Below are 72,089 nucleotides of genomic sequence, written 5' to 3' on the forward strand. Positions count from 1 at the left end.
TTTTTTTTAGAGGAAGTCATCTAGACTCACGTTTTATTTTTTTTTACTCACCCCTGCCCCCCCCCCCCCCTTTCTTTTTCCATTCCCACGTGTCATGTGGAAAATTGGACAAAGTCAGGTTAACCTCCCTGCCTTGTCTTCAGATCTCCCTCTCTCCCTCTGGCTGAAAGTTGAGAGCTGCTTAGGAATATTGTGATTAGGAATTCCTGATATAACGTAAATGGGTCACATATGTGGGACTTTGTGCAATTTTTCTTTGGTGTTTCTCTCACTGGTGGCCTTTTCCACACATCTGCAGCCCGCATGCCAGGGAACGTGTACACAACTTTTGGGAAATTAAAAAAAAAAAACCCTAAACACGTATCGATCTAAAAATAGAAATGCGCAATACCACACACCTGGCTATGGCGGATTCGATGGTTTGGGAATATGGCAGTGCAACCTGAGTGACGCACTGGAAGGAAAGAAGGGGAAACCTTGGGGGTCGTTTTTCTTCTTTTCTTATAGACTCCATATTAAAGAGAACTAACAGACAGTAATGCCATGGTCAGTATACTGGATGTTATTTGTAGTAATTATGACACAAATGTGAAGAAAGTAAAGTGTACGAAAGGATAACTTGCCGCCGGCAGGGACCGAACCTGCAACATTCGAAGGTTTGAGGTTCGGTTTTGTTTTGAACCGATGTTTTGAACGAAGGTACTGTCGCATCCCAAATAACGCAGGCATCAAAATCGGATAATATGTCGTTAAGTCCACACTCGAAGTAAGGGCCCAGTTTCCTGTTATACTTCGAGTGGGTTACTGAAACGATAACGTAGATAGGCGCGTATTGTTCGCGAACAGAATTGGCTGCCTGATATGTAGAGGGGTCAGCCTACGTGCTATCCTCTCGCTGCAGTGTTGCGAAAGCGAACATGCAGAAAAGAGTGTAATTATTAAAAAAAAAAGTTAAAAGGAACATGCCATCACCAACGGATATACACGGATCAGAAAAAAAAAAACAGCGAATAAGCAAGGTGTCACTTGTAAGCCGAGTTTCGCATTCTGCCTTTATATCCAGTCAAAACCACGGCGTCCATGACATCAATGGGAGATCCGCAAGGTTACTGCATTGACGCTTCCTTTTAAGGCGAAAGCCTCGTATGTCTCACGAAATTTTCGAGATTTGGCGAGACGTGACAGTACTACACGAATGGTTAAAACAACAACAACAAAGCAATAAATATCGGTCAAAAATCACGTGATACTCAAGAGAATGGATGTGTGCCGTCGGCGTAACGAGTCATATGGCGTCATCGATGAAGTCACCGTATGACGCCATTCTATGACGTTATCATGGCTTCACGAATCATCGAAATTTTTGACGTCACCATGGCGTCATGACATGTCGTCTTACGATGACGTCATCATTCGCCATCATTGCTTGGTCAACGGCGGGCGGTTACCGGAAGCAGTGCAAAACCCCGTGAGGTGCAGAATTGAGAAGAAAAAGCAGAAAATAGAAAAGAAGATGACATTCGCCTTTGAGTCGTCTTAGGCGACTGTATAAGGAACCGCGCGAAGTTTTTTTTTTTTTTTTTTCATTTTCCTATAGCACGTTATAATTCTATAGCAATAAACCCTCAGCTAGCCTCAGTCGGTCATTATCGCTTGATATGACGTCACCGGGAACTGTCCTGGGCTCGCTCTACGTATGATTCGCATGCTGTATAAGCCGCTGTAATGGCGGTCCAATACAGACGCGGATGTCTGTTTAATATATTCTTAGCTCGACACTGTATCGAAATCGGCTTTCCAAAATCCCGCGGGGGCGTGTTCGATGTGTTTCTCCCTCCTCGTAGCTCGAAACGATGCCGCGTGAAAGAAGTGATTGTGCTACACCTGCGAGAGATACGGCATCGGGTACGCTGCATCGTTTCATCGCGCACCATTCGTGAGGCAACGCAAAATTGCGCTGCACCGATACCGTAACCCGAGCGTTGCATAACAAGCGCGCTTCAGCCGCTCGGCTGTCGTATTTCTGTGCTAGCGCCATCTTCAGAGACAGTACGCGTACTCATAGCTCACCGTTAACACATGCGCGAAACTTCGGAATTAGAACTATACTTGCTGCATTATAAATGGACGTTTATAACAGCTGTGAAAAAAAAAAAAACGAAAAAGGATTTTCCTTAGTGACGAGGTACCTTGATAACATTTCATTTTTTGCTTCGAACGACTCAGGAATACCCGCTTCTTAAAATGCGTTCATAGACACGTCTCTTTCATAGCTTCGTTTCTAAATGTGACTGCAGAAGTATATAAACAGCAGCGCTGCTTCAATTTGTCAAGCGACGGTTAAAAGAAAAAAAAGGAAAAGAGGATTGGTGTGGCATACGTCGCCAACACTTATTCGTTCGGTGTGCCCGCGCGGGCGAATCCCGTCGCACGGCTTTGCCTTCTTGAGTAGAATGCAACAAAACTTTCCACTTATCCGCCTGTATCGTTGACATTGTTTCCTTTTTTTCCCCCTTAGCCTTAGTCTGACCCTACGGGTTGTGCACTAGAGGAAGTGACAAGAGTATGCCTAAAACGAAACGAGTCAAACAAGAGGCGGCTACAGCGAATGAAAAGGTGAACTAGTCGCGTGTGCATATGTATTTGGTATTGCGCCTGCGAAAAATTGAGGCATCATACACGTGTGCGTGCATGAGTTCGGCAGCACTGGAGCACGTAGTAAACTCTGCGGCAAGTGTCCGTAACAAAATAGTGCTTCTGTGTACGACAACGACATAGAAGGCAGTTTTTTTTTTTTTTCTTTCTGTGGGTTATAGTACGCGACCTTTCGAAAGGCGAGGTTTCATCCGTGGCGAGGGGCACAGTGGGTACGAATAATGTGCGAAATGAAGGGAAGTCCGCGTCTCATCTATTGCCAGGAACATGGAGGCGTGCGCAGGGTTACTGCCCCCCCCCCATTAAGGGGGGTATTCTTACCGTAGTACCCCCCCCCCCTTCGGCTCTTCGCTCTTTCTAATCCCCTCCCGCTAAGGCCCTTACGATCAGAACTCAGTGCAAAGACGAAGTATTAGGGGAGGGGGAGCCCTGCCCCCCTTCTCCCCTGTGCGCACACCCATAGGCGTGCGCACGGGGGGGGGGGGCAGGTGCCCCCTCTCTATTCACCTAAGGGAGGGGTCCGCAAAGTCAGCCCACACATTGGCATAATAGGGAGGGGGGCGCAATGTCAGCGCCATACATTGACATAATTGGGAGGGGGGGTGCGCGGCGACGAACCTTCGCCCCCCCCCCTCCCCTGTAGGGGAACCCTGCGCACGCCTATGCGCACACCTATGGCCAGACATCTCGTGAAACTGGATGATTGACGAATGGGATAAGATCGCTCTCTCAGTTACCACGAGGAGTTAGTTACACAACCAGCAGATGGAATGATTTGTTGGCAGAACCTACAAATGAATTCGGCGAGCACAAAATGAGCGAGAGAAAAGACTGAAACCTCGCCAATCGAACGGCGAAGACTGTGTACGCGGAGGAAGACTTGAGATTACAGGGATAACATTGACGACGTGGCGATAGTAGATGGCCACGGCGATTTTTCACAGAGAAAAAAGATCACCGTTTTGCAGCGGCTCAATATGATCGTCCGTGCTTCATGAATGGTGCGAGATGATGGTGACAGTTGAAATACGGGCTTTACCGAAGTCACTGGAGGACTCCTGCGAAGTTCGCGTTGCCAACATAAAAAACAACAGCTTGCTCACTTCGTAACTCTGCCTGCGCGCACTGCTGACATCGCGCCAGTAGAGATACGATACACGTTTCAGCGTAGATGGCTCGAATATATCTATTGCAGCCTCTGTCGCTGCAGCAATGTGAAAAAAAGGCAATAACAACTAGAAAGGATGCTGCAGTGCCTTACCATATTTTGGTGAGGCCAATGTAATGCAAGACGACCTTAAAAATTGCCTTTTTTTGTGTGTGCACCCTTACAGATAATCTGAGCCTAAACGCTGTACTTTCTTAACAAGACGCCCTACAAAGAACTCCAGTGACCTCAATGACTTCAATCTTATTCTTGAGCAATGACGGAGATACGTATAAAAACATTCCTTCCACCGAGCGATGGCCAAATGCGAGCATGGTAAAAAAAAAAAAAAACAACTACGTCGTCAATTAACCGTGTACCGTAACTGTAACAACGTTTGCACTGCTTGCCTTGCGCTTTTCTATAAGGCAGTGACAAGTCGAGACTCCGGGCGTGTCATAAGCACATGCGTATGTCTCTCGAAGCAGTCATTCGGGACGTCTAACGCACCACGCACGCCACCCATGAAGCCTGCTCCACGCCCGCGAGGGCCCTCTGCAGGACGACCCGTCGGTCTAGTAAAAAAAAGAACAATAAACTGCAATTGTAGAGGTGAAGGAACAACGAGTGTCCACACACAGTACACGCCAGCTGGTGATAAAACCACTAAAGAGCGTGCACAGACACCGGAGACACGCAGTGTACAACGCACACATACTCTCACGAACGCACACATGCAAATGAGTCGATGAGTGAAGTTAAAAAGGCCTCTGTTGGAAGCGCGCCACACCTTCCCTGACTTACACCCAGTACTGGTTCTTCCTGAGCACTGTCGTAGGTGCCGAGAAGCGCACGTCACCGTTCCAGTCGTCGCTCTCGCTGGCACCTCCTTCCGAAGGTGTCTTGGCAGCCTCGACGTGTCCCAGGGGCGTAACTTTGCACGTGGGCACCGCGGGGCTGACTTCTGTCCCAGTCGCAGCGCCGCCATCCGCGTACGGCGGCGGAGGCAGGCAGTCCAAGTCCGGGCCGGCCGCCGCCGCCACAACAGTGGGCGCAGGCTCGCTGCTGCTGCTCGAAGGAGACGTGGGCGGCGGGGCTGGTGGCGCGGGCAGTTCTTCGGGAAAGGCCTCTCGCGGATGACCGCCACGCGACGACGACTGCGCGCTGCCCCCGGACTTGTCGCTGCCTCCACGCCGGGAGCGACACGCTCCGCACGCGACTCCGGCCACAGCGATGACCGTGAGTAGAAGTAGCACACCGGCGGCCACGCCAATCACCACAAGATGCTCGTTGGTTAGGAGCGGAGCCTTCGAACCGGTCTCCACGACGCCCGGTGGTCGGTCGTCCGTCGCCGTTCCGCTCGTGTTGTCCGCCGGGGACGAGGGCGTGGCGACTGCTGTTGGTGACTGAGGTGGCGTCGCCTCTAAACCGGGAGAACCGTTGCCCACCTGGATGTGCACGAGGAAGCGGCTGCTGCCCGGCTGGACTCCCGGAGCCGTCAGTTCGAAGTCGAAGTGGTCTCTGACGGTACCTGAAGCGTCCGTTGCAGGGTCCCTCCGGTGAGCTCGGTAGAAGATGGTCTCGTTCAGCACGTCCTCGTGAGTGAAGTGCAGGACGGCCGTCTGAGACGTGCCGTTGGAGAGGAGCAGAAGGCCGTGGACGGGCTGCCGCGTGACGCTGTACCTGCGTTCGTTTAATGTCGTAAGCGATATGCCGTGAGGTACTGAGTATAGTGTAATTAGGCATGAATCTACAATGACTGTGCTATAGAACGACCGCTTGCAAAGTAACTTACTGAAGTTCCGTAGTTAGGTGCGATCTTCTGTATATCGTTTATTTGATGTTGCAGCAGTTTAAAAGTTGTTTTATTTTGCTATATTATATGTCATGTTGACGCAACATAAAAAAAAAAAACAGAAATCACATGTCCCGGCAATATTGATAAGCGTCAAGTGAAAACCGAAGGGAACGACTCGATAGGCGTGCTGGTCCTGCCTGGTGAGACGCATAATTCCGGATAGAGGCTTTAAGCAAACTTTGAAGAATTGCCAAATTTTATGACTATCTCTCACAGACAAAATTTTCACAAAATAAACATTAAATAACTTACCGGGGATTGGCATTAGAACGCGCCGCCAGTTTGGAAGCGTCTAAGTGATCCACAGTAATCAAGGCTGAGCGGCCCGCCATGGCTTGCAAAGGTCGTTGCCTCACGAGTGCCTCCACTTTCACTTCCACTTTCCGTATGACGACAGCGCTGGGCCCGCAGCGCACCGCGATTGAAAACGAGTCAGTAGAACCACTCAGGTCGTGCTGTTCGTAGATGACAAGACCTTGCTCAAGGTCACCTTGCGTGAAGTCGTCCACCGAGGCTCCATCCGGAAACACCAAGTGTCCCAGATGCGGCGCTGAAGTGACATTATAAACGAGATCATCCATGTCGGCGTTAGTCCAGGCACCAAAGACAGCCGGAGTTAACACCGCCCTGAGGTCACCTTGTTGCAAGATGAGGTTGGTGGCGTTGGCAACACGAACCTCTACTGGCTCTACGTTCACTGTGAGGATGAAAGGTTTGGTCGGGTGAACGCCATCACTGACGATGAAGTTAAAGGTTAACGGTGATTTCAGCGCTCCATTGTGGACTATGTACACTCTTCCCTCATCAATATCTTGCTGCGTGAAATTCTTTATCGATGTGTCAGAATCCCCCAGGACAAGTGTTGCCGCTTGAGTTTCATCCTGTTTGACGACTTTGTACACAATTTGATTGGGAGCTCCGTCATCGTCGGTAGTCCTGAGGGTATCTCGAGTGATAGCCGTCCTGTACCCTCTGGTTACGCGGATTACGGGGGACGGTGTTTCTAAACTAAAAGGCTTGTCATTAATCGGTTCTACCGCTACTTTCAGCGTGCTGTTGTGCAGTGCCATGTCCCCATGGTCTCCCTCGGCGGCTGTCAAAAACAACCCAACGCCGAAGGAATCGTCCAGGGTCTCAGAATCGTCGTGCACGTAAACTACACGATCTAAGCTGTGCGCTGATATGCAAACTGGTACACTAGCGTTTTTCTGATCAACCTCCAGCCACCCACGCAGCGGCTGCGACAGCAGACAAACACGAAGCCTTGGAGGAACGTCCGGTTTGCCACGCCAGAGAGCCTCTAGTGCTCCTACGTCCAATGCCGAAGACAACGGTACCCTTCCTCCTTCGGACACGCGAAGTTGACCGAGGACAGAAGCCAACGAATCATCCAAGGCAATGCGAATGGCAAAGAGAATGTTCTTAACGGGAACTGCGTTGGGTGTCTCCAAGTCGACAACAAACGAGTCGTATTCCACCGGGGCGGACATAGGAGACCTATGTTCATACAGAACCAAATAGTTGTCGATGTCGGCCTGTGTGAATCGACTGAGCTGAGCTAGGGTGCCGTCGCTGGGGTTCTCACGTAAGAGTCTGCCAAGGCGCGGTGTGCGAACGACGACGAACGATACGTCGCGGGTGTGATCTCCTGTACGGGCCAGGAGGTGATCCCGAGTGATTGACTGCTGGCTTCCCGGAAGGACACTCAGCGTCTTGTTGTGCTCCAAGCGAATCTTCAGTGGCCGCGCGTTCACCGTGAAGACGTGCGGTGAACCTTGGTTGAGACCGTCCGTCACTTGGAACTTGAAACCTCCAGCCGGTGAACCTGCGTGACAAGAAAGTTCGACCTTGGACTTGCGCCAATGTGCAAGAAAACCGCAACGTTATGCGTCATGCAGGCTTTATCATGATCTGGTATTGACGTCAACTGCATATCAACTTCATCAACGAAGCTGCAAATTATTGCGATTTCTACTATTGGTTGATATGCAGTTACTCAGAGAGGCGAGTACGCTATTAAGCATAACTGCGTCACTCTGAGACAGCCAACACCAAGGAGGCAAACTACGTTTTTTCTAAAGCGACTCACAATGTCTATGTTCTAGTGCAAGTGCATTCACTACAGAGAACGGTGCCCGGCTCAAGAGGCGGGTACCTACACCCACCGGTGTGCACGAAGACGACCAGTCCGCGGTTGAGCTGATCCTGCGTGAACGACAACAGTGGGATCTTCGTGTCGTTCTTTAGGGCCACGTATCCGTTGCTCGGTGTGGAGATGTGGAACCGAAGCTGCGAGGCTTCCGAGTCATCGTCGAGCGCCGCCAGGTGCGTGGCAGAGATGGGTGCCACGGCGCCTTCCCACAGGTCCAGCCCAGTGTTGTTGGCGATGTAAGGGGCCTCGTCGTTGACGGGCTGAACGGACACGTGCACCGTGCCGGGCAGGCTCTCCCTGCCCGCGCCCCGGGCCACCACGGTGAACCAGTCCCTGAGCGTTTCACTACCATCGTGCTGGTACTTGAGCGCCCCTGCGTCCAGTTGCTCCGGAGAGAAGGCCGTCGACGATAGGCGGCCGTGCTGCGGAGGTTCGACGACCAACAGTTGAGGAAGTAATTCCCGCAGTGGCCCGGCACTGATGTGCGACGAGTCCAGAGTGGCCTGACCACCTTCTTGCACGCTCACGTTGCCCGTCTCGAGTAGGATGACCTGCGGCACCACGCGAACGGAAAGGTCGAGTCGATCGTGGGACGCGATGCCGTTAGAAACCTCGAGCACTACGCTGTCTTCGCTCCCATTACCGGTGTGCTGGTAACGCACTATCCCTGCGTTCACGTCTGCCTGCGTGAACGAACTTGCGGCATAGTCACCCAATAGAAGCCGCCCGGAGACAGGTGTCTGGACGATAGTAAATGTGATGTTCGCCGGCTCCATCGCCTCGTGCCTGACAAGCAGTGTAGACGAGTTCAGGACAGCGACGTCACCTGCGTTTGTTGATGAGGCTGAGTCAAAGAGTAATAAAATACTTTTAGTTATTTTGGCCCAAATTAAAAACGACACAAATAAAACAACACCAGGTACACTCCAGCGCCCGTGGCACCCGACCTTGCGCCTTTTTTTTTTTCATTGATATAAAATAAGGGAGCGTTGACGCACAAATAAGGCACTGGCTCACCTTTTGAATGACTCGAACATACAACATGGAGGGCTCAAAATTGTACCTCAAGCAGCTTTCTCAAAAGCAACAGAGCGAAAAAAATGCGCGGTACATATCATATGTGGTTTAAATAACATCACGAGTTTGCAGAAGTGGGAAAAATGCAAATAATATTGTCACATAGAAAGAAGGTCTCTTATCCGCGGGTGGAACCTAAATAATGTATAGATGCATTATCACATATATATAGGTATAGCATCAGTGTCGACGTAATACGATTGAAAGTCACCTGCATACATATACACGGCGATGTTAAAATAGAGGGAATATGAAATGCATTAACAAAGACCCACAGTGCCGCTGTCTTCGAGAAAAACAGCTTTTAAAGCGCACTTCTGCAAGTTTTTTAGTTGACAAAGGGCCCCAACATTTCTTCAAAGTGAATGTTCTGCGGTTTATTCTCATTAGGGTTGATTAAAACTGGTGTCTTGGCGAATCGTGATGTGGGCAACCTAGAAGGAGGATACATAAATTTTTGTATACAAATCCACAACCGCATTCGGGAGTTTCAGCACGGCGAATTTTGCGTGAAGCACGTTTTGTGCAGGCAGTTCCTATACCTCATTTCCGATCAGCTTACAGCGCAACAAAAAAGACGAGGACGCAGACCAAGGATGTGACGACACGAGCGCTCAGCGCTATAACTAACTAGCCCAGCTGTCCCTTCTTGTTCAGTTTCCTATAGCCTTAACCGATGAAGCTAGGGGCCTTGTGCTCATCGTGCCTGCTTCATTTTCTGCGCACTTCTGTGCATTGGCTTTAGGAAGTAGAAACCGACTAAGCTGAGAACAATTTAGTATCAGTGGACTTACATAAATGTGCTGCGAAAATGTCTATGAAATATTAATGGCGCACGTAATTATATCAAACACTTCAGCGGACTTTTACGCTACCTGCATGCATGTTGAACTGTTTATCAAGAAGCAGCTGCTCTTGAAGTATCTCTCTGGATGATTATGTACTTAGTAATTGTTCAGTGCCTCCCTCCATGTGTTTGTTTACATTGTTTTCTTAACGCGCTGTCAAGTAGGGTTGTGGGGCAGGCACAGGTAATACATAATTTTCTGAAGTTGAGCTCTCATTTCTTTTCTTGATGAGGACGGTCGCACGGAGTACCGCGCGCAATTCGCACCGCTGATGGTGCTACGAAAATGACCATCCAATATTAATGGCACACGTAGTTATATCAAACCCCTTAGCAGACTTTTTGCTGAAGGGAAAGGGATCATTGCAGAAATGAAAACCGGCACCGCTGCGGCCTCAGCGGCTCTGCAACGCTCAGATCGTGGGTTGTTGGAACTTGGTGTGAACTAGCATATCGAATAATAAACGCAGAATTTCTAGATATATCGGCCAAGATCCACTTTCGCGGTGGTATTAGCCAACTTAGGGCAAAAATGTGATCGTATTAAACGCATTATTTCCAAGGGACGTTGGCCGGGAATAAAGACGAAATAGTATTAGGCTGAAAATCGTATTATGCAAAATCGTATCAACGAGATTCCACAGTAATATATATATGCTATAGATTAAGCGTTAAGAGAGGTGTTTGCTATGATCACAGTGCAGTGGAGCGAACTGTCGCTTAACTGAACAAATGCTTATGAATGCTATACAAATACATATATTATTCCGAATGTATGTCGGGCATTTATACAACACGTCAGTCCAATCAAGCATTAAATGAAATTATTTTGGGAGCGATTTTTCAAAAATAACTCGGAATGTAAAGGCTTAAAGATATGTGAGCTCAAAGTAAATAGCATTAGTTAACTCGCTGTATTCAGAACCTCAGGCCCGACAATGCTATATTTTATTTTCACTACCACTTTCCTAAAAAAAGTAGGCACAATACATGCGTCTTTGGCATCAAGCAGACTTGTAATGCACAACTAAAAGAATGAACATTGAGTGGTAAACTAAAGAGACCAAGGTGAACCATTACTGATTCTCGAGCAGGTAGCTTCACGCTCAGGTGCCGCGTGAAACAGTTGCTGTGCCAAGAAGCTCTGTCGAACGGGGTGGTGACTCGTCGTGACACATCGCAATAAGCAGTGCGACGATACCTGTTTTCTTCTGTTTTGCTGATACCCCATCAACCAAATAATCGCCATTAAATCATTATTCGGAAAATTGCAGAGTATAATTTCCCCGCACAAAGCACTACTGCCAAAAAATTCAACTCCGGCCCTTGTAAAATGGGTGCCGCAGTGCCACCGTTGGACTGCCGACGGGGTGCCGAGCCCACCCTTAAAAAATGGAGGGGGGGGGGCAGGGCTCTCCCTGACTTTTAGCCCCTGATCATGGCTAAGAAACTTAGCCAGTACAGTGCGTAGTTGAATAGTGTGGAACGCGGTTCGTTTCCTCATAGCATACGTTTGGCAATGACAGGCATACCAGGCATATGACTAACCCTGTCGCCTTTGAATTAACAGAGGGCTCGGTATGTTGAATAATCCCAGTCTCTTTTCTTTTTTTATTTGTCTTTGTAATGTAGCATACAACACAAAACACACAGGAAAGTGAAGAACACAATCCGCACGATACGCGTCATACCCATTTCATGATGAGCTAGTCTTCAGAAATGTACTTACTCGTCCAAATCCCCTCTCTGCCTCCGACATTCTTGTCGCCTTACAACGAATATTCAGGTAAGGTTTGGTGTACGAATATTCGCATACCAAACCCTGTCACTGTGCTCTCTAAAATCCATTATGCCAAGATCAAGGCGCTGCGTATTTCCAAGAGGAGGGGTTCATTGTTAATAATACTAATAATAATACTAATTAGGGTTTTACGTGCAAAAACCACGATATGATTATGAGGGACGTCGTAGTGGAGGGCTCCGGAAATCTTGACCATCTGATGTTCTTTAATGTGCACCTAAATCTAAGTGCACGGGCCTCTAGCATTTCGCCTCCATCGAAATGCGGTCGCCGGCGCCGGGATTTGATCACTCGACCTTCGGGTCGGCAGTCGAGCACCGTAACCACTAGACCACCGCGGCGGGATGCAGTCATTGTTACCCGCCCGCTTCGCATGCGTTGTTCTGCGCTGACTGTGCCGTTTTCCGAGCATGGCTCATGCGGTGCTACGAGTCACGTATCGTATGTCAGTGAAAATGTCCACCCAAGCCGGTGTCGGGGCATACCATGGTCGACGAACAGCGTTGCATTGCGCAACACTTCCAACGGTTCCCAGAAGCTGTCAGGGTAAACTGTGAGCCGAAAATTGGCCGGCGCCGACGTGGTGTCTCCGAGGAAGGCCACGAATCCGAACGAGTCCTGGTAGGCAGCAGCAGCAGGCGCCGAGTCCTGACCACCATCCACGCTCTCGTACTCCACCTGCGCGAGCAAACGTGTTCTTAACGTGCTGACTTCATCCAGCTTTGTCTCATTCTCGAAGAGCTATCACGAGAGGAATTATGAGGAGTAAGAAGAGGTAAGGATGCGAATGGCTCTGGCTCAACGGGAATCAGATAGCAGGTTCAAATGTGAACGCAAGGTGCCTCTCCCACGGCCATCTGTTCGCAGCAAACATAAAGCCTGCGAAGTATTAAGAGGTCCCGCAGTCAGTATACATTGATGATCCCAAAATGTTGGAGTAATGCCATATCTCTTAGAATTTAGAGTCACTAAAAACAAGTTTATCGTGAACTGGAGAACAGCGGAACTGTATTGCCGTCGATCTCGACAAAAAAAAAAAAAAAAAAGTCTTGTCAGGGCGCTCTTTCCAGAAAGGATGAGGGAAACTGAATGTATATCCTGCTCTAGACGTTTTAGTATTAACTTCTGGTTAGTGCAGAAGTACACTTTATTTTACAGAGACTTCGCTTTCATTGCACAAAAGAAGAGGAATTTTGAGGGCTCGTTTTTCTTTGTTAGACACAACTTTAATGAGAGCTAACGGACAATCAAGCCAAGGAAAGTACAGGGAATGTTATTGTAGTAATTACGATATAAATGTGAAGAAAGTAAAGTGGACCAAAAGACAACTTGGCGCCGGGAGGGACCGAACCTGCAACCTTCGAATAACGCGTCCGATGCTCTACCAAGTGAGCTACGGCGGCGGCGGCGGCGGCGGCGTTCAGTTACTTGTAAAGCGGAAATATCTTGCCGTCGATCTCGACAAAAAGAAGTGTTGTCAGGGCGCTCTTTCCAGAAAAGACGAGAGAAATTGAATGTAGATCCTGCTTTATACGTCTTAGTATTAACTTCTGGTTGGGGCAGCAGTGCGGAAAATTTTTACACAGGCTTCGCCTTTCATTCAGAATATATAGGAATCATTTGAGAAAATTGGCAAAGCGGGTTTGCGTGATCTACGGATCTCAAATGTGAACAGCTTACAGAACTGCATACAAGTGCCTCCAATGGGCTTGTGGTGTAGTCTACGACATCACTACCTGGAATGTGAGAATTTCTAATAAAGTACGAGCATATGCAGGGCAACTGTTAAAAACGGCAGCAGTCGCACCGCTTGACTTCTGCAACCACTTTTTTTCACTGCTATATGCACGATGACGCGCAACATTACAGTGGATGACGCTATGATATTCATCGAATTGCGGCATTTTGTGTAAGCCGCAATGAGTTTTTTGGATTCGCAAATTTTCTACGACTCGTTGATGCGATATGGTAACGTTACGTACAGCTACTATTCAGGTGAACAAAAAAAAATAAACAAGACCCGAACTTTTAACACGAAAGTGTTTTATGCCGGGGTCCACGAAGACTTCGCTGTCGTATTTCCGTCACGGATATGACGTTGTGTACACTAACAGTTGACAAAGAAAAAATTCCGTCGCTGGGAATCGAACCCACGACCCCACGCTCCACAACGCGCGGCCTCGCTAAACGTCTTGGCCACGGAGCGTACGTTCTTCAGCACACTAACGGCGAGCTATTTATATACACCATTTACCGCTGGCGGTATTCAGAGCTCGGTGGCACTTCAGCGTGTTCTCGTTATCAGCAGCGAGATGGCGCGAAGGGCGCGAAGGGCGTGCTTTAAAGGTCGTCGCCCCGTGGATATGCTGTGATTTTTCTATCAAGTGAGTGTAGAGCCGTTACAACATAAGCTCATTTATGTCACTACACAATCATTTTTGCATTTTTTCACAATTTTAGTGAGACAGCGGCGCATCGCTGGCTTATCTATTATTTCTTGCCAGCCTGCCTGCCTACCTTCCCGCCTTCGTATACCTGCATGTCTGCGTGCTTGGTTACTTCATGCAATGTGTAAACTTCGAAAAAAAATGCTATAAACAGAAATCATTTAAATTGCGGCATACGTCTTTTACCTTGACGAAATAAGTCTTCATAGTAACCTGAACAGTACTCGCCGACGAAGGCACTTCACTGAAGCGGTCTCTGTGATCACACTGCGACTGTAAGGATTGAGACGTACGGCCTGAGCATCGAGGTCGGTCTGGCTGAACTGCCGGGCCTCGGCACCTCCAACCATGAGCAGTCCGCGACGAGGATGAGATGTGACCTTGTAGGTGATGGCTCCCGCTCCGGCGCGCAGGTTTGTCTCCGCAGACAGGTTTGCCGAACTCAGCGGTGCCGCATCGCCACGCCGCACTACTAGTCCCGTATTGACTGCCACCTGCAGGGACAGGATGCATGAGGGGATCGTCAAACAAACATCTTCAAAATGAATTGCACTGTCGCTTGGGAAACATGGGGCACCGGTCGCAATAGATACAAGAAAGACGGCGTAGACAGTAGGAGTGCACCTAAGGACTGGTTGGTGCATCGTTTAGAAGAGAACAAGCACAGCTAGAGACGGCACGATGATAGAACGATGGACAGGGTGCTGTCAGTCGTTTTATAGCCGCACCGTCTCTAGAACTGGTTGTTCTTGGTATAGACAGTGAGCGCTGATGCTGACTCCATCTTTCCCGACTCCATCTTTCTCTTGGTACATGCGACAACTGGATGAATAGGCGCATCAAGGTGGCTGTCATCGAAGCGAGGTCTTCACGAGTTCTTCACGAGGTCTCTTCGGAATGTGGGTTACAGTGCACTGAAAATATTCTTCAACTGTACGGTTGCCACAGACGTAACAGGAGAGATGGACCAGCACTTATGTACATTCCTCGTATCGAAATCCGTGCAGGTACGCACGCTTAACACAAAGGAGCTACAGCTCTTACAAGTGCGAAATTTAGCTCACGACACGCTAATGGGCGTTCTTGCGATTCTTTTCCATCTACAGATGTCTACATATTTAAATCTTGCAGTATTGAGAATTGCGAACCGCCTTCACTTGACTCTACACCGTGCAGTGGTGTGGACGCCATGTGGACGCCAGCAGCCTTTCTTATCCTCATATGATGTATCTGCAATCGGGAAGGATCGTCTATATTCTCTGTGCTGTATGTTTTAATATGTGAAAAATAAACCAAGCTACGAAAAGTCTGTAGCACGTGCCCAGTTGTAATCTGCATGCTCGCCTGCGTCATTTAGCGATGAAGAAATATTCACTGATAATGAAAACAAGATTACTATTAAACAAACATGTTGCTGCCGGTAGAAGAGATAAGAAGTAGATTTCAGTTTGCCATTCGAAGGTCGCCTGCAATCGCACGTTCGCTTCACGTTTGGCTGCTGTCTGTCGTTACAAGTCACTCCAACTTACGATATTTCAGAATGGGCCCAGTTCTTTTGCGTCTATCGTATGAGACAGAAATTGCACAAGGCTCATATTTGCTTGAATAAAAGTGCAAGGAAGCCACAATCCGGAGCTAATGTTTTGGCTACAGTCAGAACAACAGCTGTTATCCTGACCAAGGCAAGTCTTTTTTTTTTGCGTGAGGCTGAGATGCCCTTGCCCGACGACTTCTAATAGATTTAGGTATCCATTCCGATGTGGTTATATTGTAGTGTTTCATAACGTGGATCATTTAGAACAAAATCAAAACCACATAGTTTAACTTTCAAAGACAACCCGCGGGCTGTGAGGGACGCATTATGGATCAGTGTTCGATTACGTGGTATACTTCAATATGAATCTAGATCGAACCCCACGAGCACTTTTACGTTCTGCCCCATTTGGAATGCAGCAGCGGCGCTCGGAAATCGAACCTGTGACCTTGTGCTCGGCAGCGGAAGGCAAGAGCCACAGGGCATCGCGCAAGATTCAAGCACTCATAAAACTTCAAGAATTGACGTTATAGATAGTTTTATTGACTTACTCTAACGAATGGCTTGGAGGCACGGATCTCGAGCACACCGGAGGCGTAGTACTGTCCGTCGGTCACCCATAGTACGGCACGGGCTGACGGTGCGCCACTGTGCCTGCATCGAGAGAAACAAGTAAATACTATGCCACAGCATTACAACACTTGCCGTACTAAGGACAGTTAATGACGTAGAATGACAATGCAATGTATCAAAATGGCAAGTTGGCAAGTTGAGCGCTGTGTTCGTTCCCTCTCTATTGTCCTCTTTTTCTGTATGCTGTTTTCTTGAAAAAATGACAAATATTTTGTGTGTGTGGGAGGGGAAGGAGAACAGAGTTTTATACATCGAAGAATACAGGATCGTGTGGAGCGCATATATTGCAGCCGCCTGGATTTTATTGCCGAGGACAACAGTACATAGGTAGGCAAAATAAACGGCACTCGCTCAAGCTCACTCAAAAATATATATTTTGCTTCTGGCCCAATCGAGCTAAGGCAACCTAAACTTCCACTCAGCCGTACTCATTTAGGATAAAATTTACCCAAATTCTGCTCGGTCTGGTCTCACCCGGACTGAAACTCACTAATTTTATTGCTCTACTGGGCTCACACAAACTCACCAAAATTTTATTTAGCGGGACTCGCTCGCACTCGGATTCACGGGTCGGTGTGACTCTTAGAGATTCTTGGTGAGTCGGCTAACGAGTGAGTTTGCCAACCTGTGCACTAGACTACATTTAGCAACTGAGGACAAAAAATCAAAGTTCAGATATTATGCAAGTTCATGGAAAGTACAGGGAGCTTGTATCAACCTGCCATACGAAGGCGGGATTATCAGTCTAGCCGACTGATGCCCGCAATTAAGTTTCTGTTCGGGCGTACAACAGTACTTCCGATGCATGTCCGTAGGCTGTACTATCTCAGCCTTTCCTTTATGTGCTTCTTCTTTATTCTTTTTATGTTATGCTATCGGCATTAAAATCTATACGACTCAGAGCCAGCGACGTTTGAACGTTTAACTTGCAATGTGGAATTGACGCGGCCGAAAGATAATTTTTCTATATACCCCGCAATTGTCAAGAGGCGCTGGCTAACACTTCTAGGGCTTAAAATCCAGTACACATAGACAAGCACACAAGAACGCGGACGGGGTGACAGCCATCACCGTAGCTCCATTTGTAGGGCATCGTACGGAAAGATATAGGATGTGGGCTTGGCCCTTATCGTCGACAAGTTCGCTTCTCGTCTACTTTCATTTCTCTTTTTGTCATATTTTCTACGTTTCAACCGAAAGAAAAGTTTATTTTATCTGTTTTTTTTTCAGGGTGCATGTTTTTGGGGATGGGGTCGGCATGTAGCCAAGCCCGGATACGTCCTGGGATTGGGTGTTTGTCTCCGTGCTGGCGGTGGTAGGTGATGCCGAGTTTAGTCAGAATGTGCCGACCCGTTTCTGTGAGGGTGAGGCGCTCCAGATGAGCCTGACGCTGCGCTTCGATTAATTCGTCGAGGGTGTTATGGAGTCCTAATTGGAGAAGAAGTTCTGCATTACGCATCCTACACCACGCCCCTCACTCAGCAGATAACCAAATCACGCTCGTCTGGATTCCAGCACATGCCGGCGACGTTCATCCGCACCTCACCAACCTTAACGAGGTCGCACACTCCGTAGCACGAGGCCTGGTCAACCGTGCCGGAGACAGCGCAGGTGTACCCGCGGAACGCGATCGCCTCACCAGCTACAACGACATCACCAAAGCATTTTACCTTGAAAGAAGAACCTTCCCCACCCCTCATCACAAGCTAAACAGAGCGCAGGCAACCACCCTCCGCCTGTTACAGACAAACACGTACCCGTCACTACATCGATACCACAAGATATACCCAGACATTTATCCTAACCACACCTGTAAGGTATGCAAGACCTAGGTCGCTTCGCTCCCGCATATGCTGTGGGAGTGTAAACACCAGTACCCGTCCGTTAACACCGAGACCCTCTCGTCGAGATGGCATGCCGCCCTGCGCAGCTCCCACTTCGACGACCAGCTTTGGGCGACCCAGCAGGCCCGCGAGGCGGCGGAGAGGCAAGACCTCGACGTCCCCACGTGGGAGGCCTAGGCCCAGCCAAACAAATTGCTGGTCTCAATAAAAGTTTATTCCTCCTCCCTCCTCCTGTTTTTTTTTGGCTTGATTGTCTGGTTGCTTCATGTGGTTGCACCTAACAAACACATAGAACCCTTCAGTTCCACTTGCACTTTTCGCTCAGTTTATAGTCGATTGCGTCAGCATGTGCGAGCTGCCAGGAGTACAAGAAGACAACGAAAGAAATCACCGCCCATGCACTACGTACAGACGGTTAACCATCAAAGCTGAAACGTGCCGCCCCGGTTTTTATCACTGCGTTAACCCCGACCCTCAACAAAGTCCTTCTCAGTTATTGGTTACGTATGTTCAGAGATCCTAATTGATGTTAACCGCCCGTGCGTTCCCTTCTTCATATTCAGTGGACCAATGGTGAGTAGTAGGGCTCGTCCAGTTTCTGTGGCGCATACGTTTTTTGCCCACGGATTAGTACTCCATTTTTAGCGGACCAGTGGCGAGTAATGGGGGCTGCCCAATTTATGGGGCTCATACGCGCTTGGAGTTTTTGTGTACATAAGACGGACTAACTTTGGTTTCACCTAAAAATATACAGCCTCACTGTAAAAGAAAACGTAATGCCCCATTGCCATCCTACATTGTTTTAGTAAGAACATCCGCAGGCTTTCATTCCTTCAGTGTGCACTATAATGTGCCTAAAAGCCTTATTTTCCGCTCAGCAAAGGAACGTTCCTGTCGTGAACAACAGTCAAACCACCGATATACAGAGATCAGCAGCCGCTAATCCGGGGAGTCGAGTTTTTGTCGTGCGCGTACTCACCGGAAGATTATCTTCCCGCTGTCCAGGTCGGCCTGCGTGAATCGGTACACCTGGCTAGCCATATTGTCGGCGTGAAACAGGGCCCCGTTTGGGATGTCCCGGCGTGTGTACTGAATCTGTGACGGGGGCGAGTCGACGTCCTCGTAGCGCAGGTCTTGAGAAGTGAGCGGCCGCTCGGAGTCGGCTACAACCTGGAACACCCGGTCGACCACGCGAACCGGCGGGTTGTCATTGCGCATCGTCACCGAGATCCTGCGTACATGCACACACAGCAGGTTACGGAAGCACTAGCAAGTGTCTTGTGACGCGTTAGCTCTGAGGGAAGTTAGAGAAATTTAAGACCACACTGATCAAAGGTGCCGAGAAAGCCACCGCGGTGGTACGGTGGTTACGGTGCTCGGCTGCTGACCCGAAGGTCCCGTGTACGATCCCAGCCGCGGCGGTCGCATTTTCGATGAAGGGAAAACGCTAGAGGCCCGCGTACTTAGATTTAGGTGCACATTAGAACCCCAGTTGGCTGAAATTTCCGGAGCCCTCGAATACGGCGTCTCTCCTAATGGTATCGTGGTCTTGTCACGTAAAACCGCAGCAATTATTATTAAAACGTGCCGAGAACAGAATGACGAGAGAGCAGTGCAGAAGTAAAAAAAAAAGGATGCCGTGAAAGAACACGGAAAAGCGATGCTCTCTTGACCTACTTCTTTTCTCGACTTTACTATAACCAAGTAAATAACGGAGGCACGTAACACTGGTCACCAATAAGGCCTTCTCCTTGTAATCTGTCGTCGACGGTGCAAAGTCTGCACAGCCCGCAATACTGAGCACGTCTACTGCGTTCACGTATTTTCAAAGTGATTCCGATACCCGGAAAATAACGCATTAGATATGATGAGACAAGCCTCACCCTATTTAATATGCGCCGATAGCCGTTCGCAATTCTGTTCGTAAAAGCATGAACGAGCTGAACATATTGTTAACATCAAGTAAGGAGCGAAGGTGTTGGCCAAGAACGAACATTCCTTACGATCCAAGAATCTGGTTGTATTCGGCAATTATTCTCCACATACCGTGGAAAACGAATGCTGACGTCTCATACTATCTGAAGAATAGGTTTGCTAGAATCCAACATGTTGGCGTCGTGCCCTTATCGTTACTACGCTCGCATTAGGTGAACGCGTTAAGCTTCTTACAGCGCGTTTTCAGTGAGCAAGGTTGTGCATCTGACGCTGCTGTGTAGGTTTTCTTGGTCGCTTCTGATGTGGTTATCGTAAATAGCCTTGAAAACCTTGTCGAGTTACACTTTCTGAACAGCAAGACGTGTCAGCAATTTCATAGGTAGCACGCACAAAAAAGGTATAGCCATGTCAGTGACGCAAAGTCACTGTCAGTTGACCCGACCTGCAAAATACAGTGCTGGTGCATACGTGCAAGCCAAGGGAGCAACGTTCTCTTATGCTTTTAAGGACATGCGAATCAACGTGATGATCAGACAGATGTAATGAAATGTACTGAAAAGACATGAGAGTCGTGTAACGACATGGTCAATAAACATGATGATCAATAAACATGAAGCGTAATGAAAAGATATAAGGGTCAGACAAGTTTCCATCGGTCGCGCAAGTGACTCGGATGCATACGAAGTCGAGGTGGAAGCCGGCAGACGGAAACAAAGTGCGGGTAGGTTGAACGAGCAGGAGAAAGTGCCTTAGACAGGCTGTCGGGCGATTCCATAGGAGGGCCTATCTTTGTCGCAGGCGCCTTTTCATCCTTGGCGTGTTAGTTTTAAGCAGGTTACTGTGGACGCCATGTCCCATATATATATATATATATATATATATATATATATATATATATATATATATTATATATATATATATATATATATATATATAATGTATGTATGTATGTATGTATGTATGTATGTACAGACGAGTCCATTGTTAAAGGGAACACTCGCGTTCAGGGTATGTCCGGATTTCGCGCTCCTACAACAGCATTGTGGCTTAGATTTGCATAATACTACTGGTGGTTGACAGTTCTGAACCCCTATGACAGACTGTTAACATTCACGAACAATCGTTTCACATGCACTAGCCCTTAGGGGGCCAACAAAATGAAAGGTGTTCATTCGAGTGTTCCCTTTAACAGTGGACCGTATTGTACATATATGTATATATGTAAAGTAAGTGCGCTCGTTACCTGAAAGTGCCGTACAGCAATCGTTCTCCCTGCTCGTAGGCCACAAAGTCGAACTCGTCGCGGCTGTTCTCGGAGTCGTCGTGCCGGTACACGAGACGACCGGCCTCCATCTGCTCCGAAGTGAAGTTGAGCACGGCGCGCTGTTCGACGCGTTCTCGGGTCGCGTCTAGAAGGCGTAGTTCGCCGTGGCTGGGCGCGCGTGTGACGTTGAAGCGCGCCCGGCGACCCTGCAGCAGCGGTCGCAGCCCTCCGAGCGCCGTCTGGCCACCTTCGGCGACGGTCAGCTCTTCGCTGACGAGCACGGCGTCCTTGGGCATGTGGCACACGCGGAACTCCTGGTCGCGGGCCTGCGCTCCGCCGTCCGTGGACACACGGAATCGGAACACGTCCGACACGCGCGTCAGGGCGCGTCGTTTGAGCTGGTAGCGCAGCAGGCCCTGGTCAATCTGCGTGCATAGAAGGCATTAATGTTGAAGGATGACGAATAGGTGGTCATTATAATGGTATGGCATCGGTAGACAACGAATACACGAACTCGTTGTCCAGTGCTGCTCTACCATAATTATAAATGTATAAATGTATTAGTGTAATAGTAAGTCATAGTAAACCACAAAAATGGTAGCCGGTGGTGTTTCGCGTCCGAAGATGATCAGTGAAATTGTAAGAGACGATGTGCAGTGGATAGTTCAAGGTGAATGTTGACAAACAAGAATCTCGGTATACTGACGTTTCGACACCCGGCCTCTTATAGAATGCAGCGGTTTTCACTGCTGTAAATGGCACCAGAAACAATTATGCCGAGCATTGATGAAGGAAAATGCAGAAAAGAAAACTAATGGTCAATCAGGGGTGGGCATAATGAGTGCCAAAAGAAGGGCTACAGACTCATGCATGTATACGTACAGTTCTGTTCATGAAAAGTGCAGCTATGTGAATATATCTGGGAATGGCTTCGGTCTTGCGGTTGATCTAATAGGCTGATAACAGTGTAACGTCACCAGCCTGACCTCAGCACGGCTGGATCGTACTCCTAAACCCTCACGTATTTCAGTTGTTGAATTCTGCCATTCCGTGTTTAACCCATCTCCTTACCTGCAGCTGCGTGAATTGACTGCCTGCCGCAAGCACCACAGGGGCTGCGGCGCCGTGCGGGAGAACCGCTAGCAGCAGGTTACCGGCCTGCGGCGGCTGCTCGAGTGTGTAGACGACGGCGTCGGCAGCCGACGGCTTGGGCCACGAGGCGTACGTGAGATGTGCGGCGCTTACGACGCCCTCGAGCACACCCTCGAGGGTAAGCTGCTCGTTGTGCACCGCCTGAACGCTCTCGAACGACAGCCGGAAATCGTACGGTCCTGCTCGAGCGCTGGCGCACGAGATGAAGAACTGGAAGCTGTCCGAGGCGGCTGAGTCTTCGTCGGGCACGCTCACCGCCGCGCCGTCTTTGCCAGGTTCTGGCTGAATCGGTGGCGTCGGATGAGGATCCTCCTTGAGTCTATCCACGTACCGGACCTTGCCGCGCACGATGTGCCGCTGGCTGAAGTGTCCCACGGGAGACCATCGGCCGGTACTCTTGAGTCGCTCCAGGGTACCGCGACGAGGCGGCCTTGTCACCTGCAAAAGAGGGAGTGAGATGATTGGAAGAGGCCTTGAAACCATGTGTAACTGTACGAAGTGAATTCCTACATGAAGCAAGGTTGCATTCGCATCTATGGCACCGCGTTCTACTCTGTCTCAGGGCAGGCCATCGAAAAAAAGAAAGTACGTTCATCATGCTGGACCACTTAGTTAATCGGTCCCACAGTTAATCGGTCCACAGTTAATCGGTCCGATTCATGTATTTCATCTATGAATTATATTATTGCGATAGCAATTATATGGACTGTCTCGGCTGAATTTTGCCGTCGCCGTCGCCGTCATGCACCGTATATGTATAAGTATGTATATATAAATAAAAGTCCCAAAGAAAAATAATTCAGAGAAAAGCTTCCGAAGCGCGGAATCGAACCAGGGACCTCTTGCTCCGCAGCGAGTGGCGCTAGCCACTGCGCCACGAAACGCAGATCCTCCACGTAGCTAACGGCGAGCGTTATATACACATTATTTACCGCTGGACGGACTCAGAGACGGCTGCGCTTATAAGCGTTTCTTCATTACCAGCGAGATGGCGTTAGGAGCGCGACAGGCGCAATTAAAAAGTCGTCAGCTCGCTCGCTCGCTTCTTCTTATACTTGCGCAGGGAGAACCTTGCCCTTCCGCTGTCTGCTCGCGCGGTTTTCTTGTGCTGAGGGGAAGAGGGATGTTTCACGCTTTCACCGTGATGTCCGCGCTCATGTTACGGAGCGTACGAAAGCCACTCGAGCTCAAGGGACGCCGCTAAACGAACAAACAGAAGATGAGCGCGAACTATCAAGTGTCACAGCTCGACACTTGAAGCACGCTAGTTTCCTTCGCTGCTTCGGCCGCCTTTGCAACAGGAGCGCTGTTCAAACTGAGAGTATCCATTGGCGAGCCTCACTTCATATAGCATTAGTTTCTTGCTATCGCATTCATTGCTTCGGCCTTGCGGCGAAACTGTGACTTTTTAGTTTGTGTACTCTTCTTTCGTTTTTGTAACGACCGCACCTTTTAGAGTATAAGCTTGAGGTGACTCAAGACGTATCTTGATCAGAGTTCTACGTAATGCGTTAAAAACAATCGATTACTTGTAATCAAATACACTTTCTTGTAATTGATTACCGGTAATCACTTTTTATCCAAAATCAAGTTGTGACCAATCTTTGACGGCAGTTCTCCTCCCGAAAAAATACGCGACCGCTCTGTATGGACCCGCTGTGATCTCAGATGTTACAGAGCCCGTTTTTTCACCCTTTCCTTGGTCTTACCTGCAACGCCTTACCCGAGCGCCAGCAAACAGCGAAGCGCGATGCTTCATAGAGAACGTGGACACTAGCAACGAAGCACTGCGTAACTACGAGCTGGTGCGCAAGGTGTTCCTACGTTGTAATGCCGACCTTCCCACCAGCGCATGCATTGAGAGAGTGTTCAGTGTAGCAGCTGACCTCTTAACGAGGAAACATGGAAGAATAAGTGACGACAACTTTGAAAAACAACTCCCGTTGAAAGTTAACAACGTGTACCACTATTTCACGGAAACCACAGTAAACCACCCAGCCTTCACTCAATCCTTCATCCTTCTCTCTATATATACAAGTCACAGTAGTCCTAGTATACTTGTGTTACAGCAATAAGATTTCGAAGGAAAGTAACGCAAAAGTAATCGATTACATTTCTGTAATTGCCCAGTTACTTTTCGGGGACTGTAATTGACCACTGTAATCAATTACATTTTATAGGAAGTAATTGCAATTGTAATCGGTTACCTATTTTTTTTTGTAACGTTAACAAGTCTGATCTTGAGAGACACGCCAGTACATACGGCTTATTTTGGCAATAGTACCTTGACTGTAGTACCGAGACATAGTACCGAGGCATAGACTGCCGTCGACTGACAACTCAGGACGAGCGCCGACTTACAACTCAGTTGTCAGTCGGCGCTCGTCTGTGTCTGTCTGTGTCTCCTGTCTTCGTCTAAGTCGCCCTGCATTCCTCCGAGTTATTTTTGCCGTATTTGATTATTTTCATTGTGCACCTCTTGAGCGGTTGAGTGCGCTTATGCTTGCGAGCCGCATTGTTTCTCGCTGTTGAAGCGATGCAGTCACAGTGCAGCAAATGATAACCTAATTACTTTTCTTCTTTACCGCCAGTTGCAAGAACCAAAACAATTTATAACGAAGGAGGGAAAAGAAAGAAGTCTTCTTCGACTGCTGTTCGTACGTGGTACACACACAAGAACGCGTACCTCGTAGCGTATCTCGAGGTTCTGGTCGGGGGCATTGGTGACGGCGGACAGGTTGGCAGAGCTGATGGTCGCCCACCCTCCACGGGCCACCATGAGGCCCGTGTTGTTGACCAGGGCAAGGCTCAGCTCGAAGGTGACCACGCGCAGCACCACCGTTTGCGTGCTGTCCGAGACGGACGGTCCGCCGCCCTTGTCCGACACCCCGAGCGCCACGTGCGACTCCGCCTCGCGGCCCCGGTGCACGAAGCTCACCAGGCGCCGGTCAATGTCCTCCTGAAACGTTCAAGGCGCAATGCTGAGGCATAGCATCCTATTATGGCTGAGGAAGGCCACAAGCAACACTCGACTGTTTCAGCCAGAGGTTTCGATGCGAGACTATCATTATATGCAGACAGCTCTTAGCTTTAGCGGTATTGGATGTTGCCGACTCACGCGTCGACATAAAACGACTTTGCGTGCTAAGCATAGATAGCTGGGCTAGCTGGTTTTGGATATGGCTGTTTAACATGATACTGGCGAACAGGACATGGACGAGTAGAGGACGAGACAGGAAGCGTTATCTGTTAGACAGCCGTGAGGTGTACGATGGTTTTACGTGAGTGCTGTGCAGATGTGGTTTAGCTGCTGCTTAACTGCCCGGCTGATTATCTATCGTTACGCGCTTTGGCACTAGTGACTTCTCCTGGAGTATAAAAAAGACTGTTTTTGTGTAGAATAAAATTTAGTTAAAGCTGGCATTGCTGGTATCACTGCACTCGTCCGTGTCCTGTTCGCGATATCATGTTACATAGCTATGACTTTGCATGCACGAGACGGGGCGTACAGGTATGGTGACATAAATGTATAAATCACTGCCGGTTTGCTCCCCATCGGCGGCGAGTTGTTTTAGATGCGAAGTATCTTATGGCGGAGTTCAATCCGGTGGTGGTGGTGGTGGTGGTGGTGTGCGGCGTGACCACCCTTACTGCGCATGCGCATACCCTCTCCACACACCTCCTCTCCACCCCCTCACCATTCCTCCTGTCCTCTTACCCTCTCCCCTTCCCACCTTTCCACTTTCCCTCTCCCCTCCCCTCTCCCATACCCCTCTCCACTTCACCTCTCCCCTCCCCCTTTCCACTCTTCCTCTGAAACGCGGGCTAGACATGCCGAAATTCTCTCCTGCGTAACGCCGCGATGAGCACCAGCGCATGCGCGTCCCCTCTCCCTCTCTCTCCTCTCCTACGCTGCCCCCCTCTCGCACGCCTGTCGACCGCGTTCCCCGCTCGCCCTGTGAGAATTAACGGCCAGGCTAGAGGGAACACAAGACGCGCGTAGCGTTCCTTTTCGCGTTCCACGACGCGAGGTCGGTAGCATGCCCAACGAACGCCAACGGAACGCGATAGTGCAAGTGCTCCGGCTTCTCATCGCCTCATTGTCCCCTCTAGCGGGAAATGGTGTAATTTTTTCGTCCACTTTAATTTGTTTGCCGTTGTCTCGTAATTATTACGCCTCAATTAAGAACTACAAATAATGTCCCCTGTTATTTCCTCGGCTTCGCTATCTGTTGGCTTTATGGATGCTCGTGAGTGTGTTTGCATGTGTGCGTGTATATGCATGCAAACTAAAAATTCCGGGAGAGGGTTTGAATACCCGAACACCCCCTCTGGATAGCCTATACTCCTGCCCTTACGATAAAGGTAACGAACTTGACTGCTGTGCCACAAGCGGAGTATTTGACTTATTCAGGGGCGTAGCCAGGTGGGGGGGAGGTGAGGGGTTCACCCCCTCCCCCCAAATGTTTAGTTTTGCTTGCGTATATATACAGACACACATACAAACGCACGCACGAACATACATAAGGTATGGTTGACACCCCCTCCGCCCGGAAAAAATTTCTGGTTACGCCCCTGGGCTTATTGTTGTTCATTATGTTTAATGTTTTATACATAAATGGGTTCAAGAATATCCGACAGCCCTTTATGTTATAGTTGTGACTATAGGATGAACAGGTGGAGTTGGAACGGCCATACAACGCAAATACCAGATATATAGTCCGCAGTTTACTGGGGCCAAATTCACAAAACTTCTCTTTCGTAAGTGCGTTTTCCATTGGCCAGCTGGCTCGCTAATGATATGTTCCGTATGGTGATTGGCTGAAGTATTCTCTTACGAAAATTTTTAGCGTACGACGGTTTTGTGAATACGGGCGCGGGGGTGTCCGAATGCGTGGCAAAGAGTAAACGCAGTTGATGAAGGCAGAGAACGAAATGATGCTAGAATTTTGAGAAATGCGCGTGTATAATTTCGAGTTAGCTAACATAAGAAGTACTTTCATCATAATGTTACTTTGTATTACACTTTTACAAACGAAATTAGCCGTATATACAAGAGACACACGTCAACTGAAGCGAAGCAAAGTTGAAGTTGCACAAACTAACACCATTGCGAGCTCTGCCGACTTTCAAGATAGCGGTAGTTGTATATCGATGGGAGGATGACATTTATTCTGCAGTAAACATAAGATAAATTGACTTTGATGATGATAGCGATGATATATGCGATTGTTGACTATGTTGTCTTGACTGCTATGTTATGTCTTTAGGTGATAATTCCTCTACATAATGTGTGCGCGACTTGCTGACTTCAGAACTTCATATAAGGGACATTATTCTTTATCAAGGGCGATTCTTTTAGAACTGACCCATATCATTGGGCTATAGTTTTGTTACAAATTGTCCGATTAGGACAATTAGGAAGGATGAAAATTTAATGATCCGTGCCGTTTCCTGGTGTTGCACATCAAAAACTGGGACGGGCCATTAAAATTTCATCCTTACTAAATGTTTTGCCGCTAACCGTATTAAAATGGGATAACTTATAGCAAAGCTACAGCCCAATGAAATAGCTCAGTTTTAAAAGAACCACCCTGTATTTTCGAAACGTCATATTGGAGTGTCATGGTGTTATTCAAGTTGTACATTGCAGGCACGTAGCCAGGATTTTTTTCGGGGGGGGGGGGGGCAAGATTTAATTGTTCGAAAGAAAGTCTTTCCATGGCAAAAAGAAAGAAAAGGTTGCCCGGGAATATGGAAGGCTGGACGAATATCGAGGGGGGGGGGGGCTGCCCCCTCCCCCCTGCCTACCTGCTTGGTACATTGTATCTGCTGCGTATTTGTTATATTCTGGTGCTACTGTGAGAACTGTCTTATATGTAAATTTTGGACCCTGCATGTTCTGTGTTCTACTCCTGCAAGAGCTAAGGAGTAGCCGGTGCCTTATTTGTGCGCCAACATATCCATATGTCATGTAAATAAAAAAAGTACGACAAGTGCGGCTGTGTTAGCAGAACGTTTCAGGCTAGCTCTAACGCGTAGCTGTGATACCTGTGTGAAGGTCCTAAGCGGTTCTCCCGGCCTGTCGGCGTGCTCCATGAAGCCATCCTTGTCCCCATCCCCGAGGCTGAGCACGGTGTACACCAGCTGCGACGGCTGCGTGTCCTCGTCATCCGCGTGTAGGAGGTCGGGAGAGAGCACCTTGCGCGTGCCTTTGGCGAGCCGTAGCTGCTTGCCCGGAGACACCTGAACACAGCGCACATGAAAAAAAAAACATGAATAAGACAAGATGTCGACGTCCCGTCGAGGGAGACCTGAGCCCGGGTCTTGAAAACCTGCAGGACCTCTCAATAAAAATTATATCCATCCATTCATGAGAGATGGTGGTCAGACAAACTAGGAAGGAAGGAAGGAACACAAAAGAGAGAACGTTCAGAGAAATTTAAGGGGCCCCTGAATAACCCCGGCTAATACCAAGAAATGCCGGATTCATCTCTTCCGGGGACTCCTGCCCTTGTGCAGCAATTAGTGACGCAAACAGGATGATTCGCGTGACGTCATTAGTGTACAAGCTGCCCTCGAGTGTTCCCTATACGAGGGGCGTCGCTTTTGACTTGTCGGCTACCCCATTTTGCCATACCGTCTCACGCCGGTTATTCTTTATCGTCTTGTTCGGCTGTCGTGTGCGATCAACTGACTTATCTCGTATAATGGGTTTTGTACTGTGCGAGTTGAAATAACAGCGTGTAGAAGAAAACCGCCGAGTCGTGACAGGCACAAAGCTCAGTACATTGCCTAAGCACCCTCTAATAAAATAAGCAGCGAGGAGGAGATAGAGCCTGTACGAAGGGAAGCGAATGTGAGGAAAAATCGCTCTCTCACGTTCTAACTGGCAATGGTTTAGGTATCGTTTAAGGAGTCATAAAAAAACGAGATTCTGTCCGTTATTCTCGAACACCAACGTACTTATACACCGAGAGTGAATTACAGTGCCGTTATGCAGTAAAATGTGTACTGAAAAGTTGTATGTGTTGTTTAATAAGTGTGCTAATTTTTTTATCTAGCTATTGCTCCTTTTATGCAGAGTGTTTAAATGCAAAGTGTTTTCTGCAGTAGATTAAATCGTGGAATATAGCTTAATACAAAAAAGTGAGACGTTGCGGAGTGACTGTAAAAAAATGTGTTAACGTAATGAAAGCATGCAGCTATAAAATCTTTTGCAACAAAAGTACATAAAAAGAAGCTCTGTACATCGTGGCTTGAAGAAATGCGTTTTTCGTGTAACGTTTGTCGAATGAAATTGAATTTTAACTTGAATGTTAAAATTTCTTTGTCCTGAAGTCACTTAACAAACCCCAAAAGGCGCGACAACCTTTAGACAAAGCCGGCTCTGAAGTAACTACGACGTGGTTACGAATAACTAACTGCTGCAAATGAAATAAAAAATAGAAAAAAATTGTAACGAGTATGCGGAACAGAGTTCTCGGTTCGGAGAGACGATATTTTTTCTTGTGAAGATAGTGTAAGTGCCCAGGAATCCGCTAAAATTACCTTGCCTTGTTTCCTGACTATGTTTTCTTGATATATTCTTTCTGTCTGTGCAGGTACACTTTTGAAGTTGTGTATTAGTTAATTGTCTAAAATTTTGTTTTATGTTTGTGAGACGCAATTGCCACATGTGTTAACGTAATGAAAGCATGCAGCTATAAAATCTTTTGCAACAAAAGTACATAAAAAGAAGCTCTGTACATCGTGGCTTGAAGAAATGCGTTTTTCGTGTAACGTTTGTCGAATGAAATTGAATTTTAACTTGAACGTTAAAATTTCTTTGTCCTGAAGTCACTTAACAAACCACAAAAGGCAACGAGAGTCGGTGCGGGGTTTCAAATTAACATTCCACCTGTGAAATACTCAGTTTTCCTCCGTGGCAGTGACAGTAGTTATGCAAACCAGACGCACGCAAGAAATTGAAAAAAAAAAGAACTATGATACCCCAAATGTCGTCCCGCTTCACGGAACACTGACAGTATTCAACTTTTGTACAAAGGAAATAACGCAGTTCACATCGAGTGTGCAGTGCCCAGACGAAATGCACTGATGCGTAGTGAGCCAGAGCAGACATTCACAATTTCTTTGTCTCCAGAGCTGTATCATCAATTGAAGTGAGCTTCAGGTAAGTGAGGGCAAACACATAACATAGCCTTTTCCATAAAGATAACACTAATGACTTCAAACCCTTCGAAAATAGCGCAATTATTCCAAAGCGAAAGCGTTTTACTCTTCCCGTGTCGCGCTTCGCCACGTCTGCCACATCGCCACATGAACGGTTAACCAACAATTAAAAAAAAAATCACAGCATATCCACGTGGTGAATGATGATGAGTGGGGCGAAGCTCCGGAGAGAATCATCGGTAAACCGTGAATGTTCTGTGTAACGCCCCATCAATCATTATATGAAGAGTGAGAAACGCTGTGTGTATATTACAAACATGAAACTTTTATTTTTCTTAATTAGATGATGCTTGACTTGCGTTGTCCCTTCATTATCACGGCTTTATGGTCCGTGAAGTGAAGGGACAGCGGTTCTTGTACGGGTTGCAACTGGAAATTAGAAAATACCAGGTCTATACCCGTCCCTCGGATGGTCTTCTCGCCGCAGCCGTGCAGCTTGTCGAGCAACTTCGGCTTCGCGGGCTCGAACGGCGGAATCTGCTTCGCGGCGTCGACGTGCAGCTTCGGCCTCGCGGGCTCTCACCTCAGGATTCTGTCTGCGAGCGCGCGCTGCCACCGCCTTCCGTGCCCTCCGTTCCGCAGCCTTGTCTTTCACCTGGCGACTCCGAGCTAAAGAGGAAGCGTGCCAAGAGGGAGCCTCATGGCGCGTTACTTCTGAAATGTTGTCTTCGGGTGTCGTTGAAAACACGAGACGTAGTAAAGAAGAAAGAACGCCACACAGGCGAACACGCACGAGAGTGTCACTCGTCAACGTCTTCTTCTTCTTCTACTGCATACCAGAGCGCGCGCAGTAAAGAAGAAAGAATGCCACACAGGCGAACACGCACGAGAGTCTCACTCATCAACGTCGTCTTCTTCTTCTACTGCATACCGGAACGTGCGCTTCTCACGAACTAGAGGTGGCTACTACAAACAAATAAACCTACAAACGGAGGATGGACAGACCCACGGCATAAGGAGCTTCGCCCCTAAAAATCCGGCAGATCCTACGCACTGTGGGAATCAATGTCATACGAAGCAGACAGTGTGCAGCAGCCTATGTCAGATTTTTTTGCTTTGAGCCAAGCGTTATGAGGTGGATCGACATCTTTGTGTAAATTCAGTTGTCGTGTGCATATTGTGGGCTTACCGAGCAAGCCGAGTACATTGGCGTCTAAAGGGTAGCTCATCTTCCGGCGTAACGTCGGCATTCACGTTAGAGCAGAGATGTAATTTCTATCGTCACGAAGTGCACGCTTCGGTGCGATTGTGTGCAAATCTATAGTACAACGCAACGATTGACTATAGCTTGGGAAGTAATGAGTGCGCATATGCAATGTTCATTACAATGATATAAAATCGGACAGTCAACTCTGCAACCGCTACTGGCATTGTCCTGAGATAACGCTTGTACAGGGTTTTTTTCCAAAGCACTTTGAAGCATTGGCGCAGCTCTGTGGCAGAATACTTGACTGCAACGCAGATTGTCTGGGTTCGATTCCGGCTCAAGCGGTGATTTCTGTTCTTTGCTTCTGTTGGGACATATCAGCCATCCACAATGACGACTCGGGCTCCTTCACATTGTCGCGTTAAGATTTTCAAAGCGTGGGTTGGTGCAGACTGTGAATCATCTGGGGCGAATACCCGCCCACCACGGGCAGCTGTATGCGGCTATGTGCCGCACGTGAGTGGTGGAAATGATTTAATGACGCACACGACAGGGAAGTCACGTTATTTGTGTCATGACCCGCGAATCGTGTTCGTCATGCACTGAACTCCTCCTGTGCCAATTTTGGTTTATACCAGGTTAAGGAAACCACCACAACAGCGGCCAGACGTAGATAGATAGATAGATAGATAGATAGATACGGTCAAAAGATTTTCGTTCTCTAAGAAATGCTTCGCATTTAATACCTCTCTGAGAAATCCTACGAGGTGGTAGCATAGCGCTTAAGACAAGCAGTCATGAGTGATAACTTCAACTTCAAGCCGTGCATCTGGGGAATTAGAAATGCGCTTAACTAGCCGAAACCTCCGCGGTGGATAAAGTTGGTCCCTGGGAATATGCCTATAAAGGTAAATTGCCTGGGACAGTGAGTTGTCTCGATTCATAAAGCACGACGTCGCGTTTCTGAATTTGCAGATCTAATGCCATCCTAGATGACGCGGCTCTCCGAACTTACCCACGCCTGACTAATCAGAAAATTTTAGCACATAAATGAAAGAACGTTTCCATCTCGAACTGTAACTTGCAACAGCGAATTGCCGTTGATACGGATGCAAAGGGAAATGCCAAGCAGTTATGAACGCGGTGTTTGTGTAGTGTTTGATTACACATGAAGATAACAAGGCCCACCGATGTTAACATAAAAAACACAGTTTCGCCGCAACGGCGAAGCAATGATTGCGATAGCAATAAATTGTAATGTAACGCGAAGAACGGAAAGCAGCTCGAAATTGCCAGCGCATCGCTCGAGCCCAAAGGACGCACGAAAAGAACGCACACAGGACGAGCGCGAACTAATGCGTCACAGCTCGACACTTGAAGCGCACTGCTCAAACATAAAGCAGGACGCATGAGACAAACGAACAGGTACACACTGATTGTCACAGTTGTTACTTATTTCTGTTTGAACAGCGCGCTCCTTTCGCAAACGCGGCCGCTGCAGCGAGCGAAGCGAAGCACCCCACCGGCCGCCCCTTCTTTCCTTGAGATAAGCGCACGAAAGCGACGACGCCCTGTAGAGCGAACAGCAACGGCGTTCGCAGGGGCGGGGCGACGATCTTTAAAGCGCGCAACACGCGCGCACGTCGCACCATCTATGTGGCCACTAAGAAAGCATGCTGAATTACATGGTGTATATAAATAGCTCGCCGTTAGCAGGCTGAGAGACTGTGCTGTCGTGGCCTAACGGCTAACGCGGCAGGCTGCAGAGCGAGAGGTCGCCCGTTCGATTCCGCGCGTCGGAAAGAATTTCTTAATTATTTTTCTTTGTGGCCTTTCTATATATATACATACTTATACATATACGGTGAATGACGGCGACGGGGACGGACATTTTCCAGCCGAGACTGTCCATATAATTGCTATCGCAATAAAACAGTTGAAACCGCGTGCATTGATCGACGCAAGACTAGTGCATAAAGCTGCCGCCCACACATAATTATACGGGCATTTACCTTGACTTTTAAAACTGTATCTATCTTTAAACACACGTCTACAACACAATATATAGTCACTATTTGATTTGGTTAATGGACATGAGATGGTACTTCCTCTGGCATGCAGACTCTTTTCGTAAACGCATTACGTTTGAAATTCCTCCCTGAGGAATCCTTGCCAACGGCCACACACGATCCAACGGAGGCACGTAACAGAGGCCACATTTAGTGGGGCACAAAAACTCGATGCAGCAGCAACTTCAAACAGCCCCACATCTATCGTTCTCACATGTATATAATTTCCTAATCAGGCGGAATATTCCTGCATCGCGGTCCTCATCCGTAACAACAGCATCAGAATAGCCGCTTCGCCCTCCGAGCTCGGAGGCCGATTAATGATTTCGCTCGGCAATGGACCATGAAGAGAACCGATTTTCCTTTCCGCTCGGTTGCGTCCATATCAATCTGCTGCTGGAAAGTGTCTGAGTGGGGGTTGTATGTATCCGCCTGTCTCTGCCATGTGCGTGCGTGTGCGGGGTATCGTATACGCGAGAGCCTATAGAAAAGAGAGTGGCTGCATCGAATCATTCCGAATGGCATACTCGTTCCCGCCAAAACGGCCCGAGCTCTGATTCGTCGCTGCGAAACATCAGTGCCCGTGGAGATGTGCTCCTTTTTCTTCGCGCTCACGAGGCGCCGCCATTGGGAGAATGCCATCGTGGGAAGAGCGTTACTCCCAGCGGACGGTTTCGCCCTTATTAGCTCGGCGCTGAATAAGTGAAGCGCTGAATCGCGGCAGATTCAATTTGCGGATTAAGAACGGAAAGGTAGAGAAGAACTGTGGTTGCCCGGAACTCTATATTGCTTTCCGCTGCTTGACTCATGTCACGTTAGCCGTTCCGTATAGATACGATAACGGTGTATGTGCTCGGAAAAGGACCGCCTGGAACTGGCTGCCTTGTTTGGTTTACGAGGAGCGATTTGGTTGCGGTGCGAAATGACCTTTGTAGAGGGCGACAGTTGCCGAAGACGTGGATGCTTGTTTCGCAAACGTACAGGGCGTGCGCCATTAGGTAAAGAGAAGGAAGGGCGGAAGACGCCTGCGTGCTCAGGCGGCCTGGCGCTTACGTTTTGGAAGTTGGGAGTGCGTAAACGGAACGCACGGACCACTCGAGTGTAGCTACTGCATAAACTGCACACGACAGCAAAATTATCTTCTTTGTGTTCAGTTCTGGTTTCATGCAGGGGTTAAAAATTCGAGAGAAGTAAGACATCTTTTTCAAGGTCGTTTCGTAACCAAATGTGGCGTGTACTGAGACTTTTGTTCACAGACGCTCATTGCCTTTAACGTGTTCGGCGTTAGTATAGTTTTTGACGGGGCGTTTGATTCGTGCGCGGTGTACGAGAGAGTTGATGAAGAAAGTCTTGGCATCATGGGCCATGGCGGCTGGAACTCTGTTACCTCTGCAAGAGCTGGGTGTAGCGTAAGAAGTCAACACTACATTTTTAAACGCATTCTCGCGCTATTCGAGCAAACTGCCACGTCACAATGCTACTATTCCCACATCACAATGCTAGTATAGTTGTATCGACGAGGGTTATATTGCGTTCGTACATAGTTTGAAATGAGAATGAGACAACCACTATGTAGGGTAATGTAGGTATACATGTTCCAGTTCCAACCTGCATATTTCGTTTTCGCTATCGCCAAACAATGCAATCGCAGTCGATAATGTGATGTACTGTCACTTACGCATCTACCAAGCCGCGGCCCGTCACAGACAAAGGAAGCAGTGGCAATTCAATTTAGAGATGTGAGCCTACAAATATAAACACGATGTGCAATAGAAGTTTTATAAACAGGGGCAAGCAGCCTGAGACAGGCAGCCTGTCTGAGGCACTTTACCCTTGCTTATAGAATTTCTAACTCATAAATTAAGCAGTGCATGGCATCGGCCGGAAGCCCCTGAGCACACGTGGACGGCCTCCCGACCCGTCATGCCGCTCGAAGCTCCCCCGTCGAAAGATGTAGATGTTACATCCGTAAAAAGGAGTAATGAATGCGCTCCGCGTTGCGTGACACGCGCGTCTAATCCAAGAAAGCGCTACCGAGTCAATGGTCTTCCGCGTTTCATTTTCAAAAGGATCGCGAAACGTAACGAATATTGTACGGAGATCGGTTGTCTGCGTCTGCCTCGGTGTCGTCGTTGCGCCCGGTGGTGCAGCTCCGAATGCATAGGAACATGTCGCCGGATGTCCTTTGAATAAGAAGCACGCGGCCACATTTTCTTGCTGTTTCGAGCGCCCGCGGTCAGAGTGCTTAAGTAGGCAGCAACATCGAGCCACGCTTTTAAGGAGACCAGAGAGTTTGGCAGGATCAATCTACAGGGGTTGCCAAGAAGTAGAGCAGAGGGCAGTGCACCGCTGTGCCTATACGATAAGACTGGAAAAAGCAATAATTCCGTCAGTGTCCCTAAACAGACACTGAAACGAAAATTCAAAGTTAGCTTGACTGGTGGATACCATGTTATACTTGGAGAATAACGACACTTAGTTTTGCCATATTTCAAAGCTTGGTAAGTCAGAAAGGGTAGTAAACACAAGAACAAAAACAAAACGAAACAAAACAGGAACAACCTTCAAATTCCTGCACTAACTCTCATGACGTCATAGCACTTGACATCATACTTTGAGATAATTTGATATTATAGTGAAATATTTCGAGAGGTCTCGTCGTATTGTAACAGTTTATACACTCAGACATTCATTCAATTTCTGGTTTGATAAACCGCAAATAGTTATAAAACCTCAGTGTTCTAATAATAACGGGCATGCTTACGAGTCGATAAGCACGCTGGTTATTATACGTATAACACATAGAAGAGTATGCGCTGCACATAGCTCTAGCTCGAAGGACAGCTGCGAAGCTAGACGCAAGCGTAAGACGTCAGTTAGTGCCGGAAACTGTGCGTTTTTCCGTTTATACTGCAACGATCATGACCCCTGCGCTTTCGGACTTTTCGCGTCACGGGAACCACACAACGGTAATCCCTGTTTCCGTGACGAAGAGGAGGCTACCGCTTTTTCATCTTGATATGCGCGGATGCGTGGCTGCACCAGATTCGTTAAATATAGCACGAGCCGGAAAGGTTGAGACGCGGAGGCAAGAGGCCCTGTCTAGCTCCCATTCACTCCACACGCACGCGAGACTAACGACCCTGAGATAAGACGAGGGGAAGGAAAAAGCGCCACCGGGACACAACGCACACACCTTGACCCTGGGAGCGTCGTTGACCGGAGACACCAGCACGTGCAGCACGAACCGCTTGCGCTCCTTAAGCGCGGCAGGCAGGTCGAACGTGCGTGAGCGGAACTCGAGCTCGAACACTGCCGAGTCCCTGTGGTTCTCGGAGCCGTCGTGAGTGTAGCGGACCTTGTGCGTCGACAGGTCGGCCAGCGTGAACACGTTGTCGGGCGTGCCACGGTGCCACACTTCGATCTCGAGCGCGCCGTGCTTGGGCGCGTCCATCACGTGGAAGAGCACGCCAGTGTCACTGACACCCAGGTCACGGTGGTCGACCAGCAGCCGGATGTGCTCGGTGGTCACGAGGTCACTGCCGCCTTCGGCCACGCGCAAAGGGGACAAAGCGAGTAGCTGGTCGAGCGACGACGCGTACACCTTGTAGGGACCGGTGAAGTTAGTCCTAACGCAGTCGACGCGGCCACCACCGCCACTGGAGGCGGCGGTGGCAGCATCGCAGAGGCACTTGAAGCCGTCGGTACCCTCCTGGACGCACCGGGCACCCGGTTCGCACGGGTCCTGAAGGCACGGGAACTCCCAGACGCAGTCGGTCTTGAGACCTCTGGTGACGAGGGCGTCGGGAAGGCCGGTGGGGACGTCGTTGACGCGCGCGTGTCGTAGGCAGCCGCGCAACGACGTCTCCGATTGCAGGCCGTGCTCCAGCACGGCTCGCGACTGCGCCGACACGTCGAGGCCGCCCAGGAAGAGCGGACCCGACAGGTCGAAGAACTGGTTGCGACCCAGGCCTGTTCGCAAAGACTCGACACTGCCGTCGACGCTGAGCTCTACGTGTGATGAGCCAAACTGCAGACCAAGCCGATGCCAACGGCCGTCGTTTACGGATGCTTCGCTGCGAAGTGTCACCACCTGAATGAAGAGAGAAATGACACTAATGAACAGAAATCCGCTGGAAAAGAAACAAACAACCGTTTTTCTTTATTTTCCTTGCTGCGCTGTACCAGGTTAAGAATGACGAACTGACTCACGCAATGGTCCACAGTAGTTGTTTATAGACTATTTTACGGACGGGTTTCGGTGCCGCCATGCTGGGCTGTTAACCTTGCTGTGTTTTATCTTGAACAACTAAGCGAACAGTGTTACGGTGGGCGTATACATATGAAAACTGTTGGGTTGGTGCATTCGGCGTTTCCTGACTTTAGCAGTTCGCGTCAGGGGATACAAAAATGAGAAAATATTCGTTTAACAGCCCATGATGGCGGCGCCCATATGCCTTACGTAACGTAGTCTTATACTCAGTTCGTTACAGCTAAATGGCCCGGTAATACAGCGCGTCTAAAAGGTACAGCGCGTCTAAAGGGACTTAATTCGCACTGACCCCGTTTCCCTGGTTGAGCGAAGCCATGGGATGTCCGTCGATCACTTCGAGGGCCACGAAGTCGTCCTTGGAAGGTGGCCCGGCGCAGTAGGCGACCAGCGCGAACGGCGCTTGCGTGCGCACCTCGACGGCGAGAGAGCCACCCGTGCGCGCGTTCATCTTGGGCAGTGCCAGGTAGGCGTCCGCTTCCACCAGGCTGAACGGCTGGTCGACGCTCGCCGAGAACTCCTCGCTGCACTCGCCCCACACGACGCCCACCGACGACGCGGCTGCGGTCTCGAACAGCTCCACCTCGTTGAACATCACGTCAGCCATGCAGCTGTGAACGTTCAAAAGGATGGCTTGCTTGGCAATAGTTCGGACTGTTACTGCGCGCAGAGACGGGGACAGAGCGACAGAGACAGTTCGGCGCTGCGTCTTGTTTCTTCTTCGTTCTGTCCCCGTCCGTGTGCGCTGTAACTCCTTTAAGAGCCTTCAGAGTCGTTAACAAGGCTGATTGTCGAACGCCAGTTAGTTACATCACGACATTCATATCTTATTTAACCAGAGTGCTGGAAATGCGTGATTAAATAATTTGAATCACCAAACACTTCTTGAACCAACGGCATACGGGTTCGTGGTGCGGGCTAAAACATTATAAAAAGTCAGCGGAACAATTTCTTTATGTCAGAATGTCTGTTATGCATCCGCAACGTAGGCAGTGTATCCGATGTTTGTTTAGTGCACTATTCTAACGGTTAAGGTGTACTGGCGGACGATTTGACTGGAGACGACCGCAGGGTCATGGAAACTTTTGACAGAGCTTATATCCCGAAAGAAATGGCGCAACAGAACATGACACATAATGCTGGACGATTGTAAGGGGCCACCTACAGCGTTAATTTCTAAAGTACTCCAGAAAAAAAAAAAGAAGGCTATGTTAAGGCTTGCTGATAGGCTAGTTCGTTTTGGGTCGTAGCGAAGGAATAACAGCGTGAAACGGTAGAAACGAGATTTGATTACGCACCGTGGTAGCTAGCGGCAAATGTGTTGCACTGCTGAGGTCAAGAACAAGGCTTCGATTCCCGACCACGGTGGTCGCATTTCGATGGGGGCGAAATGCAGAAACACCCATTTACTTATATTAAGATGCACGTTAAAGAAACCTCGAATGTTAAATTTAATTCGGAGTCGCCCCACTATTTCAGGCTTTTGGCCATATCTTGCCTTTGAACTTATCGTGCTTGATCGTCCTAGATCCGACGTGGAGTGCGGGCCGGTAAGTGTGGTCGAGCGTCATTTTGTGCTCTCTATCACATGGCAGAAAACATACCAATGTGCCCCCTACCCCCGGTATGTCCTATAGTGGAGCACATATAGTACTCTAAGTCTTCAACCATTTTTCCAAACACACGTCTATGCAAATTCTCTCTGGGACAGTGATGGGTGTGTGTGGAGCTTGTTTTTATTTTTATTTAGTAACACCGTAAGTCCCGTCAGGGATTTTTACAGGAGTGGCTTTAAAGAGTCTACAGAGTATACAATAATTGTTAGAAAGAGTTACAAAAATAGTTATAAAAAATCATAATTAAGCTATGGTATTATGTAGTGCAAGAGAGATAACGCAAGATTGATGTCTCTCTGTTACATATGAACGCTGCAAAAGATAATAACAAAAAAAGAATAGAAAAGGCAAGCACATGAAATATAAAATTGATAACAAACTTCCACCATGCTACATCACAAATTTCAGATATACAGGTCAGAGGGACAATGGTAAAGACAATAGTGATAGCGTCGCTAACGCGTTGCTGACAGCACGGTTTGGCCAGCAAGTTCAACAAATTTGTTAACAGTTGGGCTGCGCGACCACCGTCTCGTCTAAAGCGTACTACTCCCGAACAGCCCGCGGAAAGAACGGAAAACTGAACATATTGTTGGTGCAAAAGTATTCTTGGAGTTTAAGGTGACACTAACGACGGGATTCTCTGGGAGTGTTGAAGGAGATGCAGGTGTTTGAATCGACTTCAATTTTGTTATGTAGGGTGAGGCACAAAAACTTGAGTCGGGTGAGCATCGCACGACTGTCTAGCGTGTGACAGCCGATCTCTGACAGCATCTGTATAGGCGAGTCGATGCGCCTATATTTGTTAAAGATAAAACACGCGGCTTTGCGCTGGACAGCCTCAACAGTAGCTATGTGATTTTGGGTTGATGGGAACCATGCCACGCTCGCATGTTCCAAGATAGGGCGTATATATAATCGTCACATATTCCGAGGTCGTAACCGATTATAGCCACCTACGGCTTCGGCGTGAAAAGTAACTCGGTCGAAGCGTCACCGACCCTCGGAAGGCTTGGAGGTGCCCGAGGAACAGGTCCTGGAAGTCTCCCAGTCCACCGGCGAACAGGCCCCACTTGATGTCCAGCTGGATGAAGCGCGGCGGCAGCTGGGCCCGTGCCTCGTGCACGCCGTCCAGGAGGAGCAGCGCCAGCGCGCCCCTCCGACGCAGCTGCAGCGAGTGCCACGCGCCGTCGTCGAGCCGCACGCCCGCGGGGCTCTCGAGCAGCGCCGGCTCGCCGGCGCCAAGCTCTAGCCGAAGCCGCAGCCGACCCCCGGTCAGCTGGAGCAGGCAGTAGTCGTCGGGCCCAGCGGCGAGCAGCAGCAGTCCGTCGGGTCGCGCCGTGCGGAAGCGCAGGCTCAGGTCGGTGCTCTCGCGCGCGTCCTCCAGCTCTAGCGAGACGAAGCCTTCGCCCAGAAACGACGCCTCTGCGTGAAGACAGGAAGCGGGCTAGATATTAATTGACTGAGAGAGAGGGAGGAAAGGATGCTAACCAGTTTAGAATAGCCGGCCCGCTATCCTGCACAGGGAAAGGGATGGGGAAGATTGAAAGAAGAGTAGAGAAAAAGACATTAAGTGAAAGGCAGGAAGGTTAACCAGAAGACAAATATCCAGTTTGGTACCCTGCACTGGGGATTCAACCAGAGTCCCCACTGAAGTGGAGCACGTTAACAGCCTGTAAGTCGGCTGCAACAAACAGCTCAGGAGCGGACAACGGACAAAGAAGGTAACAAAGACAAGCGCTGACTTCCAACAGGGAAGGAAGGAAACAGAAAAAGGAGAAGGCAGGCAGGTGATTTACTGAAAACCGCGTGCTCTTCTTTGTCCGTTGCCCGCTCCTGCACTGTTTGTTGAAGATCGATTACCAACCAGCACGACATCAAAACTTCCTTCTAAGTCAGCCCTGCAGTGTCTGTTACCAGCTTTACGCCGTGGGACACAAGACCAGCTAGTATTATATTAATATGGGGCTTAACGCCCCAAGACCACGATATGATTATGAGGGACGCCGTAGTGGAGGGCTCCGGAAATTTCGACCACCTGGGGTTCTTTAGCGTGCACCTAAATCCAGGTACTCGGGCCTCAAACATTATTGCCTCCATCGAAAATGCAGCCGCCGCGGCCGGGATCCGATCCCGCGATGTTCGGGTCAGCAGTCGAGCGCCATAACCACTAGACCACCGTGGCGGGGCGGCTATAGTATTGGAAATAAGACAAGCGTATCAGCAGTTAAAAAAGAAAGGTCATGACTATAACTCTTCAGTGGCTCCCAGGCCACTGTGGCATCAACGGCAACGAACATGCCGATAACTCTGCTATAGGCATGCTTATGAAAATGGCCTGCAGGAAGCCATTCCAGTATCAAGAACCGACGCAGCAGCAATGATTCGATCGATCGCGCGTGATGTCGCACATTCGATGTGGAATACGCCTGGTTTTCAGCATACCCGCCTTCATTAATTGACTGGCTTAGACGTATACAGTACAGCATCGATTCTACATAATGCGATGGGCCGAATTCACAGAGGTTTTACGTTCGCAAGCGCTTCTTAATATTGGTTGGTCGCTTTTCAGCTTTTGCCACATCCTTGTTGGTTTAAGTCAGCTTTTGGGGACAGATAAAGCGTAAGAACATTTTATATGAATACGGGGTAATGTATCTGGGCAGGCCGCGGGGTTATATGCCACAGTCACGCGCTCACTTTCATTAATATTGTTACGGGGAGAATATATTTACAATATATATACAGGGAATAAACTCAGCGGCTGGCAAGATGGCGCCCAGCTTGCAGGGTCTGTCAACGTCGTCGTCTTCCTTGTCTTCTTCGTTGTCCTTTTCAGCCCGTTACATTATTTCCCGGCGGCTGAAGCACCGACCCGGTGCTCATCAGGAGGCAGTCGAGTGGTAGGGCTTGAGCCGCGTAACATGAACTACGTCAGTGCGAGGGTGAACGACGGTGGGGTCACTAGGGGCGATTTCGTAGGTGACGTCGGTCACCTGGCGTAAGATGCGGTAAGGGCCTGAATAGCGTGGGAGTAACTTCTCGGAAAGTCCCAGGCGGCGCGTGGGGGACCAAAGCAGAACCAGATTGCCGGGCGCGTAGTGGACGTCACGATGGTGGGCGTCATATACACGCCTCTGCTTTTCCTGCGAGTCCGTTAGTCGGCGTCGAGCAACTTCGCGCGCCTCTTGGGCCTTCGTTATTGCCTCCCGAGCGTACTCCGACGTATAACTCAGTTTGGACGGCAGGAGTGTGTCGAACGGTAGCGTAGGGTCGCGGCCGAACAAAAGGAAAAATGGAGAGAACCCAGCGGTATCGTGTCGAGAAGAATTATAGGCAAAGGTGACAAACGGTAACGTAGTGTCCCAGTCGCGATGATCAGCGGAGACATACATGGATAGCATGTCAGTAAGAGTTCGATTGAGGCGCTCGGTTAGGCCGTTGGTTTGCGGATGATACGCAGTTGAAAGCTTGTGTTTGGTGGCGCATGAGCGTAGGAGGTCATCAACCACTTTCGAAAGGAAGTAGCTGCCTCGGTCGGTGAGGAGCTGCCGAGGGGCGCCGTGGTGTAGGATGACGTCCTCGAGGAGAAAGTCGGCAACGTCAGTTGCACAGCTAGTTGGAAGAGCCCGTGTGATCGCGTATCGGGTTGCATAATCAGTTGCTACTGCAATCCACCTATTGCCCGCAGTGGACGTAGGAAAAGGGCCAAGGAGATCAACACCCACACGGTAGAATGGCTCTGATGGTATGTCGAGCGGCTGAAGGCGTCCGGCAGGATGGGTAGTAGGTGTTTTCCGTCTTTGACAAAGATCACAGGCAGCAATATAACGGGAGACGTCGCGGTACAGCCCAGGCCAGAAGAAGCGCCGGCGAACTCTGTCATAGGTCCGTGAAACGCCGAGGTGACCGGCTGTCGGCATATCGTGAAGCTGGGCGAGAACAGTCTGACGCAGGTGAGGAGGAACGACGAGTAGTCTGTCGGGGCCGTCAGGACGCATGTTGCAACGGTACAATACACCATCATGAAGCTCAAACATTCTAAGGGAAGGGTCGGGCGTCGCGGATGTTAGCCTTTGGATGATATCGTGCAAGAAGGTGTCCCGCCGTTGCTCGATTCCAATGTCGTGAAAAGCGGACAGAGAGAAAACGTTGGTAGAAAGGTTGGCCGTAGAACTGTCTGGGGGGTCAACAGGATATCGGGACAAACAGTCGGCATCTTGGTGCAAGCGGCCGGTTTTGTAGACAACTGAGTAGTCGAATTCTTGGAGGCGCAGAGCCCAACGACCAAGGCGGCCTGAAGGGTCTTTCAGGGACGAAAGCCAACACAAGGCATGGTGATCAGTGATGACTGTGAATGGCCGGCCGTACAAATAGGGGCGAAATTTTCCGACTGCCCAAACGAGCGCCAGACATTCGCGCTCAGTAATGGAGTACTTGCGCTCAGCAGCAGAAAGAAGGCGGCTGGCATAGGCAACAACGCGTTCCCGACCTTGTTGTGTCTGGGCCAGGACTGCACCGATGCCATGACCGCTTGCATCGGTACGGACTTCTGTTGGAGCTGATACGTCAAAGTGGGCGAGAATAGGCGGAGAGGTAAGCAGTTGTACCAGATTGGAGAACGCATCCGCTTGCTCAGGACCCCAGACGAAGGCAGCGTCTTTCTTGAGGAGCTGAGTGAGAGGGCGCGCGACGTCGGCAAAGTTTTTGACAAAACGACGGAAGTAAGAACAGAGGCCGAAGAAACTGCGAACGTCTTTGGAACAAGTTGGCACAGGAAAATCTTTCACAGCCCGGATTTTATCTTGATCAGGGCGAACACCGAAGGAATCAACGAGATGCCCGAGCACGGAAATTTCACGACGGCCGAAGTGGCACTTGGCCGAATTTAGCTGCAGGCCCGCCTTACGGAAGACAGATAAGATCTTCGATAGCCTTTCAAGGTGCGTCACAAAGGATGGAGAAAAAACGATTACGTCATCCAGGTAGCAGAGGCAGATGGACCACTTGAAGCCATGCAACAGGGCATCCATCATACGTTCAAACGTGGCGGGCGCATTGCACAAACCGAACGGCATCACTTTAAACTGGTAAAGGCCGTCGGGAGTGATAAAGGCCGTCTTCTCACGGTCCATCTCGTCAACGGCAATTTGCCAGTACCCGGAGCGAAGGTCGATTGAAGAAAAATATTGTGCACCGTGAAGGCAATCCAGGGCGTCGTCAATGCGTGGCAGAGGATAGACGTCCTTCTTTGTGATCTTGTTCAAATGCCGATAATCAACGCAAAATCGCCAACTGTTGTCCTTCTTCTTAACAAGTACAACAGGGGACGCCCATGGACTGCTGGAAGGCTCGATGATATTCCGAGAAAGCATTTTGTCGACTTCTTTTTGGATGATTTGTCGCTCAGTATGGGAGACGCGGTAGGGTCGCCGATGAATTGGTCTCGCATCGCCTGTGTCAATCCGATGTTTAACAACTGACGTTTGTCCGAGAGGGCGGTCGCCAAGGTCGAAGATGTCCCAAAAGGACGCAAGGAGAGCGCGCAGTTCACCAGCATGTTGGGTAGGTAAATCGGGTGCAATCATCTGAGTTAAGGCACCTTGTTCTGATGGAGTAGTAGGGGAAGGTTTCTCTGCACACGAATCTCTGTCGTAACTCAGAGTTGAAATGTGGCAGTCGGCCGCCGGCATGATTTCCGCAAGTGAAATGCCACGAGGGAGAACTTGTGGACATAGGCCAAAATTCACTAGCGGTAGACAGGAGGTGTTGTCCGTTATAGTAACGAGAGTGTGCGGAAACGCAACGTTTTGCGAAAGCAGGACTTCAAGATTTGGAGACACTATATAGTCACCGTCGGGTACAGGTGGTACAGGTGAGACGCCGACGTAAGTAACTGTCCGTGGAGGAAGGCGAAGGTGGTCTGCGGAACAGAGCCGGCTTGGAGGGCAACTGGGAGGGTCAACAGCAGTAGGTAGAGCGAGTTGCACAACGCCGGCAGAACAGTCTATCAAGGCCGAGTGTTCCGACAAGAAATCAAGTCCCAAAATTAGGTCGTGAGGGCAATGTTCTAGGACGTAAAACATAACCGATGTGTGGTGTCCGGCGACGGTCACACGAGCTGAACACACACCAATCACGGCAGCTGTTCCACCATCGGCAGTTCGGACCACAGGGCTTGGGGCAGGAGTAACAACTTTTTTTAGGCGTGTTCTGAGGTCAGCGTTCATAACAGACACGTGCGCGCCAGTGTCAATAAGGGCCGTAACTGGTACACCGTCCACGTCTACACTGATAAGGTTCCGATGTGCGGGCAGGGTCAGTAGAGGATTTTGGCATCGGGTCGTGATTGCAGCATCAGCTCTAGGAGCTGCTCCCGTCAGTTTTCCGGAGGTGAGCGCCGGAAGGAGCTTGGGGACGGCGATCGACGAGATGGGGGCGAGCGGGAAAAACGGCGTTGCGGCGAAGGTGAGCGGCTGAGTCGAGTGGGCAAAGAAGTGTCAGGCATGAGCGGCTGTGTTTGCGGCGATGAGCGTGGATTACCGGGAGGAAGGCGATGGGACGGAAAGTAAGGCCATGGTGTCGAGTTAGACCATGAACGGCAGTGACGAGAAATATGGCCTACACGACCGCAATTGAAGCATATTGGCCGGTCGTCTGGTGTGCGCCATTCCGCCGGGTTACGATAACGTGGGGGAGCGGAAAAACGTCGGTTCGGTGTGACAGCAACAGGTGGAGTTGGTGGAGCATATTCAGGTCGATGAATTGAGCAGATGTTGTTCAGGCCGACGTTGGCCAGTTCCTGACGCACGACGGACTGGATGAGGGAGACGGTGGCGTGATGGTTGTCGGAGTTTAGGGTTGGTGACGTGAGCGGAGCAGCGGCTTCGATTTCTCGGCGGACAATGCGGACAACATCACTGGAACTTTCCGTAGAAGGCAGGCGGGGGTCTTCGCAGGTGGATGTAGCAGCCGTGTTAGGTAGGCGTGTAAACTGGTGGAGAACACGGCGGCTCTTGGCTTCCTCAAAGCGCCGGCATTCGGAAATGATGTCTTGTACGGTAGATGAGTTCTTGAATACAAGCAGGTGAAAGGCATCATCTGCTATACCCTTGATGACATGGGCAACCTTATCGGCTTCCGACATCTGCGAATCCACCCTGCGGCACAAAGCAAGCACGTCCTGAATGTACGTAAGGTAGGATTCGGTGCATGTCTGAACGCGAGACGCGAGCTCTTTTTGGGCGGAGCGCTGACGTCCCAGAGGTCTGCCAAATAGCTCCCGAAGCTTTTGCTTGCATAACTCCCAGCTGGTCAGCTCTTCCTCGTGCGTTTCATACCAGACCTTCGCGGTGTCTGTTAGGTAAAAGATCACATTGGCCAGCATGAGCGTTGGGTCCCATCGCATACGTACGCCCACACGCTCGTATGTCTTTAGCCAGTCTTCTACGTCAACGCTATCGGTGCCCGAAAAGGTACCTGGGTCTCTCGGGGGCTCCAAGATGAGGGTTGACGGGCCGGTTGGAGAACGCACAGTAGCCGCTGAAGGGTCGGCATTGTTGACTTCCGTCGCCATTGAAGAGGCAACTAGGCGCCCGCTGCGAAGCTTCGTCTTGCGTGAAGTTAATACCCCGCACCTTCCACCAAAGATGTTACGGGGAGAATATATTTACAATATATATACAGGGAATAAACTCAGCGGCTGGCAAGATGGCGCCCAGCTTGCAGGGTCTGGAGCTGGAACTGGAGGCTAATGACATCCGCGTGCCTAATTGGCTTCCACACTTGCGAGCCTATCTGCGGAAGCGGGCCAGAAGTAGAAATTTGCAATGGTAATTGAAATTGCAAGAACGTACGACTGCGGCTTTATATCAACCGCATTGAGCGTCTGCTTTCTCTTTTTCTTCCTTCCGTCTTTCCTTTTTCCTTTATTTTTTTTGTCGTGGAGCTCCGTCTCGCAAGCAGGAGCACGTGCAGGCGTGCACGTGAAAGTTGCTGGTCAATGTAGAGATTGCAATCTGTGCGATAAGTTTCTTAGTCACCTACAGACTAAGCATCCTTTTATAGAGGCACACGCTGTATAGTGTGTGCGCAATGATACCACGCACGCGATGTCTATACACCACAAAGTGCATAATGCATGGCAGGTTTAAAAATATTTGCACTATAAGTACAATAGAATCGATTAATATTGTACTCGGAATATGCTATCGATATAGAAAATTTTCGTTTATTACGTGAACAAAAGAGGAAGAGGGGAGTTTACTTGCAGAAAACCAGTGTGGTCGGCGTGAGCTTACGTTGCTCGCCAACATCACACTGGTGGACGGGCATGAGAAGGAGCGATAAGTGACGATGATAAGATAAGGAGGTGCGTATATACAAGCACACCACGCTGTGGCAACACTAAGGTCGTGCATCTAGTCCAGTCGCTTGCCGCTCCTGCAACCATGGCTACATTGTTGGTGTCAGGCCAAGGACCTAACCCAAAGTCATCCCACTACACGGTCTCTAATTAATGCGCGCGATTGGAAAATTGCTTTACTGGAACAAACCAGCTTATTTTCGTTCTCGAGCGTACGCCGCACAAGCACGGGAGAAGCATGGCACCATATAACCGAACATCCGCAGAATGTGTGCGGATGTAACCGAGCGCTAGAGGTCGATGTCCCATTTTCCTCCGCCAACGTGAGGCGGTTTTGTAAACGAAACGCACCGAGTTCGTGCAACTACGCTTGCCGGAGCTCTGCAGTCGCGGCACTGCTAATTTTTTTAAACAGCGCCGGCTTTCCTTTAGCGACGCACGCGCGAATACGAAAAAGAAAAAAAATAGTGTCCCGTTATCTGCAGACATATGTCGCGTAACGCGATGGCTCCGTTTTCCGAAAAGCATAACGAGATATCGCGCCATAAGGTTTTTCTCAATAATAACAGACAAAAGAGGAAGCGAAGAATGAATATATTACTTGTCGGGCCGACAGGCTGGCTTTGAAAGCGGGGGTTGGGGAGCACCGAGGGCGGGGATGGAGGCTTAAGAAGGCATTACGATTTGTAATCTCAGGGATTACCTCGGAAGCGAAGAGTCACAGGGAATTTGTATGCAAATCGAGCGTAAGGTCGATCCCCATTTTTTTTTCTGACTTGCTTTTCGTAACCCGAGGGATCATGAGAACACGCGTCTGCAGTCACGTACACCCATCGCGCTATGACGCATGAACGCGATTTGGGAGAGACGAGCGAAGTTAGGCTCTTAAGCCCTAAAAAAAATTTGGCGCTTGACTTCTCCTCTTAAGGCGCATGTTGCATTTATTCCTCGCTATGCGCTGCACGTTTTCGCCGAAATTTGACGCATATTGTTCTTCGATTGTTTCTGTTACAGCGGCGCCCATGATATGATTATAGGTGCCGCTGTAATAACATATGGCCAATATCCTGATCATGCGGCGTGGCTTCTTATCTTGAGTGTTCGGCATGAAATTGTTTAACGATGTACTATGGTTGTACATGGCGACAATGCAACCCCAGCTTCCTTCGTGGCATTTGCTGGCAGTATAAATAAATAAATAAATAAATAAATAAATAAATAAATAAATAAATAAATAAATAAATAAATGTCATTTTTTCCTTAGGCTTCTAGGCAGAAGAGCGCTCGCTTGTGTATGTGTGTTAAGAATGTGACAGCACGGGAGACTCACAGGGGGTCCCTCGTGCATTAGTCGAAGACGAATGTGCGGCGAAAGCCACCATCGTCTTCTTCCTTTGCTTCTCAGTCAATTGCATTGGGTCGGTAGTTACTCATTCAAATTTTCATCGATTGGATTGGATTGGAATAACTTTATTAACAAAGTCCGGAGGCGTGTGCCTTAGCACGCGGCGGGCCGCTCCCACGACGGGACAGTCAGGCCGAGACCTACCGCCGCATCGTGGGCCCTCTGGACAGCCCAAAGTTGTGACTGAATGTCCGGACTCCTCAGAGCGGAGCCCCACTTGCTGGCCGATGCTGTATCAGTGCCATGTACCGAGGGGCACTCCCAGAGCATGTGGTGTAAGGTGGCTAAACCGCCACATTTCGTACATGAGTTAGTTAAGTAAACATCAGGATAAAGCTTGTGCAGAAAGGCAGGGTTAGGATATGTTTCAGTTTGCAGCAATCTCAGTGTCAAAGCCTGCGCCCTGTTTAACTTCCGAGCTGGAGGCGGGAAGACTCTCCTACTCATAGCGAAATGTAAAGTAATTTCATTGTACGTGGTCGGTTGATCCCTATTTACCAATCCTCCAGGTTGACCCAGAAGTCCTCCATGGTCGCGGATAGTTAACCCTCGCGCCCTGGAGTGGGCCAGCTCATTGAGATTGATAATCCCCCCTACCATGGAGCCCATATGAGCAGGGAACCATGTAAGGGTATGAGTTCTAATTGACCTCTCACCGAGTATTGCTTTGGCCTCTTTACACACAGCACCAACAGTGAAAGCGCGAATGGCCGCCCTAGAATCACTATATATATTTTCGTGATTTTCATCGAGGAGAGCCATGGCGATGGCAACCTGCTCGGCTGCATTAGCAGTTTGGGCGTATACCGACGCCACATTAATGGTAACCCCCTGGTGGTTAATTGCAACTACCGTAAACCTGCCACTGTTGCCGTCATATTGTGCCGCGTCTACGAAGCCGCCACCCCCTTGGAGACCCTCAACGTCGCGGAGAAGGGCCAGAGCTCGCGCTCTCCTCCTGCCTACATTTCGCTGGGGATGCATGTTCCTCGGGACAGGCGAGACGATAATGTTCTCCTTCTGATCTCTCGTCAACCCTTGGTACAGAGCATCAACCTGAGCCGGTGGAGTACCTATATCCGCGAGAATTCTCCTGCCTGCTTTTGAGCCAGAGAGTCGAATTACCTGTGCTCTTTCTTGCGCTTCCGCGATTTCCTCCAATGTATTATGAATTCCCAACTGCAGGAGACGATCCGTGTGGGTATAATTGGGGAGCCCCAGGGCACTCTTTACCCCCCTCCTAATCATCGCATTAAGCTTATCCCTTTCCACTCTCTTCCAAACGTGCATTGCCGCCACATATGTAAAATGGCACAACAGAAAGGCATGGATAAGCCTGACCAAGTTATCCTCTGATAACCCTGCCCGTCGATTAGCCACCCTCCTAATTAGCCTAATAACACTATCTGTCTTTTGCGCTAATCTTTGAATCGTGATGTTATTGGTGCCCGTCGCTTCCAGCGTCATACCTAGGATTCGAATGGAAGCGACCTTGGGGATTAACCCACCACTCTTGGTACGGAGGTGGATGTCGGTCTCTAGTGGTGGCACCCAGCCTCTCGGTCGGGGGCCCCTCCTGACCGGCTTATACAGGAGAAGTTCAGACTTCTCCGGGGAGCAGGAAAGACCTGTGCCCTCCAGAAAGCACTCGGTAGTGTCGATTGCCTCCTGCAGGGCAGCCTCTACAGCGCCATCACTACCTCCCGGACACCAAATGGTGATATCATCTGCGTAAATTGTGTGACCAACATCCTGAATTCCACTAAGCTGCCTCGAGAGACCAGCCATGGCAATGTTAAAAAGTAGGGGTGAAAGAACAGAGCCCTGCGGGGTGCCCCTATCGCCCAGGACTTTCACATCCGATTCCAGATCGCCAACTTTAAGGATGGCTCTCCGACTGCTCAGGAAGGATCTGACAAACGCATGAAACGAGGAACCTAGGTTGAGACCAGAGATTGCATTCAGAATGAAATCATGACGGACATTATCAAAAGCTTTTTTTAAATCCAAGCCCAGGATCGCCCTGGTATCCCTAGTATGATTATCTAAAATTTGAGTCTTAATGATTTTCATAGCATCCTGGGTGGAGAGGCCCGGCCTAAAGCCAATTAAGTAATGAGGAAAGATATTGATACGGGGTTGTATGAGTATATAAAATATGTATTTACAGAAAGGAATCAGTAAAAGAGTCAAGATGGCTGACCGCCACACTCGCGCGCCAGTCAGGCTCTTCAGCCCTTCGTCTTCCTTCACTTCCTCTCCGTAACAGGACCCCCGGGCGTTGTAGCGCCGTCTCGGCGCAGGTCCGGCGATGAATTGCGAGAGAAGTAGGGCTTCATCCGCGAAACATGCACAATGTCAACAGGTGGCGTACTTGACGAATCGAAGTGCAACGGCGCAATCTCGTAATTCACGTCGCTAACTTGACGCAAGACTTGGTAGGGTCCTGTGTAGCGGGACAGGAGTTTCTCGGAGAGCCCTACACGGCGACATGGTGACCAAAGGAGCACCCAATCACCTGCGGCAAACTTCATATTACGATGCCGGTGGTCATAGCGGGCTTTCTGCATCTCCTGCGACGTGGCGAGACGAGATCGGGCGACTTGACGAGCCATGTGAGCCCGGTCAATAGCGTCGTGAGCGTACATGGTAACAGATGGCGCGGAAGGTAAGACGGTATCAAACGGCAATATAGGGTGGCGACCATACAAAAGATAAGAAGGTGAAAATCCCGTGGTGTCATGTCTAGAGGAATTATATGCAAAAGTCACATAGGCCAACGTGGCGTCCCAGTCGCGATGATCTTGAGAGACGTACATGGAAAGCATCTCTGTGAGTGTGCGGTTAAGACGTTCAGTAAGTCCATTAGTCTGTGGATGGTAGGCGGTAGACAGCTTGTGCTCTGTGGCACAAGATCTAAGTAGGTCGTCGACAACTCTGGACAAGAAAGAGCGGCCGCGGTCCGTCAGCAGCTGTCGGGGTGCACCGTGGAGGAGGATGACGTCGTGAAGAAGAAAATCCGCGACGTCAGTGGCGCAACTAGTTGGCATGGCCTTCGTGATGGCGTAACGTGTCGCATAATCTGTAGCGACCGCGATCCACTTATTTCCCAAAGTCGTCGTCGGAAAAGGGCCAAGGAGGTCAAGGCCGACGCGATGGAATGGTTCCGAGGGAACTTCAATTGGTTGTAGAAATCCAGCAGGCGGCAGAGGAGGCCTTTTCCGGCGTTGGCATAGGTCGCAAGTAGCAACATAACGACGCACGGAGCGGTATAGCCCAGGCCAGAAGAACCGACGTCGCACGCGGTCGTATGTGCGCGAAACTCCGAGATGTCCCGCCGTCGGTGCGTCGTGAAGTTGTTCAAGTATGACGGGCCGTAGATGGCGAGGAACGACAAGCAGGAGCTCAGGGCCTTCAATGCTGACGTTGCGGCGGTAGAGGATGCCGTTATGCAACACGAACATACGGAATGCGGCGTCGGTGCTGCCAGACTGGATGGCATCGATGATGGTGCGCAATGACCCATCCCGACGTTGTTCGGTGCGCATGTCGCTCACGTCAGTAAAAGCCATTACGCAGCTGTCCGGATCATGCGCAGCGGGGTCAGGAGGATCCACCGGATGACGAGAAAGACAGTCTGCATCCTTGTGCAAACGTCCAGACTTGTAGGTGACTGTGAACGAAAATTCCTGGAGCCGCAAAGCCCAGCGACCAAGACGTCCGGTCGGGTCCTTCAGAGAATTGAGCCAGCAGAGAGCGTGGTGGTCCGTAACGACGGAGAACATGCGGCCAAATAGGTATGGCCGGAACTTAGCGACAGCCCAGACTAAAGCCAAGCACTCTCTTTCGGTGATGGAGTAATTTCTCTCGGGGGAAGAGAGCAGGCGACTGGCGTAAGCTATCACGCACTGTTGACTGTGCTGCCGTTGAGCGAGAACTGCTCCGATACCGTGCCCGCTGGCGTCGGTGCGAACTTCTGTTGGAGCAGATGGATCAAAGGGGGCAAGTACGGGGGGAGTAGTCAAGAAGCCAATGAGAGCGGTGAACGCTTGAGCCTGCTCAGGGCCCCATGAGAATGTGGTGTCTTTCTTCAGCAGATCTGTTAGTGGCCTAGCAATGTCGGCGAAGTTCTTCACAAAACGACGAAAGTAAGAGCATAGGCCGATGAAGCTCCGCACGTCAGAAGTAGAGCGGGGCACAGGAAAGCTGCGAACAGCGCGGATCTTTTCAGGATCTGGTTGGACGCCGTCAGCGTTTACAAGATGACCCAGCACGGTAATCTCCCGGCGGCCAAACTGGCATTTCTTGGAATTCAGTTGAAGTCCGGCTGTTCTGAAGACTGCGAGAATTGCAGCGAGACGCGTCAGGTGGCTGTCGAAGGTGGAAGAAAAGACAATCACATCGTCAAGGTAACAAAGACAAGTAGACCACTTGTAACCTCGCAACAGAGAGTCCATCATCCGTTCGAATGTCGCAGGAGCATTGCATAGGCCAAAGGGCATGACCTTGAACTGGTATAAGCCATCAGGTGTTACGAAGGCAGTCTTCTCGCGGTCCATTGCATCGACAGAAATCTGCCAGTAGCCGGACCGAAGATCAATAGACGAGAAGTATGTAGCTCCGTGCAGACAGTCCAACGCGTCATCGATGCGTGGTAGCGGGTATACGTCTTTGCGGGTGATCTTGTTTAAGTGGCGAAGGCGAGCGGCTGTACCAAGTGTTCCTAGCGGCATTGTCAGCGGCGTTGGACTCGGGAGCGGGTGAAAAATGGTGGGCATTACTGTCAAAACGGGTCATATTGGTCGTTGCACGAGGGGCCGAGGACCATGTGCTGCGGCAGTAGCGGGCAATATGTCCAGCGCGGTGGCAGGTGAAACATATTGGGCGGTCATCTGCAGTTCGCCACTCAGCCGGGTTGCGAGAACGTGGAGAGAATCGTCGGTTCGAGGAGGGCGTGGCAGAAAGGCGTTCGCTGACTCTGGGCGTGGCGACAGAACACACAGAATGCACTCCGATATTTTCCAGCTCCTGACGAACGATGGCTTGAACGAGAGGAACGGTAACAGGGGTGGCATCGGTGCTGCGCGAATAGAATGCTGAGGGCGCCATCGCTTCCAGTTCACGACGAACAATTCGTGTCAGGTCTTCCGGCGGCGAAGGATGTTGCGGTGTTGACTGCTCTTCACACGTCGACGTGGCAGCGGTGTTTGGAAGTCTGGCGAACGGTTGCAGAATGCGGCGGCTTTTTGCTTGCTCGAACTGACGACACTCTTTGATGATCGCATCCACGGTCGAACAGCCCTTGCACATCAGGAGGTTGAATGCATCGTCGGCGATCCCCTTCAGCACATGCCCGACCTTTTCACTTTCCGTCATGTCACTGTCGGCCTTTCGGCAGAGAGCGAGCACGTCCTGAATATAGGAGAGGTACGATTCCGTGGAGGATTGAGCACGGCAGGCCAGTTCCTTTTTGGCGGCGATCTTACGGCCGGCGGGTTTGCCAAATACCTCTCGCAACTTTTCTTTGCATTGGTCCCAGCTAGTGAGTTCTTCTTCGTTGTTTTCGTACCACACCTTCGCAGTGCCCCTCAAGTAAAATAACACGTTGGCCAGCTGAAGTGTGGGATCCCATCTGTTCGGTACACTCACGCGTTCAAACATGGCCAACCAGTCTTCAACGTCGACGCCATCGGTCCCACAGAACGTACCGGGATCCTTAGGTGGTACAAAAACAAGTGGTGGTGATGGCGACGTTGATGGAGACAGCGACGTTGATGCAGGAGGCTCAACGTTAGCCATGGTTGGGAGGGCGATGCGACGTCCGCTGCGGAGCTCCGTTGCCTGCTGAAGTACCCAGCACGTCCACCAATATGATACGGGGTTGTATGAGTATATAAAATATGTATTTACAGAAAGGAATCAGTAAAAGAGTCAAGATGGCTGACCGCCACACTCGCGCGCCAGTCAGGCTCTTCAGCCCTTCGTCTTCCTTCACTTCCTCTCCGTAACAATATCATTGTCTTCTATGTAAGCCGCAATTCTGTTCTGGATAACGTGCTCCGCCACCTTTCCCACGCATGACGTGAGAGAGATGGGACGGAGATTATCCAAACTCGGCGCTTTACCGGGCTTGGGTATGAGTATCACCTTGGCCAGCTTCCATTGCTCCGGGATATCACCTCCCTTCCAAATCTTATTAATCTCGTCAGTGAGATATTCAACAGAGTCATCTTCCAAGTTTCTAAGTGCTTTATTGCTAACCCTATCCGGACCCGGTGCTGATCCGCCGTTGAGTTCGTGCAGGGCTCGTCGCACGTCACTTACTCCGAAGGGTTCATCCAAATGAGGACACGGTGTCCCTTCATACGCCGGATAGGCTTGCATGTTGAAATCGGGAGCTAGCGGTAGATACTTATTAGATAGCTGCTCTAATATCTCCGCTCCCGAGGAGGACTTTTGAGCAAGATGGAGTATTTTAGCAAGGACCCCCCCTTTGATTAGATTTTGTGCCCGACTCATCCAGAAGATGTTTTAGAAGGTTCCATTTACCCCTCGTTCGCATTTGTCCATCGACTGAATTACAAATTTCATCCCACTGCTGCCTGGATAATGTTTGGCAATGTTCTTCAACTTGCTTATTTATCTCTGCAATCTTTTTCCTAAGCTTACGATTAAGCCTCTGGCCCTTCCATCGTTCCAACAGTGACTGCTTGGCCTCCAATAAATGCGCAAGTCTACTGTCCATTTTGTCGGTCGGTACCTCTGTCTCAATCGTCTTAGTGACTGCCTTAACATCCTGCAGCAGCATCTCTGTCCACTGCTCCAGAGACTCTGGTTTTTCCCCTCGTTCAGCTCGAGCCGTGCGTGACTCTCTAAACTTATCCCAGTCCAGATAGGAGAACTTTCTTCTATATTTTGCCTCCATTTGTAATTTAGTGACGTTAATATAGTGGTCGCTGCCTAAATCTGTCAGAAGGTTTTCCCACTCGACTGAGCCCGCATTTTTGACGAAGACTAGATCCGGCGTAGAGTCCCTGGTGGTGGATGTGCCGCGTCGAGTAGGAAATGCCGGGTCCGTCATTAATATTAGACCCACATCCCCCGTCTCCTGCCACAAGCTCCTACCCTTAACAGAATCATATGGGTAGTTCCACGCATGGAAAGGCGCATTAAAATCCCCCGCTACAACCAGAGGGGAGAGCCCAGCCATTCTCGTTGCCTTAGCTATGATGGTCTTAAAACGCTGACTGTGATCACTAGGGCTACTATATATATTCAATATAAAGATACTGGAAAGGTTGGCAGCGCTCGGAATGACCTCAACCAAGGAGATCTCCGTTTTTCTAGGCCTAACCCCGAGATCATGTGTTACGAAAGTGAATCTGTTACTGACCAATGTTGCAATGCCCCTACCTTCCCCTTTAATTACGTGTGCCTTGTAACCCGGGAGGGCTACGTTATCGGACAGCGTCTCCTGCAGTAGGATCACTTGTGGCTTCTCGCTGTGAGCGCGGACAAATTGCTGCAAGGTGCCCCTTTTGCTAAGGATCCCCCTGCAATTCCATTGCCATATACGAAATTCAGCGTGCGAGGCCATTTTGATCATTAGAGGGGCTCCCTGACCCCTTGGTCAGGTTCTCTACAGTAGGAGGGCTACTATTCGAACTTTGGATACCCACGAGAGATGGCGTCGACAATGGCGTTCCCTCGTGAAAGAAATCCGGGCGGACCTTAGTTGCTACTCTGATATCGGGGCTCTGCACCATAGGGTCGGCGTTCTGTAATTGAGACTCCACGCATTGAATCCTTACATTTTGAGCATCTATCTTTTGGTCCATAACCGTGAAACGGTGATCCATCACCGACAGGCGCTCATTAAGTCTCTGAATCTCAAGGCAAATTGAATTGAGAGTCTCCTTAATTTCAGATTTAGCCTTAGCCTGCACATTCTCGGCTGAACTGCTAACAGCCTTTCGCTTGGCTGGGTTGCCGGAGGGGCCCGCTTCCACGACCATGGGAACCTCCGTGGGTTGAGGAGAGGGAGAACCTGAGAGCTGAGAAGCGGATGATGGAGTCGGTTGAGATTTACTGGTACGTCTTAACTCAGCCATTTCGGCTCTCAGTGACTCAATAATGCTGCGCATTTCAGCATTCTCCTTCCGAAGTTGGTTTAACTCCTCTAGACCCTGCTCTGGCGCAGTGCCCCCCGTTACCTTTCCGCCGGGTCTTCCGCCGCTGCGCACCCGATCAGCCCAAGTGCCACCTTGCAACGCCGGTTCGGATTCACCCTGGAAATGGACCTTTCCTTGCGGGTCCCCAGTCCGGCTCCTCGAGAGAGATCGGCCCCTCGATTTGGACCGACGACGACTCTTGGATCGGGACCGGGGTCGGCCCTCAGAAGAGCCTCCATCCTTCCGGCCTCGAGAACGACTCCTGGACCGTGCGCTGGATCTGGATGGGCTGCGTGGCCGTTGCGACGAGTCACAGTCATCCGCCTGGGCTTCAGCGTGTTGGGTCAGACCCACGTCGGCGCTGGCAGGTTCCGATGGCTGGCTACGGCGCTCGGATTCTGCACGGCGCTCTCTTCTCCGCCATCGCACAATAAAAGGAAGTTGGAACCTCTGCTTGCAACTTTTGTCAGTCGTAGCGTGCGGACCACCACAGAGCCCACATTTCGGGGAACACGTATGGTTCTCACCAGGATTGCTGATCCCGCATTGCTTGCACACAACTTCGTCCGGTGTCGGACAAACATCCGCCCTATGCCCCAGTCTGCCACAGGCGTAGCAGCAGTCATGCTGACGATGGTAGAGCGAGCATCTGACCAGCGCCGTGCCGAAATAAACAAAATTTGGCACCTTGTAGCCGTCGAAGACGATAACCACCGTTTCACTGTTCTTGATGCGCTTCACTCCCAAAGCCGAAGGGTTTCTGTCAGTGAGGATACTCTTCTCCAGATCCGTCTGGCTCTCTGATATGTCAATCTTTCGAATGACCCCCTTACATGTCGCATGCGGGGCAGCCTCATAGGTGTTGATCTCATACTGCTTGATTCCCAATGTAAGGCATCTCATCCTGAGGTAAGAGTCGGCGTTCGCCCGGGACGCCGTGCTGATAACTATAATATTTTGCATTGTATTCGGGCAGACAACATCCTGACCGGCTAGCTCAGGCGCAATTCCGGCCGCCACCGCGATCGCCCGGCCTAGTCTAGCCGAGCCCGTCTGCTGAACATCCAAGCCACCTCTAGGGCGAACGATAATCTTCCAGTGCTCGCTCGGCAGCCGGGGCATTCTTGATGATTTGATAACCTTGTTCAAGTTTAGGTCCTTTCTTATTGCATTGAAATAACCGCCGGCGTCGCCGCATGTCGTGGCACGCTCTGTAGCACTAGCGTCTGTGCGCCTAGAGTGTTTCTTGACCGCGGCGGAGCGCCAGCCGTGCTCTTCTCCAAAATCCTCCGGTGGAAGGTCGTCGCCTTCCATAACAACAGCCGCACCCTCCATCATATCGGCCAAGCCGGAGGAGCGAAGGACGCGTCCTGCCCGGCAGACGCCAACAAAGCGTTCTGGTCGTTCGTCTTGGCCGGCGCGGCGAGGCCGTAGAGGTAAAAGTCCGATAAAATGCTAAAAGATCGACCTACCGGGGAAAGTCCGGTACCGACGTGATCCTTGGCGGCTTATGCGTCGATGCGTAGCAAAATCCTGAGGCACAGCACAAGAAAAACCACAAAAATCATTTGCGAAAGCGGCAGCCGAAAGAACGCCCGACTGCTCCGCTCGACGCCACCTCTGATTAATTCTTTTCATCGATGTCTGCTTAGTATCGTACGAAACAGGAAAAGTCGATTTGTTCCTTTCGGTATGATTTGACTATTCGACGAGAAAGTTTCCAATTCCAGCAAGCCACGGAGAAATTGTTTCGTTTATGTTATACAGCCGTTTTCTTTTAGATGAACTCTAATTGTAAACAACGTACACGAGGCGCTTCAGATTATATGCATCCATGTTTTTCAGGAAGTAAAGGTATGCGAGATGATGGGCTTGACTTCAAATAAGATCAACGAAATGGACGTTTTAATGAGGACGAATTGTACACGAGGTGAAGCGCTGCTCCACAAATCGGAGATTACATCAAATGACGTATCCCTGACGCGCCCTTTCTGCTTTCGGTATATGTGTACCGAACTTTGTGCTGACCGCGAGCTCACAGTGCATCGGGGGTCATTGGCCACAAAAGTGGGTCACGCCGCTCGTTTCTTAGTAAATATTTGTTCTCGTCGGCGACGCCATTCATTTAGTGCGCATGTCTATATTTTGCGACAAGACTTAATGTTGCATAGATGTAAATGGTGATGGCCTACATCCTTCTTTCATACGCGACGCACAGTAACTTGGTTCCGAATGCGAGTATAGCTAGCGAAGTCTATCAATAGCGATCGCAGCGTGTGCCTCTTACGTATGGAATTAAGTATAGAACATATAATATCTGGGGTTTTACGAGCCAGAACCGCGATATCATTACGAGGAAGCATATAGTGGCGGCCTCCGGAAATTTCGACCATCTGGTGTTCTTTTAACGTGCACTGATGTCGCACAGTGCCTCTAGCTAGCAGTCCGCGCTTCCATCGAAATGCGACCGCCGCGGCCAGGATCGAACCCGCGACCATCGGGTCAGCAGCCGACTGCTGTAACCAGTGTACCACTGAGGTGGACTTAAGTATAGAACGTGGAATCTGCTAATGCATTCCCCTTTTACCTGATATTCATTCGTTACCGCTTTTATGCGAACACACACTAAATGCCAAAGTTCGTTGGCTTAAATATACTTGCTAATATCAAGCTATGATGTCTTCAAATACAGCTATTTTTTCGGAACTTGCGCGTGCTTCTGCTGGTGCCCTACTAATTGGCAAAAAAAAAAAGAGGTGCTCTGATACCGCGGTAACAACGGTGACCATACTTCTCATTTTGTTTACAATAAAAAAAACACAAAAAGACAAAGATTAAGGAAGGGGAACATGCACAGTAATCAAGTGCGCTCAAAAACGAAGTAGAGCATCATCATTTTCTCGTTCTTTCAGTTCCTCTCGTTCATTTTTTTTTATTGCGGTTTCAAGTATACTTTTTGAACAGCTTCGAAGAATTTGAGGAATTTACTGCGCTCACCGCGATCTTGCTGTCAGAGAAGGCACAACACACTGTAGCAGGAATCGATAAATTCTTTCACGTCGCCGCGGTTCGGCCGAATGCCTCCCGTGGGAATTATTATTGGAACGCTATTTCACCGAACTATGCCCCGGGGACCGGCCGGCTCCCGCAATATGGAACTTTCCCCTACCTCCATCGAGTCACGCAGTGTTGCCAGGAACAACTGTCTGACATTGCTTTCTACGCTATCCGAGGAGCGACAGGGAGTTGTGACATGGAGTTTCCAAACGTCAACCGTTCTGTGCGGCTGAATATACGTAATGTTCCACTGAATATTACATATGCGCGAACGGAAACTCTTCAGCTTCGTCGGCTCTTCCTTTGGTCGAGCGTTTTGATGCCCATACCCTTCAAATATAGCTTCACGCTCTCAATGTTTTCTTACAAAACCCTTTACAGATGCTACGTAACGTTTCCGCTGAGTTTTTTGTTGCATTCAATACAGTTTCTCTGCAAACGCGATCGAACGTTACATCTGGTATTTGCAAGGATCGTCATACAAGCACCGACATACTTTCCTCCAAGGTAAATGGAAAATCTTAACCTTGTTCTATGCAAGTTACACGAACTAAAAGGAACATGAATTTTTCTCACGCACTTTCACGGAAGTTTCACAGAAGGAGGTTAAGAGAGTGGCAGAGCTGAACCCTTTGAGCTGCTTATTGCCAGATTGCTCCGCAGGTGACGCAGGGAAGCGTCACCACTATAGCCGCGCGACACTTCGCATTGCCGAATGGACAGCTGTCGGCGTTTTCCGAAAAGTCCTGTGCGAAACAATGTTGGTATTGTCGCAGAGCATGCTTAAAGCACAGCTCCTTCGAACTTGTGCCTTAATCGAAATTTGTTTCTCGATATTTGTCTAATGTTGTTACTTATTTTATATCGCAAGACGTATTACTAAGAACTACTCTCGACCCTTCGGATTACGTCTATCGCACAGGCACGTTTGGAAATCCCCGAGCTTTGTTCGTCAAGTAAAGTCTTCTTCTAATAATATTTGGGGTTTTACGTGCCAAAACCACGCTATGAATATGAGGCACGCCGTAGTGGAGCGCTCCGGAAATTTCGACCATCTGGTGTTCTTTAACGTGCACCAACATCACACAGTACGCGGGCCTCTAGCATTTCGTCTCAATCGAAATCCGACCGCCGTGGTCGGGATCGAACCCGCGACCTTCGGGTCATCAGCCAAGCGCCGTAACCATTATGCCACCGCGATGGACCGAGTCCTCTTTTAGATCTTCAAGGTAAGAGCCAGTACGTCTTATACTCGAAAACTTACGCGACACTGAACTTACAGTATTGTACAGCCATATTTCTTTAACAGTGAAAGACGCACATAAGGGGCCATTGCAGGCACACATTCGCAAACTATCCCCGCCCTGGTTAAGCACCTTAAGCAACACAACCGGCCAAACTATACTGAAAGAGTCCTGCCCAATCGGATTACTTACACGACACGAATGTTGATGCGCATTCTGGAAAGAACTCCGGTGAATATATTCTGGAATGTATGGTGACACATGTGTAAGTAACGGGCAGACCTGTCTTGCAATATCAGATTAGTCGATCTCACTGCGAGTTGAGCATGGCCTTCCTGGGAATCCCACTGGGGAGGGCCTCAGATTCAGATTGCTAAGCTTCAGATTGTTAACGCATATCTTTATCCCTGTAATGTTATAGCGTATTTTTTTCTTTCTATCTTGTACATCAGTTTAAACCTGTTCCTCCTTCCAGTTTCCCCATAAAATTGTCAATATTTTTGCGAGCACTTTCATTATTATTGACGTCACGGGTCGAATGAAGTACGCCATAAAGGCTCTTCACGTTGACGTTTCTGAAAGAACACAGCCATTTTATTGAGTATTACAGACAATTACGGGCAATTCACCTGGCAGTCAACGCAATATCTTACGTGCATGCTGTTGGCATTTTATTTCCGTGCAATGTTGCATCAGTTTTAGTGTGCCAATGAAACGTTAGATGTTCTATGCGATGTGATGACACGTGCACACACGTAGAGAGAGAGAGAGAGAGAGCAGAAAGCGGAGTACAACTGATATACCGATCTCACTGTTTCTTGCTGCTTTAAAAAAGGCATACTCATGAGACAAACTCAACTGGTTGCTAGTGAGCGCAATGTGTGTGTCCTTTTCATTCTGTTTCACCTAAGCGCGGGCTTTTTCTAAGCTAAATTATTCCTTCCGTGTTTCCCGTCCTGTCGTGTTATTTTACTATTTTCCGCATATATCGCGACTGGCCAACGAATTCACATCGTCCATCGACGAACAGCGTTTTAAAATGGAGCCGTAGATGCCTTAAGCTTGCTCCAGCCTCCACAACACTGCACAGAACAGGAGAAAACGTCGTTTGTATAAACGAGACGTGACAGCACTGGGAAGTCGTCTGTTTCGGACTCCGCGCGTCGGCGCGTTTTTCGCCACGACGTTACAGCGTTAATCAAATTCCCTTCAGCGGTATCGTTGCGTCCTGCGGGTTTTTGTACCGATCAACTAAATCCCCCCTCTCTCCGTCTCTCGCTCACTTTTTCTTCCAGCTGGATCAACATGGACGGTGCTGGAAAGAACTGGCGCTGTAATCTGTTTTCACTGCGGGAAATCGATTCGGCAAATCAGAAGAGTCTGTGTTCGTCGGTCGCGTAGGCGCTATCCCTGTTTCGATATGTCGCGGCGTTTATCTCTCGCAAATTCTCGACGGTATGTCTAATGAGTTTGTTGTTTCGTTCTCATTATCTCTAACATCAGAATGGATCTTATCTGTGCGCAGTCCGGGCGAAGGGCTGTTGCACGGGCATTGGAATTGGGCTCTAGACCACATCTGAGTTACCACAAAACGCTGGTAAATATTAATAGTTGTTCGACATCTGCATTAAGATGAATAAAACTCATCAATATTCGGAGTACTAGCTAATGAAACCAACAGCCAATGACACCAAGAATGGTATAAGGGACATTATTTGTAGTATTTTAACTGCGGTGTAGTAATTACTATATAAATGTAAACAAATTGAAGTGGACGAAAAGACAACTTGCCGCCCTTAGGGACCGAACGTATACAGCATTCGGATAGCGCGCCCGATGCTCTACCAATTAAGCTACGGCGGCGGTCTTCCTCCCGTCCACATTATTGGGTATTCCTACGCATTTAAACCTGGGAGTGTTAGCCAACTCGGTTCGTAGCCTTGACAGCGAGTCATGGCTATGATCGGCTCTGGCTAACCCTTGTCAGAGCTTGTCTCCTGTCTACTTTTTTCTTCTTGTTGTCTGCGTTTGATTTCGCGCTAATTTCAATCATGTATCCTTAGCAATTCGTCCATATGTTCACTCCTACAGTAAAACCTCCGTGATACGAATCTCGCGGGGTTGCCAAAAATATTCGTATCATCCGAAATTCGTATCACCAGAAAACATGGAAAATTAGTATGCGACAAAAGAAAGTTGGCATACGTTTTGATTTAGTGTTTTTCAGGGCCGCAGCGACGTCATGAACAGCTCTGAATGATTGCCAGTAAAGATTTTAGACATCAACGATCATACTTGTACTCGTAAATATACGGTGCATGCGCGCGTGTGTAATTAAATGAACCAGATATGTTGTGCCCCGTGACCGCTAGTAGCCCCTTCTTAATCTTACTACGCTTTTCTGTACGACAATGAAGTACTGCGGCAAAAGTGACTTAAGAAGCGCTTTGCACACGATAGATAGAGGCCAAGCTCCTTCGCCAACACCGTCCGCTTCGTTTCTCGGGGTCTTCGTCCACCTTCAATCGGACTTCATGACGGACCCGTAGCCCAAGTTTCAGTCTTGTTTCATGGAACGTCTGATTGCGGGGACATGTCTTGCATCGACGTGGCAGGCACGTGTTAACACAGTATAAAGCGCGGGCAGCACCTGTTCGTACCTGTGCGCTAGCGTACGTTCGTATCAAACGTCGCGGGGTGCAAATCGGTTCGCAACAACCGTACTCCAATACATTGCAGGCTAATGTGCAATGGCCGGGACCACAGAAAAATTCGTATCAGCCCGAAATTCGTACGAGCCGTGATCGTATCACCGAGGTTTTACTGTATAATGAAAAAGAAAGGAGCAAGGAGGTACAACTTTGGTGCGCCTGCGTACGACAAGCTTTTACAAACAGCGACATCCGTAAAGGTGTAATCTCGAAGGTAGCGATTTTAATGTTTCAAGAACAGTAACCCAAACCGTCCTTTTCCGCAAGTCTGGCTGCAGAATTCTCGCTGAGTTGGCAGCCGAGAGTGACTTCCCAACTCGTCGCACGTATGCAAAAATTAAAGTCCCTAGAAAAAAAAATTATCCAGGGACCTCGGCAGAGACGATGAGCGCATGCCACCGGTGCATGAAGCGCTCGAATTTTCACTTCAACCTTCCCGAGCGGTGTGATTTTTTTTACGGAACGCAAAGAACGGAATCCTCGGTGCGGTCGCGCTTGCAAATTAAGCGTCCTGCCAAGAACACGCGCGGCCTGACTCGGTTTAAGGTAACCGCGCTCATCTGCTAACCGCAGCTATACACGGCAGGCCAAGCAGCAGTTTGCAGACTGTACACCTTTGGGTGATGTGAACGCACACGAATTGCGCTGCCTGCGAATACGAGTGTTGCCTCTCTGCTTTACCTAGTATAGTGACGACAATAAAAAGTGAAGACCGAAAGAGCCAAGGACTGACTTTTAAATGATCACGTGTTCAAAAGTCACACGACTCCTTATGCCACGAGAGGTGCAGACCACGTTCGGTGCAGAAAGCTTTCTGGGTGGTCAGTACGACTGACTGAGAAAAACAAGAAGAATATGGCTTTCGCCTTCGAGTAGTCTAAGGCCTAAGACGTTTTAGGCTTCTTCCGTGGTTTTGCAGTGCCTCCGGGATCGGCCCAACTTTGACCAAGCAACAATGTCATGTGATGACATCTTAGTGACGGCATGATGACGGCCCAAATTTTGGCGACGTATGACGTCATGATGCCGTCATATGGGTGACGTCATCCTACGATGATTTTTTTCATCACTCGTGTTGAAGCCGGCTGTCACTCTTCGCGTTTAAAGAGGCATCTAAGGCATTCGCCTAAATAAGTGAGAGTGTTTTGACAGCATTTGACAAGTATACCATTGCTCCATGCCACTGTGTGTGTCAAAAAGTGCGGATATGAACTTTCACAAAACGAGCGATGAAGTACCGGATAACACATATAAAATTTGGCAAGAAAAGCGACTAAGTTTGGCTATGAAAGCGCGGCTGTCTTTCATAATATCTTGCTTTTTATCAAGCACGATGCTTTGGACGTGCACGACGTGATAATGAAGCCGAAGTATGTGAACATGAACAAATGATATGCTTTACACATCACTTTGTGTGGCGGCCCGAGTGCTTTTAATGTTCCGTTTATAACGTGGCTGCTAGAACACGTTTGCAAGTCATATTCGCTCGAGCACAGTGCACCTTGTGCAAGCACAGTGTGTACCGTGCTCAAATAGACACAGAAAGACACGCTCTTATGATTAATCATAAATATTCTTCAATGAAAATTAGTACCCCTCAATATGCGTTAAACTACGAAGCGCGAAAGAGTTAGGCTTCCTCTAAATACAAGAGTACCTTACAGTGAAGCAAACGTACATTTCCAGCGTTCGTATTTATTGTTCTGATGGGTTCACTGATTCTACATGTTCGAGATATTTGACCCCGCCTGCCAAACGCGGCTCGTGAATTCGATCGAGCGCCGCATTTCTATTCTTGCATTCGTGGCGACGACAATGGAACCGCAGTTCGGGGTCGACAACGCGTGTGCGCGTGCGCAAGACCAAGTCGACGACGCGGCACACACAACACACACCACACACACACACACACACACACACACACACACACACACACACACACACACACACACACACACACACACACACACACGCACGCACGCACGCACGCACGCACGCACGCACGCACGCACACACACACACACACACACACACGCAGACACACGCACGCACGCACGCACGCACGCACGCACACACACACACACACACACACACACACACACACACACACACACACACACACACACACACACACACACACACACACACACACACACACACACACACACACACACACACAAAGAAGGCCTTCTCCGTGTTAAAAGGGCAGGGTATGCAAACACGGACACAAGAGAGAAGTCAAGACACCACAAATGCAGTTTGTGGCGCCTTGACATCTCTCTTGTGTCCGTGTTTGCTCGCCTTGTCCTTTTAACATGAATACCTACCAAGTGGCTCAACTCTCTGTTATTCTTCTTTCCCGCATCGAGTGGCCCGCGCGGCGCCACAACAGCTACGGAGTGGACTGATTGCCAGGTAAAAAAGCCTGGTTCCCGGTCGTTGAAACAAGGCAGGAAACGGCTGTTGGTGTTCTTACGGGTCGTCTATTTCGCTATCTAATTTTTTTTTCTTCTTTTCCACGCTTTCCCGGCGGCGCCTCCGAGTGACGCCGCCCCCGGCTAGAAGGCCCACGGCCTGCTCGCACGCCGAGTTGCTCGTCTATTTCAAGCAGCTACGGGTCCGTCGCCCGCACCCCTCTCAGGCACAGCTGTCGCAAATCTTCGCAGCGTCCCCTCACCGCCGCGCGCGCAGCGCGTGGCGACTCGCACGCACCGCTGCATGTCGTTCAGCGCACCACATGCCCACGGAAACGCTCACCTTCTTCTTCGTGTGCCCCCACCTTCCAAAGAGCAGTCCCCCTCGCACAAAACCCCCTCCGATACAACCGTGGATGCCCGCTTGAAGTGCCACGCAACGCCCCTCCGTTTTTTTTTACCTCCCCGCGTTGCCTCCTCTTCCTCCTGCGCTTTTGGAGCCACCGCAGCGTCTTTTGCTTTGCGCCCCGGAACGTAGCGGCTTCTCCGCTGTGCTACGTCTTTCATTCTTTTGCTCTCGCCGCTTTCGAAAAATCGAGGCCGATTTCTTTTCCTTTTGAAAACTCGCGCTCTTTCTCTTATCGTTTCGATCCCGCTACCTTCCTTTCTTCTCCCTCCATTTCCCTCTCCCACTTTCCCTTTCACAGGCTGACTCTTATTTTTTCTTTAAGTATTCTAAAAAGAGAATATCGATTGCGAGTCTTTGGTGGCGGCCGCTTCTTGCGCGAAGCTCCTTGAAGTCATTAGCTTGTATCAACACCCGAGCTTTCGGCGATTTAAAGCTTACGGTTAAGTGGAGCTTGCTCAGGAGCAGCAACGCCACTTTGTAAAGCAACTACCACCCGTGTTCACCGTTTCCCACATTTCCTCGCTCTTTCTTTATTTCTTTGTTTTTTGATTCTTTAAACGCATATCTTGTGGCTTCATATAATCACCCGAGCCGAGCATTAAACACACACCCAAAAGAAAGCATTTGGCTGTTTGTTAGGTCCTTCATTTAGTACTAATATTATTGTTATGAAAGTATTTATGAAAAAGCCTTCGCTACGAATGCGGAAACGGCCCATTAGGGAGCACATGACGCGTCATATCTGGCGCAGACTCAAAATTTAGAACGTGTGGTCCTGTCATCTTCCTCTGTTCCTGTCTTTTCAGCGCTATGGCCTCACTGAACGCAACGTAACCCGTTAGCAAGATTTGACACCTCGGGAAATTGGCGGTGACATGCTGCACGATCGAGTAGACAAGAAGGTCGCGACACAATGCAAGGTACTTTCTGAGAAAGAATATCAGCCACAAATGATGGCTACTTTGCGTAGCCGTGAGCGCGGCCGGGGTAATAAACACTGCAAATGAAAGTTACTCGGTTACACAGCTTCAGTCTCATGTCCAGCAAGGCGCAGTCACTACAGTTGAAGAAAAAAAAAAGAACAGAACTTGTTTGCGTCACTATGAATAATTGGACGCCACAAAACTGATTAACAAACTTTAATTGCTGCTATTAATTAACGAAATGTGGCAGTTCATAGTTCAGTTCACTCTGGGTCTAAAAAAAATTCACAGGGTCACTTATGCAATCACCTAGGACGACGCGAAGTCGAAAGCCATTTTCTTCTTTTTCTCCTCAGTCGATGACGCTATCGACATGACGCTCAACATGACGGTCAACATGACGGTCAACATGATGGTCAACATGACGTTATCAATGAAGTCACCCTGTGACGTTATTGATAGCGTCATGTTACATTGAGCTCGTGTGACTTTTGGTATTGACTGCAAACACACACGTTCACTTTAGGATCACGTGACTATTGACACATTTATTGCTTACTTTTCGCGTAGTTCGTGATGACGCCGACGCCAGTCTCGCCGAATCTCGAAGACGCCGACTCCGGCGATAATTTTCGCGTTTGAAGAAGCATCTAAGGCTTTCGCCTCAAAACACCAACACATAGGCGATGGCGTAACAGTTATCGGTGCTCCTGTTGTGTGACAAATGCATCGACAGCATCCACGTTTATATCCCTAAGTCGGCTACACCGAAGGGTCCTATACAGGTGACATCGTCTTCCCAGCGAACGTCACCACATTTTGGTTTCAATATGCACCACTATAGGCAACAACTACGGCAGCGGAACTCACAGCTCTTCGTACTGCATTTCAACCCGTCAGCCACGAATAACCTAGAAAGTGGGTTTACATATTCACACCCCTTTCCTTTCTTTCGTCTTTCTCCCTCAGCTGGCACAAAGTTTCTCTTGAACCACCACCATATGCAGTACTCGAAAACCGAGTACTACTCGTGTTAGCTACAAGTCAAGAACCCCGTCGAATACCATGTATAGCCCACCGCAGCATAAAAAAAGGAGGAGAGGGTGTCGGAATGAACAGCACTATAGAAGTAGCCAAAAATAAACAAAAATTGGAGGGGCGAGATTCCCGACAAAGGTCTAGTGACAGCCCATACAAAAAGAAGAAAGCAAAAGCATAGAGGCGCGGGTAATCACCGACGTAGCGACACTTTTCTCGCACACGCTTCGGCGTACACGCAACCGGTCCACGAATAATCAGAAGACAAAAAAAGAAGTGAGCAAAAAGAGAAACGTAAGAAGGGACACACATGCACGGCGACGAGGTTGCGGAGGGGAACAGGCCACGTCCATCGGTTGGAAGAACACAAGACGGCTTCTTTCAGGGGCGCTCCCTCTCAATTTAGTCCTCAGACCCAAGCTCGTCCTCTTCTCCGCTGTTGACACTTTCCGCCGCGCGCATTTTCGGCCCCCGCGCGCGCCCTTTTATCTCTCTGCCTTGGGCTTGCGCGCGTATTACCCCCTTCGCACTGTATTATTTTTTTTTCTGCGCCTTATCTCTTAGTAGCCTTTTAATCTCATTATTTGTCGAGCGCCGCGCTTTATATCACCGCCTAAGGGACTGCGATCGCTTCTATTTATAAGAAAGAACGGCGGCCGTATGAAAGCGCAGAGAGGGTGCGCTGTACCCTGCGTGCGACGCTTGCCGTCGCGTGTCTCCGGAAAAGGCGCGAAATGAACGGCGCAGTTTCGCCGCTGCATCTACGTCTCTGTCGTAAGAAGCCCTACGAAGAGATGCGCCCCTGTTACAAATTTATTGAGACAGTTTTGAGAATGCCGGTAGATCCCTTGATATGAGGTAAATAGAAACTATGCACGAGTTTCTGTAAAATGCCGCCCTTCTTGTTATCCGATGTTCGAAGGGCTCGCGCAAGCGAACGAATAGAATACGAAGAAAAAAAAACAACAAAAAACAATACTCACGATCAGCGTCAACAGAGCTTATAGGTCATGTTCCCTTGAAACGATTGGTACGTTCCAAAAGCTGTTACGTGCTGCTACTTCACGTGTAGCACTGTTTGTTGGGCAGTGCCGCGCTTTCGTATTACGCAGACATTTATGAATGAAAGGATGGGAACAGATTAAGGGCTCGTTTCTTCGGATATTATTTACAGTCTTAACTGTAGTCTAGTAATTACACAACCTAATGAAACGCACAGACAATGTAGCCAAGGGAGCTACAGGGGACATTAATTGCAGCCTTCAACTGTAGCGTTGTAATTACAACATAAACGGAACTCGATTAAAGCGTACGAAAAACCAATTTGCCGCCGGTAGGGACCGAACCTACGACCTTCGGATAACGCGTCCGATGCTCTACCGATTGATACAGCGGGGTTCGTTCCTCTACGCACATTATTGGGTAATTCTGTGTCTGTAATCCTCGGAGTGTTAGCCAGCGCTGCTCGATACCATGCCGGCGAGTGCGGAACACTCTTTCCTTTTTTTTAAATGCGAAGCATTTCTTAGCGAACTTCTGCGACTTTAAGCGTATCTATCTATCTATCTATCTATCTATCTATCTATCTATCTATCTATCTATCTATCTATCTATCTATCTATCTATCTATCTATCTATCTATCTATCTATCTATCTATCTATCTATCTATCTATCTATCTATCTATCTATCTATCTAGCCGCCTACGACTTTGTGCTCTCCTGGTCGCTTGGTTCATCGAATGTGCACCAAAATTGGTATGGCGTAACATGACTGTATGACGAACATAAATGACAAGTCATTACATGAAAATCATGACACGCATGTCATGTACAGCATGATATACATGCCACGCTCATGGTGCGCTGGCGGCCGTTTGGCTAGCTTTATATACACCAAAATTGGTATCTTGCGACGTGAACGTGTAACGAACATAAATAACACGAGTTAACATGAAAATCATGACACGCATGTCATGTACAGCATGACTTACGTGCCACGCTCATGGGGCGCTGGCGGCAGTTTCGCTAGCTTGATATACACCAAAATTGGTATCTTGTGACGTGACTGTGTAATGAACATAAATAACACGAGTTAACATGAAAATCATGACACGCATGTCATGTACAGCATGACTTCCGTGCCACGCTCATGGAGCGCTGGCGGCCGTTTCGCCAGCTTGATCTACCACGAAATTGGTATTGCGTGACGTGACTGTGTGACGAACATAAAAACACGAGTTAACATGACAATCATGACCCGCATGTCATGTACAGCATGACTTACGTGCCACGCTCATGGGGCGCTGGCGGCGGTTTCGCTAGATTTATATGCACCAAAATTGGTATCTTGTGACGTGACTGTGTGACGAACATAAAAACACGAGTTAACATGACAATCATGACTCGCATGTCATGCACAGCATGACTTACGTGCCACGCTCATGGGGCGCTGGCGGCGGCTTCGCTAGCTTGATCTACCCCGAAATTGGTATTGCGCGACGTGACTGTGTAACGAACATAAATAACACGAGTTAACATGAAAATCATGACACGCATGTCATGTACAGCATGTCTTACGTGCCACGCTCATGGGGCGCTGGCGGCGGTTTCGCTAGATTTATATACACCAAAATTGGTATCTTGTGACGTGACTGTAAACGAACATAAATAA

The 72,089-nt window shown here is 49.3% G+C and overlaps 1 protein-coding gene across 1 annotated transcript; it reads right to left on the reverse strand.

The window, feature by feature from the left end:
- Nucleotides 1-3,302: 3,302 nt before the first annotated feature.
- LOC119386133 (chondroitin sulfate proteoglycan 4) lies at nt 3,303-55,834 on the reverse strand. Its single transcript, XM_037653476.2, has 15 exons — nt 55,576-55,834; nt 40,682-41,105; nt 38,357-38,675; nt 36,991-37,887; nt 28,398-28,592; nt 25,033-25,305; nt 22,266-22,784; nt 21,174-21,619; nt 18,975-19,226; nt 16,070-16,172; nt 14,278-14,478; nt 12,023-12,215; nt 7,826-8,638; nt 5,913-7,485; nt 3,303-5,485 (listed from the first exon to the last, which is right to left on the reverse strand). The coding sequence occupies exons 1-15, from the start codon at nt 55,832-55,834 to the stop codon at nt 4,603-4,605; spliced, it is 7,350 nt and encodes a 2,449-aa protein (XP_037509404.1). The 3' UTR covers nt 3,303-4,602.
- Nucleotides 55,835-72,089: the final 16,255 nt, after the last annotated feature.

This window comes from Rhipicephalus sanguineus, chromosome 3, assembly GCF_013339695.2.
Source record: "Rhipicephalus sanguineus isolate Rsan-2018 chromosome 3, BIME_Rsan_1.4, whole genome shotgun sequence".
NCBI classification, from domain to species: Eukaryota; Metazoa; Arthropoda; class Arachnida; order Ixodida; family Ixodidae; genus Rhipicephalus; species Rhipicephalus sanguineus.

Coding starts and splice junctions, on each gene's coding strand:
- LOC119386133 (XM_037653476.2), bottom strand. CDS start 55,834: ATGCAAGCCTATCCGGCGTATGAAGGGACACCGTGTCCTCATTTGGAT. Junction 25,306..28,397: donor CGCTTAGGACCTTCACACAG/GTATCACAGCTA, acceptor TGAACGTTTCAG/GAGGACATTGACCGGCGCCT. Junction 12,216..14,277: donor CCGACCTCGATGCTCAGGCC/GTACGTCTCAAT, acceptor TTGCTCGCGCAG/GTGGAGTACGAGAGCGTGGA.